General features: G+C 39.3%; 3 protein-coding genes across 5 annotated transcripts; 2 read left to right on the top strand and 1 right to left on the bottom strand.

The window, feature by feature from the left end:
- The first annotated feature begins 16,873 nt into the window (after positions 1-16,873).
- On the top strand, positions 16,874-37,144 carry LOC122640787 (traB domain-containing protein-like). Its single transcript, XM_043834035.1, has 9 exons — positions 16,874-17,520; positions 18,518-18,565; positions 18,723-18,782; positions 19,792-19,878; positions 20,011-20,115; positions 20,587-20,700; positions 20,867-20,967; positions 35,457-35,568; positions 36,753-37,144. Exons 1-9 carry the CDS (start codon positions 16,939-16,941, stop codon positions 36,879-36,881), a joined length of 1,338 nt encoding a protein of 445 aa, XP_043689970.1. The 5' UTR covers positions 16,874-16,938; the 3' UTR covers positions 36,882-37,144.
- Positions 37,145-39,059: 1,915 nt separating this feature from the next.
- On the top strand, positions 39,060-55,493 carry LOC122639290 (calcium homeostasis endoplasmic reticulum protein). 2 transcript variants are annotated; one of them, XM_043832111.1, is made up of 5 exons: positions 39,060-39,139; positions 41,330-41,899; positions 41,999-42,377; positions 53,940-54,220; positions 54,351-55,493. In XM_043832111.1, the coding sequence occupies exons 2-5, from the start codon at positions 41,350-41,352 to the stop codon at positions 55,157-55,159; spliced, it is 2,019 nt and encodes a 672-aa protein (XP_043688046.1). In that variant the 5' UTR covers positions 39,060-39,139; positions 41,330-41,349; the 3' UTR covers positions 55,160-55,493. The 2 variants fall into 2 exon arrangements, with proteins under 2 accessions (XP_043688046.1, XP_043688045.1); XM_043832110.1 differs by having other exon boundaries at positions 41,330-42,377.
- A 1,521-nt stretch (positions 55,494-57,014) lies between these two features.
- LOC122639292 (probable UDP-3-O-acylglucosamine N-acyltransferase 2, mitochondrial) lies at positions 57,015-64,700 on the bottom strand. 2 transcript variants are annotated; one of them, XM_043832113.1, is made up of 11 exons: positions 64,655-64,700; positions 64,308-64,568; positions 63,631-63,838; positions 62,692-62,768; positions 62,102-62,151; positions 58,976-59,040; positions 58,792-58,843; positions 58,645-58,715; positions 58,436-58,502; positions 57,330-57,401; positions 57,015-57,250 (listed from the first exon to the last, which is right to left on the bottom strand). In XM_043832113.1, the coding sequence occupies exons 2-11, from the start codon at positions 64,504-64,506 to the stop codon at positions 57,182-57,184; spliced, it is 930 nt and encodes a 309-aa protein (XP_043688048.1). In that variant the 5' UTR covers positions 64,507-64,568; positions 64,655-64,700; the 3' UTR covers positions 57,015-57,181. The 2 variants fall into 2 exon arrangements, with proteins under 2 accessions (XP_043688048.1, XP_043688049.1); XM_043832114.1 differs by lacking the exon at positions 64,655-64,700 and having other exon boundaries at positions 63,631-63,843; positions 64,308-64,444.
- Between the last annotated feature and the right edge of the window lie 6,430 nt (positions 64,701-71,130).

The raw sequence follows: 71,130 nt of genomic DNA, 5'->3' as shown, positions 1-71,130 counted from the left end.
AAAAATTAGGGTTTTTTACAATTACCACCCCAAAAACTTTACTATCTACCATTACCCCCCCCAAAATCTTTGAAACAACTGTTACCCCCCTGCTGCAGACTAATAACCAACTGAACCCCGCCGTTACAGACCTGTAACGGTGGGGGTTAGTCGTGATGGTTTGCCGTTTTCACGATTTTATTAGGACCAAAATACCCTTAGTAGTGAAATAAACCATTGTCACAGATTTGTTAGGACTAAAATGCCCTTACTAGTGGAATAAACCCTATTCTTCACTTTCTCTTCACCTCATCCTCTTCACTTCATCCTCTTCATTTCAACTGTTGCAGCAAACCGGAGGAAGAAGGAGAAGTTCAACTCAGCCCTTTTCTCAGGCCACGATTTCTTCCACCGTACAGAGAGGTGTCATCGTTAAAGGAAAAAATGTAGTTGATTGCTCTCTGAGAAGGGAAGAGAGAAGTGAAACTGGAGGAAGAAGAAGAACTTATCTCAGCCCTCTTCTCAGGACACGATTTTAGCCCTCTCTGGTTTAACTATCTCCATCATCTCAGGTGACATTGTAATTTTCGGCGAAGTTAAGGTTGTCTTCTTCTCCTTATTTTCTCTTTTCGATTAGGGCATAATTTCACAATGTGTTGTTGTACCCTTTTGATATTTGTTGTAGATGATCTCTTGCATTAGATATTGTTTATTTTCTTCTCCTCCACCAGTTACATTTTTAATCCCATTCGTGTTCTATACACTCCAATGGAAAATTTCATTTGTGGTCTTCTATTTCGTCTCGTTCACCATGAATATTGTCTGAATATTGTCTTTTTCTCTAGATCTAACCGTTGTTCCTTGAAATATTTTAGGGTTCATATCTATTGATCAAACATAACCCTTGATTTAGATTTGGTCCTGATCAGACCATTGAATTGGTATATCTTGATAGTTGCCAAATTTTGAAATTTTCAAGTTACTATTTCTGGGTAAGCATTATAATAGCCTATCCAACCATTGGATCATTATCAAAATTTGAAGGTTTTAACCCCCAACCTAGCCCTATACTCGACCAGAGTTTGGGCCTAATCCGGACTGTTGATTTCAAGTTATTACTTTTCTCCTATCCTGCTGATTCCTAACACCCTACGATTCTGCTTGTTGGGGATATTTGCTATTGTTTTATTAGTTTGTGCTCTGTGTTCTGCTGTTGTGACTGATTTGGCGTTGCTGTTATATATTCTTTAATTCAATGGGTGATTCAAAATCCCCTGTGGACTTGATGAATGTCCAAATTACTACTACTAAACACAATGGAACATTCAACTATCGTCTGTGGCCACAGGTTGTGAATGTATAAATCAATGCAAAAGGGAAATTGAAATACTTGATTTCAAAACCTCCCTTTGCCAACTCTAAAGATTATGAGTGGATGTGTGAAGATGATACTATACTTGTGTGGATGTGGAATAGTATGAATACGTCTCTTGCTTGGTTGTAGGACTTGGGGAACAAGTGGATAGTGATCTTTTTTGTCAACTCATTTAGATCCCCATGTACAAACACCCAGCTGCAAATGGGTTTCTAGTGAATGAAAAGCCAAGTAATTTCTAAAGAAATTATGGAAGTGGGTATTTGTTTGACAATTCATGAAAACATCAAATACTACTTTGTTTAAAAGGAAACAAAGGCTAATTAATCTATGGCTTGTTCTCTTGGAATGTTTGCGGGTAAGATGTCATCGGGAGTGTGAGGATTTCGAGTCAATGGACAACCTAGATAGGTTGTATTATATTTTGCATGCTAGTGATGCACCAAACAATGAGGGTGAAATAGAGCAGCGTAGGAAGTGAAGAGACGGTAGTCCGAATATTTAGATTGAATACCGTAGAGAAGACTATAGCAATAATGAAGATCAAATAGAGAGAGAGAGAGGTTTATTAGTACATGAATTATGCTAGTGATGCACCAAACAATGAGGGTGAGGGTGCCAATGAAAAAGTTATTTTTTTTTTTATTTTTTTTTATTTTATGGTGTGGAATAGAAAAGGAGAAAATAAACAAATAAGAGAGATAGAGAGAGGTACATGATTAACAGAGTCCTGAGATTTTTTACTGCTATGCTGAGAGACTCATTGTCATTATTTCCCCAATGGTAAAAAAAATGCTCCTAATCAATGAACGAGAATGGCCCAGAATATCACATTCAGTTTTAAATCTAGAGGTGCACAAAATTCTTTAAAAAAATTTCTGTAAGAATGACAAATCCTGCGCAGCCCACGATCACAACAGAGAGGGTACGTGAATCTTCCTCCAGGGACAAGTTTGGGCAGTTTTAGAGACGGGGATGATTCTGAGTACACCTATCTGACCATGCCATGGCAGCTAGAAAAATTCCAAACAAAAAAAACCATTATCATATTGAAACTGAGAAAATTAATGTAAACAGCTCCATGTAACTAACTAAAGTCACTTGGTTCCTGTTATACCCGTACCCCGGGATATAAGTAAATATCATTTCTTCTCGTGACGTGTAGATACCGCTGCCATGTATGCTGGTGACCTGTTCTCCATGATGGTCAAACCTAGCTACAAAATCGTTGACCACAAAGACGGTTTGCCTCGTGGAGGAAAGATTCCTCAACCGCCAGTGGGGAAAGTTCGTGGACGGCGACTTCGGCCGACTACCCTCCAAGTACCAGCCCGGGAAGCGAGGAGTTCAGAGAGAGCATCCGGACCGTCACCACCGGATATTTCGCTCGTGATGAGCTTAGCATTGCCGTGGCGAGCGTTGTCGGGTCATGGGTAATAAACCATGACAGGGGGAAAAGTAAGTTCTAGCCTCAAGACTTATTAATTATTCTTTCCTTGGTAACCTCGAAGTGCGGGTCCGGGCTTGAACCGCTCGAGCTATTTCATGAGAGAAGGGAATAATTTAAGTTCGGGTCCCGCGTACCTTTAGGAAGTACATTGGGGACTTAAACCCATCTCATATGAACCCATCTAAGAATGGGCTTTTCCCTAATTGAGGTTGTGGGCAGGCCCATATAACCTATTGACCCAATGATGGGTTATTCCATCCACTTACCCACATAGGACTAATGGGTTGACCCATTAGGCCTCATGACCCATTTGACTAAGGGTACCCATAGACCCATTTATTATAAATGAGTCCATGAGGGAGAGAGAGAACATCACTTCTTCTTCAACATCCTCTTCTACCCTAAATCGTGGAGGAGAGAAAGAGGAGAGAAAGAGAAAGAGGAAGGAGAGAGAGGCTTGGAGGAAGGTGGAGACCCCATCTCTTGGGCTAGAAATCGTGGAGCTCTCATCTTGGGGGAAGGTAAGCTATTGAACCTTCTTCTTTCTTCTATTTTGGATTTCAAAAAGGGGTTGGGTAATGGGAGAGATTGACCTAGATCTCTCTTGGAACCTAGGGAGTAGATGGAGCTTTAAAGCCAAGCTATGGTGGAGTTAGTTCACTCCATTATGAGCTCTAATGTGAGGGTTCTCATTGCCATTTGAGAGATTTAAGGTTGGACCCTAATGAGCTTAGGATGGAGTTTTCTTGAAGTCCTTGTGCTTTAAAAACCACTTGAAATGGGGTCCTTGGAGGGGAATCCTTCGGATTTTGGACCTGAAGGTGTGAAGGTTTACATGTGGGTTCAGACCTGCAAGAAACCACCCTGAAATTACCTTCCGAGATGGATTCGTGAAGGTCGGATTTACACTCTGATTCGCTTTTCAAACCACATCCGCATCCGACCTGACAAAATTGTCCCGAGCCCCGTGAAGCTCGGATTTACACTGGATTCAGTTTTTCAAAACCACATCTCGCATCCGACCTTGACTAAAATCGTCCCGAACCCCGCTTTCCTAGGATTTACATGTGGTTGCAGACTGGGGCATGAAACCACTCCCGCAACCACTTCGCCTCTGAAACCTTATACTTAAGTGTTTATGGGAGACCTTTTGGGGATCCGTTCTTTTCGCTCGTGTAACCTTATTCCACTCTTCGTATAGGTTAAAATATTCACTTTTGTGGCTTATTGCTTGATCGAGGCGACAACTGATAATCGTGGTGCTTGGCGTATACGTGTGAGTGGGTTTGGTTGTTTGGGCTTGTTATTACTATTGCACTATATATTATGTACTCATTATAATTAATAAGCATGTTTGCGCATATTGCATAATTTTATATCTATTTGTTATAATGTTGATTGGTAATGTTGTATCTTGATGGGTCTCGGTGCCGGTGGGTACGTGTAACCCCGAACTCTATAAACATTTATGAAGAAATTATGTTGAATGTCATGTTGAATCGTATGCGCCAGTCGCCGTGCCGGTAACCGGTACTAAACCAGATGAAAAGTTGATGCGCCCGATTACCTCTCTGGGACGATAGGACTTGCATGTAGTATATTGTGGCTAGGATTTCACACCCTTATGCTACGACCCTTACCAACAGTGGGTTTAGGTGTTGGGTAATCGCACACCGGATTCTCGTGGAGGTGGGAGAGGCCACATGGTAGTATTGGTTATCGTGGGTCCGCCACCGAGTGGTCTTGGAGGCTTCGACGGCGTAGGTCCCACGTGACAATTGAGGTTTCATTGTGGCGATAAGTTAAGTGACCCACAAGTGTCTCCCGAGTTGTCACAGAGAGCATATGCCATTGACTTAGTTGTTTGATAGGTGGAAAATGAACTTAACATGTGCATGCATCATCGACTATGTGAATTGCGTGTTTGTGCATTCCCATCCCCTCACCGCCAGGAGCTAACCCCCTCGTCGCACATTTTTTAGATTATGGTGCAGTGACGGATATCTCGCGGACTTGGAGTTCAGCCCTCGGGATACGATGAGATCGGTGAGGAGGAACCTGAGGCCGTGTTTGAGGAACATGGCGACGGTGTCCTTGCGATGATTGTGCCTACGGTCGTGAGGATATTCGGGACTCGATCCCTTTTTGATTACTTTTGAGGCTAAGGCCTATGGTGAAATACTTACTGTAATACCATTTTTGATAGTTATTAGATGATCATTGGAAATGTAACCAATTACTGTATTTATCATCTAGCTTTGAACATCTTGTAACTATTCGATTTATACGCTTCCGCAATACTACTGATCATTGGAATGTAATATTCCTCTTTTCTGCATTCTAATATTATATTATGTTAATATTGGATATGACTGTGCGTTGGGACACTGTGTCAGTGATCCGGGCGGTTTAGTAGGATGACACGCGTCGTCCTAGTCACCCTTTATATGATAGTATATTCCTTGTCTGGAATAGGGGCGTGACAGTTCCTGTTAAGATTCATGTGGGAATGAATGCTTCAAATATAACTACACAATCACCTAGGGATTGGGAAGAACATTCTATTTGATTTGATTTACTACTATATATGTTGGCAGAACAAAAACTAATTTAAGGTGAATAATTAAAATGTGTGAAGAAACAGTTACCTGCTGGAACACATTAATTATATACTGCTCATCATCTATTCAGTATGTCTAATGTTGTTGGATCATGTCATTGAATATCTCTATAATCTATATTTGAAAGCAAGTCTACATTAAAGTATGCACAAATTCCACTTCTTTAGGGCTCCCAGCAGGCAATAGGTAATTAAAAAGAAGTAGAGAAAGGATAGAGCAGCCAAACCAAACCAAATTTGTCTCACATAAAAAACAATATAAAGAACCTCAAACACAGAGATTCACAAACCATTCTGATATTCTATCGCTACTTGATTCCTAATATTTGCTCTCATTATCATGTCTGCATAACATTCCAGTCTCCTAAATGCTTTTTTATGACTTGAACTATCTTCCCCTAGGGCAATCCATTTCGCCCTATACAATTGCATATTGCAGGTGTCCAATGCATACTAATCACTCAACAATTGTTCCATGGTTTTCATACTCATATCTGGGTCTGATCTAATTTTGGACCCAATCTTTCCTGCTATCCAGCGTGCACTTACTTCCTTATTTCTAACCAATTTCACACATGTGTGAGTGGGAGTAAATGTCTTGATAGCAAATGTAATGCCATCTTTTAAACGTGAAGCATATATCTTCCATGGACACCCTTTTCCTACACAAATTGCACTCACTTTTTTGCCCTCAATTTTTATCTTCAACGTCTTAAAACATTCTTGCACTTCATAATCCTTCAGAACTTCTCTGAAGTGCTGTCCATTCCTGAACAATTGTCCAACTGTCAAATGGATCCTATTGGTTGGATCCCTCACTATATCGACTCGAGTGTCATAATCCTCTTCCTCACCATTTGATCCTCTTTATCGCTTCTTTTCCTCTTCTCAGACACTCGCCAAATTCTTCATAGTCTTCATCACAACTCTCAATCAAGTCACTTAAATCATCAGATTCTCTAGCTACATAATCAGAATCTGATGTGTCATTGTTCACTTCCTGTTCCTCACCCTCAAGTACCCTGCTAGTTGATGGATTGGTTGGATCAGGTGATGGAATGATTGCATCATTACTTCCCAAATCTACAGTGGTAGTAGTAGTTGTAGTAGATCTCACAATACTAGCACTCCTACACCTACTAGACATACCAACTTCAATAAAAGCAACCCCACTATCATGCATAACTGTAGAACTCCTATTGTCAAATGTGACTCGATTATGAGATGCACTACTTGATCCAAGAACAGCAGTCTGACTACTATTATGCATCACAATATCACCACCCTTCTGAACATTCATGTCACCATCCCTTTGAATATTTCTGCCACCATCCCTTTGAGAATTACTGAGGCCACCCTTTCTTATATTAGCTTTTGGCATAGCACTTGTAGACATATCAGTAAGGGGAACAGTTGGATATGGTGCTCCAATCTCTGGTCTATTTCTTGCAGTATCACCCACAAACTTGACATGGTGTCCATTGATGGTAACATTATCAGTGTTATTACCAACTTGGACATTGTAGACATACATGTGGATACAATCAACCTGAGTACCAAGCATGTCTACCATTTCCATCACATCTTTATCTGTCTTCACTACCATATCTTTCTTCTTGTCAACTGTCAAATATTTGACATTGAAGTCCACAGATCTCCCTTTGGGAATAGTACTCAAAAGTGAGTTATATATGTCAGATATCATATCTAGGTAACCATATCGTTCAACATCAATAATCTTTGTAAATGTGCCTTGAAGATAGTGGTACTGTACTTCAGTCGTTGTCATCTTGAAAATTAGAGACTGTTTGGCTACATGGTATATGGATTTTATAGAAAAGTGGGAGAAGCATCACATTAGTCAAGAACAGTCATTAAAATTAAAGTTTGACAAATTACATCCAAGTATCAATATTATTAGATAAACTTCTAAACTAAAGAAACAAATACAAGATTATCCATTAGATAAACTTCTCAATTAAAATGAGGATTTCAGTTTCAAGAAGGGAAGAAGTTAGGGTTTTTAAATGGAAAAAAATTCATGCAAAAGCCTGAACCTTTGCCTATTTTTAGAACCAAATTTGCAGCACCCCATTGAAGTTGGGTCACATACAAGAAAAATGCAATTTACACAGTCAAACTACAACAAAGTTGGGTCACATTAAAACAAAATGCAAGTGACAATGAGTGTTGACTTGGATGAAATATGGTCCATATTTCTGGTGGGATCTATGAGAACAGTCTGTTTGCTAGGGTCCATGCATTTTGTATTGGTCTTTCATTTGCAGAATAACCATGACTGCTGGTTTACTACGATTATGTTTAAAGGGAGGGCAGCTGTTATACCCGCACTCCGGAACATAATTAATTATTATTTCTTCCCCGTGACGTGTGGTTATCACTGCCACGTGCTGGTGAGCTGTTCTCACTGGTGGTCAAACCCAGTTACAAATTATTGACCATGATACGGGCTTACCATTGACACACCATGGCAATGGAGAAGTAAGTTTTAGCCCTTGGCTTATTTATTTATCTTTTTCCTCGATGCCCTCGAAGTGCGGGTCAAGATTTAGACCGCCCGGGCTATTTTAGTTGAGTTGGGAATATTCTATTTGTGGGTCCCCCTTATTTAAGGGAGCGTGTGATGGGCTTATAATCCCATGGTGGATGGACCCATCCCCAAGTGGGTTCTTTTCTATTTGAAACCTATGGACAGGCCCATTTAGTTAAGAGGCCCATTCAACTTGAGGGCCCATTTGACTCTATTTGACCCAAAGATGGGTTAACCCATTCCTGTACCCTAAATAAGACCATGGGTCAACCCATTAAGCCCTCTTGACCCATTTAACTTAAACTACCCATTTGGCCTAATAACCCATTTATCTTGGATCCACCCATTTAACTACTTGACCCATTTAACTTAAAGGACCCAAGCCCATTTTCTATAAATAAGACAAAGGGGGGGGAGGAGAAGCATTCATTTTCATTTCTTCTCCCATCTAACCTAAATCGTGGAGGAGAGAAAGAGGAGAGAAAGGAGAAAGAAGAAAGAAGAAAGAAGGAAAGAAGAAAGAAGGAAGGAGAAAAGGAGAAGGAGGAATGGAAAAGCTTGGTTGAAGGCTTGGAATCTCACCTTGTGGAGCCCTCTACGTGGAGCTTTTCTACATTGGGGAAGGTAAGCCATTGAAACCCACATCCCTTCATCTATTTTGAGTTTTGAGGTTTGGGAAATGGGAGAGATTCGACCAAGGAATCGATGGAACCTCCAAACCTAGACTATAGTGGAGTTATTTCACTCCATTACAAGCCCTAAGCCTAAGTAATCTCTTTCCATTTAAGAAATTTAAGGTTTCTACCCTATTATGTCTTAATTTAGGTTCTCGTTGTTTTCCCTCTTAAATCCATGGGATTACATGGACCTAATGAGGTCTTAGAACCCTAATGTACCTAGGAGGAAGCTTTCTTGAAGCCTCCCTACCTTTAAACCCCTTGGAAAATGAATCCCTAGCAAGAAACCCTTCAATTTTCGATTCTGCAGTATGTGGTTTTACATGTGGTTTCGACTGAGAAACCACACCGCAACCACCCTTGGCAGAGACCTTCCTAAGCCCCTGGTTAACTAGGACTTACATGTGGTTTTAGACCCGCAAGAAACCACCCGAAATTACCTTCCCGAGAAGGCCCCTGTGAAGGTCGGATTTACACTCGGTTTCATTTTCAAACCACATCCGCATCCGACCTTGACTAAAATTGTCCTGAGCCCCTGTGAAGGTCGGATTTACACTGGTTTCGCTTTTAAACCACATCCGCAACCGACCTTGATGAAATCGTCTCGAACCCCGGTTTCCTAGGATTTACACTCGGTTTCGCTTTTAAAACCACATCTCGCAACCGACCTTGATCGAAACCGTCCGAGCCCCTGGTTTCCTAGGATTTACATGTGGTTGCGGAATTTGGGCATGAAACCACTCCCGCAACCACTCTACTTCAAAACCTTATACTTAAATGATTTATGGGAGACCTTTTGGGGATCCGTCCCTTTACTTAATTAACCCTATTTTCACTCTTTATTTAGGTTTAAAGTTTTCATCTTGTGACGTGTTACTTGATTTCGCGACAACTCATAACATCGGGCATAACACATATTGTGAGTGGGTTTGGTTGTTTGGGCTTGATATTATTATTGCATTGTATATTATGTCATCATTATAAATTATTAAGCATGCTTGCGCATATTGCATACTTTTATATATGAATGTTATGATGTTAATTGGAGATGCTTTACTTTGATGGGTCTCGTGCGGTGCGAAACCCCGGATAATATATATATTTATGAAGAAATTATGTTGAATGTCATGTTGAATCAGTGTGCGCGTGCCGTCTTGTAACCGGGCACTAAACCGGATGAAAAGTTGATGCGCCCGGATTACCTCTCGGACGATAGGACTTGCATGTAGTCGTGGCTAGGATTTTACACCCTTATGCTACGACCCTTACCAACAGGGTTTAGGTGTTGGGTAATCGCACACCGGATTCGTGGAGGTGGGAGAGGCCGATCATGGTAGTATTGGTTATCGAGGGTCCTGCCACTGAGTGGTCTTGGAGGCTTCGATCGGCGTAGGTCCCAGGTGACAATTGAGGTTTCATTGTGGCAATAAGTTAAGTGACCCACAGTGTCTCCCGAGTTGTCACAGTAGCATATGCCATTGACTTAGTTGTGATGTTAGGTGGAAAATTTACTTAACATATGCATGCATCATTGGACTATGTGAATTGTGTGTTTGTGCATCCCCATCCCCTCACTGGCTCAGTGGAGAGCTAACCCCCTCGTGTACACAATTTTTAGATTATGATGCAGGTACGGAGGAGCCTAAGTCGTGTTAGAGGAACATGGCAACGGGTGTCCTTGTGACAATTGTGCCTACGGGCCGTGAGAATTCTAGGGACTTGTTCCCCTTTTGTTTATTTTAGGGCGTAGGCCCATGTATAAACATTTACTGTTATACCCTTGTTGATCATTATTAGATGGTAATGAAAAATGGATTAACTACAGTATTTATCATCTAGGCTTTGATCATCTTGTAACTATTAATTTTATACGCTTCCGCAAAACTAGTGATCATTTGGAATGTAATATTTTCCTTTCCGCACTCTGATATTATATTGTTTTAATATTAGTTATGACTGTGCGTTGGGACACTGTGTCAGTGATCCTGGCAGCTTAGTAGGATGACAAGCGTCGTCCTAGTCACCCCTTATAATGTATTTTATCCCTTGTTGGGATGGGGGCGTGACAGCAGCTGCCTCCTTAGTTAATGCACTGAAATAGAATGAATAGCATTTCTATCAACATAGAAGAGAATCAACAAATTTGACTACTTAACTAGCTAAATCCCATGTAACCAAGCAAGAGATTGATCAAGGAATGCATTCTTTATGTAGCATCTTGAAGAGAAAAACAAAAAATCTCTCTATTTTTAAGCAAAAATAGAACACCAGACACAGACGCCAAACATGTTTATGAACATGGTATGAACAGTTTTTGCCATGAAGAAACTTACATTTAATTTTGTAATTTAGAAAGATCAGTCTCGGATTCTCTATTCACCATGAGCACCTTCCCTAAAAATCAATTCACCTAGCATGTCTAAAATGGCAGCCCCCATTAGGACCATTCAGAAACGCACAGGGGGTTTACCAGGCCAACTGGCCACCCCTCTCACCCCACTTCACTATCTCTTTGTCTCTCTCATAAACTCTTTCCTCTTTCTTCTCTGCCATCATTACACTTTCTAGCTTATATCATGAATTCACTCTCATTTGTTTATCAACTATGTACTAAATAGTTCAATTTTACTGCAGAGAAGTCCCCGCCAATAAATCAAACAACACCATTACAGAACCTCAGTGAGCTTTTATACCATCTTGTGCTTGATTTCAAGGGTGTACAGTTTAAAGCTAGTAATATACATGCTCTTCTACAGAGCTTAAAGACAAAACTACAAAAGAAATGAGCAAGTAAAAGAAAGGAAAATACTAGAATTTCTCACAATAGAATGTTAAGACAAATAAGACAAATGTGGATATGAGGGAAATACGCCAGATCAGAAGACAGGTATCTATTCAAGCACAATTATCTGTGACAAGGTTTCTGTACTGATCCTTACAGGAAATAGAGAAGGGAATCCTAAGCAAATGGGAGGATATAAGGAAAATGGGTTGATGTGTGCCAATGTCATGAACGCCATTTACCATTGGATAAGGGGTCTATAATCTTCCCAAACGTCACCACCACCCCCACTTCAATGCAACATAAAAAAAGAGAAATTGGACAGATCTCACACAAAACAGAGACGGATCCAATAATACTATTATCATAATCACAAAAGGAACAATCTCACACTAAAATGGACAAATCTCACACAAAACAGAGACAGATGAGTTCAATAAATGACAGATCTATGGTAGCAACAAATTGACAGAAAATCTTTTCAAAACATTCACAACGAATACAAATTTGAGCCGAAAAACCTTAGTTCTTAGCGAGTTTGAACCAAAAAATATACCTTTGTGCCCTTGCTCGCTTCTCTCTTCCCTTCTCAGAGAGCAATCTGCGTTTTTTCCTTCTGTCTTGCTCCAAGAGCTTTAACGGTGGCACCTCTCTATCCTTTTATAGGGTGGAAGAAATCGTGGCCTGAGAAGAGGGCTGAGCTGAACTTCTCCTTGTTCCTCCGGTTTGCTACAACAGTTGAAACGAAGAGGATGAAGTGAAGAGGATGAGGTGAAGAGAAAGTGAAGAATAGGGTTTATTCCACTAGTAAGGGCATTTTAGTCCTAACAAATCTATGACAATGGTTTATTTCACTATTAAGGGTATTTTGGTCCTAATAAAATCGTAAAAACGGCAAACCATCACGACTAACCCCCACCGTTACAAGTCTGTAACGGCGGGGTTCAATTGGTTATTAGTCTGCAGCACGGGGTGGTAATAGTTGTTTCAAAGATTTTGGGGGGGGGGGGGTAATGGTAGATAGTAAAGTTTTTGGGGTGGTAATTGTAAAAAACCCAAAAAATTAATATTTGACCAAGCCCAAAAACCGACCCATTAGTGAACCCAAAAAAGATAGTATATGGGCTGGGTCTCCACACCTCACCTCGCCATGCCATGACCCAGTCCGGCTCAACTCCGTGCACGTATGTGTGAAAAAACACCCCAAACTCACTCCAGCACATGGGAGGAAGGATACTTCCCTTCAAGACCTCTTGTCCCTTATAGTTCTCATAATTGTGTATATACTTCTCTCACTTCTCATCCACTTTTAGTGTGATACTATACGCATCGTTATCGTCTACGGTTCCTTGACCGGTGCGGTTCTCTAGTGCCTCTCACAAGAGGGGGTGGGACCCACCCGGAGCACCTGAACGAACACTCTGCCTAGGTGGGGTCCACCCTCCTCTTGTGAGAGGAACTAGGGAACCGCATACGATAAAAATATACAATACATCCCACCAAAAAAAAAAATGCCCCAAAACAAAACACATGAAGACAAAAGAGCACGCTTGTGTGAGAAAAAACCAAAATTTTCAAAAGCAAGATAGAAAAAGGATAGTTTGAATCTCTTTTAATAAAGGGGTGTCAACCAGTCGGTTTTGGTTAGTTCTTTAGAGTTTAAATTTCTTCTTTTATTGGCAGTAGAGATTGCATGAGTTTGTTCATCATTTTCTAGCCTGTGATTGACACCCATCTATAGGTATTAGGATCATCTCCAGGGAGCCGAGTACCCAACTTGCTGCTAGGGGGCATCCATCGGCTGAGCTGTGCCGCACATATCTCAGTGCATGCCTAGGGATGTGTGCAGCACAGCCCAACGGCTGGCAACACCCTGGGCGTGCTGGGCTCCCTGAAGACGAGCTAAATTCCATCTATAGGGGCTGAGACTACCATTGAAATTGATGTTGCGGTGAATCCTTTTCATTGAGTGGGTAATTTGGTAAATTGAAAACCCTGCAATTTTAAGTAATCTTGCATTCCAAATAAAGAAAGGAAGAGAATTTATAGATCTAATTTTCCCAATAAAGACAGCAAGTAGGAAAAGGAGAGAAGAGTGAATCTCTTTCTCACACACACACGAATCTCTCTATCTGTCTCTCTCACACACAATCCCTCAAATTTCTACTAATCACTATTTCCTCCTCTTTCTCCTCTCAGAGTCACTGCTCCTCCTTCCACACCATAAAATTACAATTTAGATTTTAACCATCTGATGAAAAACTATTTCTCATGAATCTGTCCAAACTTCATATGGACAATCACACCCTATGCAAGTATGGTCTTTGTTGTGGAAATAATAAAAAATGTATCTTAAATTTCGGATTTTCTTCTCAAAATTGTTGAATGAAGGTCTTACAACAAAAGTCAAGCTTTGTCACTTCTTAAACATAGATGACATGTGTGTGTTTTGTTCGTTTGAAAAGACAATTTGACTGACATCTTTTTTCTCCTGTTCTTTCTCAAAAAGGATTTGGGCAGCAAGAATATTAGGGTTACGATTTGAATTTCTGCATGGTTCTTCTTTAGTTTAGGTTATTGATGTTTTGTGTGTATTCTTTACTTGGACCAAAAAGGATTTGTGTTTTTTCTTATTTGTATTACATGTTATTTCTTGTGAATTAAGAACCATTGTATTGCAAGAAAGTCGCCACCCAATCCAATAATGATCATGAAAAGCATTGATATATGGATTGTTGATTTGCACTGTCTACTGTCGGGTTGTGATTTTGTTGTTTCCAGTCCCTTATTATCCATAACTGATTACCAAAAACTTCTTTCTGACAATTATACTATCATTTGTGATGAATGTTTTGTTAAAGAGACTAATGAGGCTAGGTGGGCATCAATTACTGTTTGTCATAAGCTGTTTGTTGGTACTGTGATGGAATTTGGTTTTGCAGAAAGTGCTCAGGAATCTGAAGCAAGGTTTGCAACTAGCAAAGGATCTAGGCGCCACTACAATAGATATTTGGATTGATTGCCAAAATCCAGTTGGATGGATGGAGAACGCTAATGGAAATTGGCCATGAGATTTTTATACTCTCCTTTTAGACCTTAGGACTATATTTAAATGTTTCTCCAAAAGTGTGTATTCTTAAACAAGATAGGGATCGAATCTCTATAGCCCATAACTTAGCCCTAAAGGCTCGAATTGAAAAACTCAACCTCAGCATTTCAGATGATGTAGCTTCTTTTCTCTTTCGTTAGTTTTAATTAATTTATTTTAGAGTAAATTACTCCCCCTCCCTCGATTATGCTCTAATGACAAACCCTCCCCGGGTTTTGGGTAATGACTCTCCCTCCCCGCATTCCTTAGATTCTATCAACTGTACCCATTCCGTTAAAAAGGGCTGTTAAGTGTTATAGAAAGACTATATTACCCTCTGACCCCCTTCTTCTTCTTCCTCCTGCAACTCTGTCTGCAACTTTGCCCCCAATCGGTTGATTCAAAAATAGAAGATATAAAATCAATTTTCATTATAAATTGATCATCCCTACCCATTTAAAAGGAACACTACCGATCCATAACTCATCGTCTCTCCTCTTCCTACTTTCGGATGTCCATTGAGGATTTTATGTTATCGCTCTGTTTCTTGTCAAATCTTTACTAATCTCAACAAATCCTATCTAATTCGAACAAACCCGCATTAGATTCTTTATAGGGTCTTTTTTTTTCTTATTTATTCCTCAATTGCGATCACTCTGTAGTCTTTATAGATGGAATTCTCTTTCATAGGGCAGCATAGAAGAATTCCGAACCACGAGGTTAGGAATTAGAACCAGTTAGAGAAAGTTGATAGTCGGAACAAATCGGTTGGGGCAACAGTCGATACGGTCTAATTAACGGGGATAATATGAGAGTAAAATTTGATTACAATGCAAGGCTGATTTGAGACATATTGAGGTTTCTGTTGGAGTTAGGAAACTTGAAAACCCGTGATGGAAAACGAGAAATTGGTAGCGATGATTTAAGGGCTCAAAACAATGATCTAGTGATTAAACAATAATATGTGCAATTAAAGCAATGATGAAACCAGATTGAAAAAATCAGAATTGAAGAAGTAGCCTTGAAGTAGACTTGTGGAATATCAAACGAAACCCGAAGATTATACGAAACGGAATCCTTAATTAAAGAGGCAATTCAATAGTGGTTGCGAAGGAAGAGAGAGAGAGAGTTATGATATTGGAGTAACATAAAGTAGGGCTTAGCTTCCAGTTGTGATTGGAGTGACTTAAACTATCTTCCTCACTTCACCTCATCACCGTGACCCACTCCCTTTCCAAGACTCCCAAAAATGAAACCCATATTCCTCACTTCATTTCACCTCCACTCAGACGATCTTAATCCTTTCTTCTTTCTTATCTTTTCGGGTCTCTTCTGTTTGTCCAAATTCACCATAATTCTTCTTCGTTGGGAACACCCGGATCAAGAATGTGGTGGTTTATTTCTCCGGTGACCTTTCCGAGGAGATACGCGATTCGGGAAGCCATTGAAGGTCCGGATGTTGGCATTCTCATTAACAACGCCGACGTTTCCTAACCCTATGCAAGGTTCTTTCATGGTGGCGGCTGGCTACGGAAGTGAAAGTGGTGGTGGATACGCAAGTGGCGGCGGCGTTTCCTAGAGATGTTTTTAGGGTTTTGATATGGTTAGAGGGAATTATTGGAATATCACAAATATATGGGCATTTTGGGGTTTTATTGAATATATTTAAGATGATGTCATCACTTAACAGTCCTTTTTAACGGAATGGGTACAGTTGATAGAATCTTGGGAATGCAGGAGAGGGGAGAGTCATTACTCAAAACCCAGGGGAGGGGTTTGTCATTAGAGCATAATCGAGGGGAGGGGGGAGTAATTTACTCTTTATTTTATCATAAAAAAGATAGAATCTGTTAGATTTATCTTGTGATGTGATAGTGTCACCAATGTTGTGACACCAATACGATGAAGTCATACACGTCTAAGGAATGACAGAATGAATTTTAGGGGTGTCAAAATTTGAGATCGAATCGAAACCGGATCAATACCTAGACTGAAATCGAAACCAAACTAATCTACCCCGATAAAAAACCGATATCAACCTGAAACCCATTAAAAAAAAAAGATTTTTCCATAGTCTTGTATAAAAATGTATGTTAAATCAAACCCAAACTGGACCTAACCCAAAACCGACCCCGATAACAAAACGATACAACCCGAAACCAAACCAAACCAAAACCGAACTTTCCTTATTGATTTGATTTCGGATTAACCATTCCCACAACGAAATCGACTCAACCGAACCCGCTGAGGTGCCGCACCAGCTAAGTCTAGCTGTATAGGCGACAACGAGTCACACAAAGGTGACGATGCGAGTCGTGTGACAACGGTGGTGAGGAACTAGCGTCTGGTGATAGAAAGAAACAAATAATCAACGTGACCGTGACGACGAAGATAAGAAGCTTCTCACCGGCGATTTATGAGTTATCTGACTCGCCTAGCCAACCGCCCTAGGCTTACCGCTTTTCCCCGTCGTGTCTACGTCGGAATCCGACAACCGGATTCTTCGCCGGCACTTTTCGTATCCTTCATAAGCACGCGTACAGGGGACATCACGCAAGCTCTAAATCTCAGAACCTGCGATCTTCTTTATTACCCCTCTCCGGCTGCGGCGGCAGCTGGGAATTCTCAATTCAACGTTGCAATGGACACTGACTCATCTCCTCTTCGAGAAGATTTTGTTCATGTTCAAAATATCAACCCTCATGAGATCTCTGTTGATAAAAGAGAGGATCTGAATTCTAGCTCCGAAATCTCACAGAACTCTCAATCTTGTTCTGAAACTTCATCCAGAAATATTACTTCTTTTGATGATGTTGGAAACGAGGATGTTCTTGCATCCTCCGAATCCCAAACTCCCGAACCTAGTGTAATGGAGACAGAAGGGAACAAAGATCTTCCAGATGAACTCGCTAAAAATGTTGTGATTTTGGAATGCGAATCGTCGGCTGAGGGCGGTTCCTGCGATGTTTACTTAGTCGGAACTGCTCATGTTTCTCAGGTAAGTTGGACCTCTTTCGATTTTGCCGATCATCCGTTGCTATGTTTTGCGAAAAGATTTTAAATTGGTAGTTTTTTGTGGCTCACTGTTCACCGCTCTGAGGGAGAAATGCGCAAAATATTGATTTCAATATTCTCTCTGTAATCTTGTGGATCGCCAAATCAAGAATTCTCAAGTGTTTTTTTTTTGTTCCAGTCTGGAAACTTGTAATACACTGTTTCATCTTCAAGTAATTTCTCAAACTTTGATACGTTGCGGTTGTTGGGTTCTCCTATTGGTTTTTCACCTAATTTGAGCATTTCAATTTCCTCATATTTGCGTTTTTGAGATAATCCTGACATTGTTGATTCTGCGGATGATAGCACTTGAACCTTCTTGCTCTGGATAGAAGCGAAACCGACCTGACAGGCTGATAATACTTTAATTTGCATCTGTATTGTCATGGTCGTTGATGTTCTATATGGCTGAATATCTCCAACTCGTAATTTTTTTTTTATATTGTTCTGGTTAGTAATGTCCTATATGGCTGAAATGTAGAGTTTATTTAATTATTTAATTTTCGTACTGTGGAGAAAATAGTTACTCAATGCTGCTCATTGCATTTTGAATATCAACTAGCTTTTTTGTTATTAGATGAGTGTTCTATGAATCGATTCATACCGTTACTCCTGAAACTGATCTATAATTCTCCATGATTTCTAACCAGTGGATTCTATGAATGAACTCACCATGTCATCTACTAATTCTAGAAATGGACAGCAGATTTTTAGTGAAAAATCATGTTTATAGAATTCCCATTCTAAAGGGACATTGTAATTTATGTCTCTTTATTCTTGTATTTGGTGTAAAGCATTATACTGATTTGGAGATATTACCTGTGACCTACATGATGATCGTAGAATTCTTTGATGATTTACTTATTAAAATGAATGATGTCGAATGCGGAAAAATGTGAGAATGGCTGCTAGTGATCTTTATATTGTTCATGTGGTTGTAGGATTCCTGTAGAGAAGTTCAGGCCATCATCAGTTACTTGAAACCGCAGGTGCTTCCCTTTTGAAACTTATGAACACTTGATTGATGGATGGATCATTTAGCAGGTTAGATGCCTGCTTTAAAATGTTTTATCCATTGATGTTCATCTTTCCAAATTGTCAATGCAGCTAATATTCATTTTTTGTGATGCAAATTTATTTTTTCAGGTTGTTTTCTTGGAGTTGTGTTCCAGTCGAATAAGCATACTGGCCCCTCAGAATCTACAGGTTTGTTAAAGCCAAACACATCTTGGAACTAAAATATAAGGAATGGGAAAAAATAGATGGAGAGGGGGAGGGGCATGTGGAATTATCGTCACTCTCAATTAAGGTGTCTAGGGAATGGGTAATGAACATACATTTAATTAGGAAATGGTGACCGTGCATAGCTAGGATGTCCCACTCCAATACAGGGTGAGAACATCAGATTGTGCATGTCTGCCAGGTTCATTTAATATATGAGAATAAACAATTGAAAATTAGACTTGTAGGAGGTTACACGTACTGTTACCATTCGAATGTTTCCTCTGAATGTAGTGTAGATTGTTCTTGCATATAATTGTTTCAGTTATATCTAAGGATGATGATAATGAATCTATGGTGATAAATATATTCATAAGAATACTAATTCTAATAAGTATTATCACTACTATCAATGATATTTTTGGTACAAGTGCGTAGCCCAAAACTGTTAAGTAAGGGCTACAACAATGTATATCAACACACAACAATTTTAACTATTTTTTTGGGGTACAATGTCATCATCATTATCGTTGGGAGGGTCATAATTTGCGCAGCCAAACAGGGGTAAGGCTGCATACATTATGACCTCCCCAGACCCCGCAGTGGCGGGAGCCTCGTGCACTGGGTAGCCCTTTTAATGTCGTCATCATTATCGTTGGGATGGAGTAATTTGCTTATCCTCGAGATGTTTTTTCCACTCAAATTCATTGAGTGCTATATCCAACATTGTTAGCATGCATAGACACTTCTTTTGTCTTCTTTGAACCCTATTTGGCCGGTTTAAATTCTTCAACTATTAAACTTTGATCCGTTGTTTTAGCCTGGGTGAAGGAGCCACAATATATTTGGCTGTCTCCTTGGTTCATGCTTCAAATTTTTACTGAGTTTCTATGCTTATATCTGGGAAATCTCATAATTAAAATGTCCCAGATGTTTTCTTCTATTTTATATCAGGTCTTCATGTGCAAATCTACTTACTCCTTTACTTAAACAGGTACCAACCATGAAGGAAATGGTAGATATGTGGCAGAAAAAGAATATGAACATATTTGGAATTCTTTACAGCTGGTTTCTCGCCAAGGCATGCTCTTGATTGGTTATTTAAATTTGAATCATATATATTTTTTCTTCTGGTCAGTTCATCTAAAACGTTCTCTCCATAAATCTTTGTGATGCACATGCATCTCATTTCTTTCCATCATCTTCACGTCAGGTTGCTAACAAGCTAGAGGTTTTCCCTGGGTCGGAATTTCGTGTGGCATTTGAACAAGCAATGCAATATGGTGGCAAGGTGATACTGGGTGATCGTCCAGTCCATGTAAGCTACGCTTCTTTCGTTGGTTGTAGTTACTAGAAACAATAGAACATCCATTTATTTTTTAAAGAGGGCTTTGTCGACATCCTCTGCAGTGGCTGTTTCATTTTGCACTGCAATTAAAAACCTCTTTTGGTTGCTTAATGCACAAGAAGTGTGCTCTTGAATGTTCTTAAGTCTGAGTCTGATTGTATACTATCAATTTCTTTTTTCACTTAGTAATGATGCAACTTGGAAATCAACAGTGATTTTTTTTCTTTTCGTTTTTGGACAGATAAAAAAGAGAAAGAGAACTAAAATGTTATTTTGAACAGTCTGATCCTTTCCTATATTATCTCATTTTGCCCCTTGTATTTTGGAAAATTTGTTCGCTTATTGAAATGGTATTTTTTCAATCTTATGCACTTATTGCAGCAGAGCTTGTTATTTTCATCAAGTCTATCTTAAGCATAACTTCTCTGTTGATTGAAATAGGTTACACTTCGGAGGACATGGGGAAAAATGTCACTTTGGCATAAGGCAAAATTTCTAAACAGCATACTTTTCCAAGCAATCTTTCTGCCAAGCCCTGAGGATTTAAATAAAATGGTAACCTTTCTTGTCCATATATTTAATGATTAATATAGGCTTTATTCTAAGCTTTTGGTGTCTTTATCATGTAACTTGTTGGAGAAAGAAAATTTTCTGGCAAGTAAGTAGGGTGATTGTGAGTGAATATTTTGGCTGACCATCAGTTGACTGTATTTGTCTCCAGCTGAAGGAAATGGATGACGTTGACATGTTAACTCTTGTAATTCAGGAGATGAGCAAGTCATTCCCTACAATGATGGAGACACTTGTTCATGAACGAGATCTGTAAGTATACTTTGCTCCTTTATACGATTCTGTATTTAATGATATGTCAGCCTTGAATTTATTTGTTAAAAAATCAATATCTGCATCTTTCATGCCAATTTTTTTGTATTTCTTATTACTCTCTCCCCCCCTTCCCTTTCTCTCTCTAGTTTAATTGTTCATCCTTTTCTTTTGATTTGCTGTTTTTCTTGTGTCCGTTCTCTCCATCTGATGTCTAAGATGAATTTTGAAAGAGTAGTTAGGCTATTTTGAATTATGTTTTGTTCTTATGACTTTATTTAGACTTGTTTCGGGATCAAGCATGGATGTAAGGTATAGACACCGAGACATATGCCATGAGCCAATCTGAAATGTTGGCACATCAATACAGTTTCTTCCCAATAGTAATAGAGTGCATGTGTGATGGATGTTGTATATATAAAGTGAACCTGGGGTAAGGTGACTATGTCCATTAAAATGACAACTGATAGTCTACATCAAGGATTCCATAAACCATCTATGCCACGCACTCTAAATGTCCATCTAATCCAATTTTTGAATCCCAAATCCTAGCTCTATCTTCTTCAATCAACTAAAAAATGAAGCCTCAAGGCAAAAAACCTAAACTGACTGATTGTAGTTGATACTCCTTTGGTAGGTTTTGCGTTAGAGATAGTCATCGGTGTAGAAAGTAACTGTAAAAACATGTCGGAGCTGATATTCAAGAGAAACACAACCATGTAGCACGACAATTAGGTTTAACATCCCCTTCTAACAATTTGGTTCATTTCTTGATCAATGTGAAGCCATCAGTCCCATCACAGGTAACTTCTTACTTTAGTACTATTGCCTTTGGGTGCACCTCTGGACTTTATTCCTTAATCTTTCAATCCTACTGTAAAGTTGTCCTCAATCAAGCAAGCTGCATAAGTGAATATATACCCTACAAATAAATGGGCTAACCCAACCAATCTTGCTTGCACAATGGAAAGAGCCACTGGTTTATCTCTCCATCGAATCAAATTAGCCAAAGGTGTGCGTTCATGAGCCCATGCTAAAGTTTCAATCAATTCCTGCCAATATCCATGCCAGGAAATTAAAAACATAAATCCAGTAGCCCAAACAAGATGTCCAAATAGGAACATCCTCACCCAGACCGATAAACTATTCATACCAAAAGGGTTATATCCAGTGATAAGTTGTGAAGAGTTTAACCATAGATAATCTCTTAACCATCCCATCAAATAAGTGGAGAATTCGTTAAACTGTGAAACGTTACCCTGGCATAATGTGATGTGCTTTCAATGTTGAATGGTAAATCTTTGTCCTTATCAGGAATCTTATTCCTTAACAGTCTTACATTCTTACATAAGACAATCTCTAGGAAATATTATTACTCCATTCCTTTCAGATGTGGCTCTGTGTGGACCATCATAGTTGATGGTCCCCCAAAAGGCACAACCTGTATCATAGTGTAGATGGTACTTATTTAAAGGTGGTGGTCCTAGATTCAACTTTAAGGAAGGGAGTCCCTACCATTGGTGATCTGATCAATATTATGGATAAAGGCAGTGCTTTGGAATGTAAGGTTTTATCCTCTTTGTTTGCAGGATGTAGTGAGAAAAGATATGAATAGCCTAGGCTTGACAACTAACATGACCCTTAATAGAGTTGAACGGTGGAACAAAATTCATGCAGATGACTCCATTTAGGGACTGGGCCCATGGCATTATTTGTACCTCATTAAGAGGGTGAAGGCTCTTTCAGCACAAGGAAATTTCTCTTTGCGTTGGAGGATGAGGTCTGCCAACTCTATTGCATACAGTTTATGTATATGGGTCCTTATCCATTGATGTAGAGTCATTCTCTTCTTTTGGCATGTTTTCAGCTGCTGTTGTATTCCAGTGTACTGCCCTGTTGTATTATCTTCTTCTCTTTTCTCTTCTAATAAAATATCTGTTATTTATCTGGGAAAAAAGTGGCTTTTTTGAGTTGAGTTGAGCTGTATTTGGAAATCCATTTGGTGATACCTCCCGATCTATGTGAATGATGGATTGAGCATGGTTCAAGATTTTGGTTTCGAGCCTGGTTTCAACCAGGCTCGAAATCGAAATATTTTGGCCGAAACTGAAATTTCAGTCAGAACATGTACTTTTTCACCAGTAAGTTTCGATGAAGGGTTTCGAGGCCTAAATTTCCAAATTAGGTCCTAAAACTTGTAGGAAACCCTATTTTAGGTTCACATGGCCAAATTGGGTCTTGAAACTTAGAGGAAACTCTATTTTGGGCCCTCTAAACATAGTGGAACTTTTAGATTTTAAAAAATCACCCCCAAAATGGTAGTTTGACTTTGGACCCTAGGTTGGTAGTGTACGCTATACACTGCTGTATGCATCCTCTAGTATGGCTTATTCTACACAATGTTTAGTACGAGAACACATGTATTTCAATCAAAGCAACTTAAATAAGCATTAAAATGAATAGACATAAAATTATAAACCATTTCATATATCATACATGCTTTATTACATAGGGTCAAATATATCATAATCAACAATAGAAGCAAGTCGCCCTATGCTCATCCTAGTGTCCTAGACTCCTAGTACCACATCGAGTTCCAAGCAGGATCAAAACCACAAGAATGTTGCTGATGTTGCTGAATCAGGTTATCCTCTGGTTGTACCACAAAAGCTGGCCATGCCATAGTATGGAGGAAGAAAATAAATTCCGTCTCTGTGAAGCTATAGATCGTGCTACGGTGTGTAACATAGAAAGTGAAGGCCAACCACCAAGTATTTATCCTAAGCCGCAATGGGAGATTTTACCAGAGAGGCAAGGTGGAGCTGGCCAAGTTGCCTGTATAGTCTTACTGCAGAGGTATACCAGGGACGACCGCAACTACCCCTGTGGATTGTAGAGGTTTGCAGGTCGCAGGTCTTAGAGCGAAAGGGTAGAAAAGGAAGCATGGGAGGTTGGGGCTAGAAGGAGGTCGGGGTTGTTGCAACTACAAAATGGTCGTTGGGGGGATCGATGGGGAACACCCAAGTTCTTTTGCAACTACAAAGTGACCGTTGGAGATGCCATGGAATGAGGTCTCACCGAGATCTCTGAGATATCTCGGTTTTTGAAGGTCCGAGATGAGACAGAGGACGAGTTAAGGAAACAACATCGACTTGAGATCTCGAAATTATCTTGGTATCTTGGTATTTTACATTAATGGTGTAGGAGGACGTTGGGGTTGGGTAGGGGATCAAATAATGGTGCAATCTGATAATCCAGATGAAGGATCTCAGATGCAAGTAGGCCCAATAATCAAATCTGTAACAACTCTGAGATAAAGGAAGCAACTGTGTTGTCAAGGGAAGAAATCAAATTGATGGAAGGTGAGGGAAGAGGGATGAGATCGATCTTCTTGGGAGAAAGACGAAAGAAGAAAAGAACAGAAGAGAAGAGAAGAAATCAGATTTGGGATACCAATCCCGTATGCACTGCTCAATAGCGCCAAAACTCTTTAAAAAAACTCATATTCTTTACCCAAATCATCTCTAATTGATGGGGGATGTATTACATATATAGAGACCTTCTAAAATTCCTAATTTGACTCATAAAAGGACTCCTAATCACTCTAATACACTTAATAAAGTAAATAAACTCAAAACAAAATTCTACCTAGCTATTAAGTATCCTAATCAAACTCAAACACTCAATTTAACTACTAATCCCGTGTAGTAACATTATCCCCACTTTATAGGTTTATAAATTAGGCCCATTACATCAATAAACCCAAAATTAAGAAACCTAAGGTCCATAGAACCCAACCATGGGCTAAAATAACATTTTATGAGGCCCAATTGGCCAATCTTAACTGCATCAAATAACCTTACCGATCGAGGAGGTAGGGCTTGGGGTGGCAGTGTTGGGAAGAGGGTTTGGGGCTGGGATGCGAGAGTTTGCGAGATTGATGTTCAGGGGATGGACACAATGCTGGGGATTGGTAGCACGATGCTGGGTGTTTTTTTCCTGTTAAAGAGGGATCGCCACACTTGTGGTACGAGGCAGTTGGTGAGGTGGGGTGGGGTGGTGGGGGTGTGAGGTCGGAGGTCGGATGATGGGAAAACAATGCTTGGGAGAGGGTTTAGTGCATGGGCGAGAATGTTTAAAAAGGAGAGGGTTGGGGGTTGGGGGTTGGTGAGAGCGTACCTGGAGCTTTGGTGGAGGAGGAGAGGGGTTGTTTGCTTGTTGCAACCACAAAATGGTTGTTGGGGGATCGATGGGGAAAACCCAAGTTCTTTTGCAACTACAAAGTGACCGTTGGAGTCGCCATGGAACGAGGTCTCACCGAGATATCTCGGTTTTTGAAGATCCGAGACGAGACAAAGGACGAGTTAAGGAAACAACATCGACTCGAGATCTCGGAATTATCTTGGTATCTCGGTATTGCACATTAATTACATGCTTTCTAGTACTAAATTATGTGTAGAATATGGCCTATTAGTACGGCATAGCTTACCAACCTAGGGTCTGAAGTCAAGCTCCTATTTGGATTTTGATATTTCAAAATCTGATAGTGTCATTGTGTTTAAATGGCCCAAAATAGGCTGTATACCAAGTTTCATGACTTAACTAGGTCAAAAACCCACCGAAACCTGGTTTCGAGTTCAAAAGGGAAAAAAAAGGACCAACTCACCGAGATCTCGGTTTTCTGCCTGGACGAAACCAGGCCCAAAACCGAGACCTTGAACCATGGGAGTCGCGCTTTTTTTTTTCTAGTGACAGGGAGAAGTCGTTGGTTCCTTTCAATCTCTGCTCCTACGTGAATCTTGGTGAGAAGACTCGGAAGATCTTGAGAGATTTGCGAGAGATATCGCTGCGTGATAGTTAGATCACAGGGTGCGAGAGAGAGATATCGATGCGAGGGAGTCTTGGAGAGTGAGGGTGTGGAGGGAGGGAGATCGCTGCGGGAGAATGAGGGGTGGGGGAGGTCTCTGCGAGAGAGTCATTGTCTTCAGAGTGAGAGAGCGAGAGGGAGAGATGTCGGCCTGTTAGGCTAATGAGCAATGTTGACAACTAGAAAACAAATATCTTACTTTGTAATGAAAAAATGTGAGAATGAGTGAGTGGTGTATATAATATATATATATATATAAAAAATTTATTTATATACATATATATAGGGTTGGTCTGGGCTCAACCCAAGACCTCAGGCCCGACCCTGCTAGGCCTGAAAATCCCAACCCATGCCTTATCCAGGCTCAAGGCGGGCTCGGGTTGGTTGGGCCAAATTGACAACCCTAGACTGAAATAGAGTTTGAAGCAACTTCACAACCCTATCCTACGACTCTTATAAACATAAATAAAATAAACCCAAAGAAATAAATAACTACCACTGACCCTTAATGGTCTAAAAACTTGGGTTGGCTGATTTTATTTAGGCTTGGGCTTCCAAACCTGGTCGTATTGGTCTAACCACTCTAGAGCCATTGCATCACTTAGGACGGTGCTAGTACACTTGTAATGATGCTTTCAAAGGGTTGGACATAGAATCAGTTTGAGGAATCAATGAAGGAATAGATGGAAAATTATCAGTATCAGTATCTAAATCACGAATCACAATGGAAAAGTATGGAGTTTTTTCAAAAAATGTTACATCAACGCTAATAAAGTGCTGAAAAATAATAGGGTCAAAGCAGCAGTACCCTTTTTGGGTACGAGAGTAACCAAGAAAAACACACTTCAAAGCCCGATGGAGATAATTTATCAATAGCCCGGTGTAAATTGTGGACAAAGCAAATGCAACCAAATATACGAGGTGGCAAGAAAAACAAAGAAGAAATAGGGAAAACAACAGATATAGGAGATTGATTATCAAGAACGGAGGAAGGCATACGAATAAGTAAAATAGCAAGTGGCTAAAGTAGCGTCCCCAAAAACTTTTTGGCACATATATGAATTAATAGTGACCAAGCTATATCCAATAAATGTTGGTTTTTCTTTTCAGCTGCTCCATTCTGCTGAGGAGTATAAGAACAACTTGTTTGATGACTTACCATGTTTGGAACAAAAAATAGGAAATTTGACTCTGGATAAATTCAAGGGCATTATCGGATCAAAAAACTTTAATAGAAACATCAAATTGAGTTTTTATTTCATTATAAAATGCTTTAAAAACATATGGAAACTCTGAACGATTCTTCAACAGATACAACTTTGTTAAAGGAGGATGATTGTCTACAAAGGTGACAAAATAATAAATAAAAAAAACCTAATTTTCACACAAGAAGGGCCCCAAATATATGAGTGGACTAAGGAAAATAAAGACTGACATCTAGACTCACTATAAGAAGGGGAAAAAAAAGAATTATGATGCTTTCTAAGCTCATAGGCTTCACATTCAAGAAGCTTAGACAGTGACAAGTGATGTAACCGATTATGCCACTGAAGAGGAGATGCACTACTAGAAGATGTAACAACAGCCGTAGAAGATGGATCACAATTGAGGTAGTATAGGCCATCCTTCTCACACCTTCCACCAATCTTCTTCTTTGTCTGAAGATCCTGGAAAGCACAATAGGAAGGGTAGAAAGTAACCAAAAAATTTAGTCTTTTGGTAGGTTGACTAACAAGTAACAAATTTAAGGATAAACGAGGTACATGAAGGATAGAAGACAGACAATGAAGAAGAAGGTGAAAATGTACCATGACCTATCACTTGGGTGGAAAACCCATTAGCAAGAATAACATCTGAGGGATGGTGAGTTTTTGAAAGGGAGGAAAACAAGGTAGACTTTCCAGTCATATGATTAGAGGAACTGGAGTCAATAGTCCAGGATGAGGTAATAAAAAGTGCAGTGGTACCTGAATGGGCAAGCGTAGCAGTAGAGGAGGAAGTGGATGACTCAATTTGCTGGATACAGTTAAGTAACTGAGTAACCAAAGCATCATGAGACGAGACCGTGATGATTTCAATCCAGATGAGGTACTAGATTTAGAGTCGGTAGGTGCTACAATGTCACAATTCCCATTAGACACTGCTACATTGGCCATTTGTTGTGCTCAGTTTTCCATATGTTAGCCTAACATTTATCTTTGTATGATTAAGTTTACCATAATGTGAGGCTGTGAGCACTGTCGGACAGGCTGATCAATCTGCTAGCCACCACAACCACCTGTGCCACGTCCTCGTCCTAGAACCACGGACACCATTGCCTGTAAAGAATGCAGTACTTTCCTTGGAGGAAGAGAATGAGTTGACTCTAGAGTGAGAGGGAGAGACGATACGTTGAATATGGCAGAATGCCTTATTTATAGAAGGTACCCATTGACCAGCATGTAGTTTGCCTTTAACTGGCTGTAAATCTGTTAACCCAGATGTGAATTTTGCAACTTGAAACTCATCTCTCCGTGTCTTCAACTACTCTAAATCAATGGTGAGAGGTTGGTAAACATTGAGTTCCTCACTTCCTCCCACATCCTTAAGGGCATGGTAATATTCACCAACTAACTGATCTCCTTGTTTAAACGTGAATATTTTTTCATACAAATCATATACACGAGCCATATTCTTGTCATGGAAGAAGCTTTCCTTCAAATCATCCCACACTCCTTTATCTATAGTGTGGAACATAACATTGGCAATAATAGTTGGTTCCATATTATTCCATAGCCACCCACTAGAAGTGTGTCATTTTCACGCATCCAATTGTTTCTCTGTATTGGTGGTGGCAGGTGGAGAGGAAGTTAAATACCATTAGTATATACCTTACAAGCTGGAGCCTAACTTAAGTAATTTAGGAGCTCCATTGAGCTTAATAGTAGTAATACATTAACACTGTCCGTATGAGGTTTAGAATCGCCCATGGTAACAAAAAAATAAGAGAGGCCAACAGCAACAATATGAGAGGAACCAAAAGAAAGATCAGTATAGGATCTCAGAAAAGTCCACAAATGAATGTAGATAACCAGCAACCAATATGGAGCCACAATCAACACAAAACAACTATAATATATCACCTCAAGATCATAAACAAATGATCTGCAGAAGAAGAAATAATACAGCCACCAAGGGCCAATACCGCAAGAGGTAACCAATAACCAGCCCGGGAGAAAACTTGTAGCAGCAAATCAGGGCCTCAGATGAGGCCAAGGACAAGGTCGAGTACGGGAAGAGTAGAAGGAAATAAGCCCAAAATATGAGGGCTATCCAACGGTTGGAAGTGGAGAATAGATAGATGCACCAAACTATAAACTTCAAAATTGCAGAATTTATCACTCTTCAAGATTCGAGAATTTACTTATCTAATCAGCATCAAACTTGGGGCAATAAGAGACTTTTGGCCATATGAATAGACCCCAGAAAAATCTCAACCACTTGATGGTTAGATGGGGGCTAAAAGGCTAAAGAAACAGAGTACTACCAGTTGTAGGGATCAGCAGCAAATAAGAAAATTTCGTGTGCGTAGATGACATTCTTGTAGTAGTCTTCAACAGCATAGGAAACCCTAGTTGTTATGTATTATAAACTAGGGTTTCAAACAAAGCAAGAACAGCATAGGTTGCTGTAAACCATAAGGAAGAACCGAATAAGGCCTTAAGAAGACCTTCAAAAGAAAGGTAAGGATCAAAGCTATTGATTGCCTAATGTTCTGAAACCATGTAGCAATATCAGACCAGCAAACAATCAATAGAAGACAAATTGAAGAGAAGAAGGGAAAAGAAAGAAGAAGAGGAAGAAGTTGATGTAGAGGGGGTAAAGAAAAGGACTCATGGTAGGTTTGTATAACCTACCACCGTGAGCAGTAAACCTTATATATCAAAAGAAAATAGGTACAAGGATTAAAACACTCCCCTATTAGTATAAATCAAGACCACATTACCCTTACTTAAACTTAAAAACATTAAGCCCCTATCGATAGGATAGGAGTAACCACTAATCTCGTCAACTTTTTCAAGCTTCATTCAGTAATTCACTGGTTTCCTTTCATATTTTCAAATTTTAGCATCTGCTACCCCTAGGCATGAAAACTTGGAAATAGACTTACAATGGGGGCAGAAACAGATATCAAATGGGTGGCAAGAGGTGGTCTGTAAGGCGTAGTCCTTGAAAGATCTCATGTTTTTATCCCCATAAAGTTGATGAACAAGTCAGGAATACTTTATTGGTAAGTGGAGTTTTGGTGCTGATAAGGATAGCCATTTGAAGGAGTTATATCCTAGTTAGGTAGTGTGTAAACCATACTTGGGGGAATAATGAAGTTACTAAGTGACGCAGTAGCTCTCTTTTATATATATATATTGCATTGGGTAGGATACGTATGAGATAGTAGGCTAATTATTTTTTTAGTTCTTTTTCAGTTTTAGAGTTGGATTAGGAGATAGAGTTTGATTGCAATTTAGTTTCAGTCTTACATTTTAGGAGTCATTTGATTTTCGTTTATTTATACCTTGTAATCTATCGCTGGAAAAACAGATTTGAAAATAGAAAAGTGTTGGGTTGCTCAACGTGAGTGTGTGATGATTATGTGATTCCCTCTCCCCCCAGCTATTCTGAGATCCTTCTCACATTTCTTCTCTCTCCACCACTAAGTTATGGTCTGAGATGAAGAAAGTCATAAGCTTTGAAGTTGGAAAGAGGACAGGGCAAGGTTCTACAAGTTTATAGCATGGAAACAGGGCTTTGGTCATGATTCATGCTTCTCTTGAGCTATACAATTCAGTCAAGGATGGGGGCTTTAGCCATCAGGTGTTTCCAGCTATAGGTAATGAGATACTATCGTCCTTGTGATTGAGAAGGTGATTGAATGATTGGGTGGTTGCTTTAATGGTGGTTTTAGGAGGTTGGAAGGCATGCTTTGAGTCATCAACTGGATTGGTTAATTGGAAAATTTGTTCCATAAGAATACTTATTGTCCAATACAGATGCCCAGATATGAATATGCATAAGATGACACTAACATGGAAGACAGGGATCTGACTCTTCCTCACCAAAAAGACCAGGACATAGATACAAACAGCTGTATCCATCCCACGTGTTGACTCATGCCAATGTGATTTAACTATAAGTCCCTTTGTACTACTTACATCATGCCAATGTGATTTAACTATAAATGGTTGCAAAGTTTCTTCTAGTGTGGTTTACGATAGATGACCATTTAATTTTGCTGTTAAAAATAAATGGGTAATAGTTAGGAGTTGAAGAGAATAGTAGTAAACTGTGGGAAGTGAGAAGCTTGTTGTAGAAGTATCCATTTGGTCTCCATTGTTAAGCATGTAGAAGCCTCCAGGTCCCATAATATTCCCCTTGTTTCTTCCCTGAGCAGCACTGTTCTCTGAATACTTATCTAGGGCCTCTGGATTTCTACCACGGTGATTTTCTTCTTTTGGACCACTGAATATAATGAGACTCTGGTATTGGTCAGTAGAAAGAAGATTATCTTCAACTTCTGTATCCTTTGCAAATTGGGTTGATTTGTTATCTTCAACTTCATCAACAGGTCTCAATCAAGTCTGACAGCATTTCAACAAGTTTGGGTGATGGGTTTCTAAAGCCTAATAGGTTAGGTTTAGAAACTCATAGAAACCAGAATCACAGTGATTAGATTCTGACCAGAATTGATGAATGAACAGTAAACAGAAATCAGATGCACTTCAGAATTAATGGAATATCCTATCCTAACCTATTCTATTAAAAGGACATAATATCAGAATCTGCAACCAATCCACAGTAGAACTCAGAAATCTCAGAACAATAACCTGAGCTGCAAAACAGAAATCAATAATGGTACTGGGATGTCAGGTAAATAGATATGAGAACTCAGAAATCCCTTTAGTGTTAGGATTCTAATGATCTGATGTCAGAATCAAATTTTAAAACCATGAATATGCTCAGAACAAAATCTGGTTGTAAGATGTGAAGTTAGAATTGAAATATCAGAAGTATTAAGCAAGAATCTGAATTTTTCAGAATTATAGCATGCGTAGAAACTTGAAAGCAAACTAAAAAATTACTAAGCTGATCAGTGATGGATAGATTAGAAGAATGATAGAATGGAAAATTGATATGAACCAAGCATCTCACCTGGAACTAAATTGACATCCCATCAGCCAACCTCAGCATCATACTAAGGATTAGTTGCATACTTGCATCCCACAACTATATTCTGAATCCCACAGAACATGAAGAAGGCAGAAGCCAATTTTATTCAAAAGCAAACATTGTGGGAAGGCTATGCCTACTTGCTAATATAGAAACTAATAGGATAGTTCTATACTTGCCAAGGACAATGAAATAGCCAATAGGAAACCAATCCTTAACAGATAATGAAATAAAATAGAAATAAAACTGGAATAGAACTCCTAAACCGTAAAACAGTAGGAGAGTTCTATTTCGACTAAAACTCTATCCAAGGACCTTAAAAAGAAGCTGAGAATTAATAGGAACCTCTAGCCTTTACAAGGAAATAAACAATAAATAATGAAATAAAACAATCCTAACTAAGCCCCACGACCTGATTCTTTAAGGTCAACCATAACCTGAACTGCAAGCCAGTAAACTGGTCCAAAAGTGATCCGAATCAGACCCGCAAGTAATGGTTCTGGCCTGGTTTGCTTCTTCTTGCATTGGTACGTCAATGAGTATCTACCTTGATGCTGATCTGCATCATTTGGCATTCAATTAGGTCATCTCTTGGGATGTACTCAAATTTTGCAATCTCAATTCTTTTGGTTTTAAGATGGTGCTAATTTTGGAGGATGACTTTGGCTTCAGTCTTCCTTCTGCGTTACTTTTTTCCCTCTAGGGGGTCCACTTTGGCTGCAGTCTGGTTAAGCATGTGTTGAGAAAACTAAGTGAATGTGAAGTCCAAGTATGGTATGGTTGATGTGGGTGCTTCTTTGCTACTCCTTTGGTCATCCATTCTAAAGGAGGTCAAAGTTTAAAGGAATCTCTCATTGGATTTTGCAACAGCTCAGAAATTGGAATGCAACAATTTTTTTTGGAGTGAAAAAAAAATATCATTACCATAAGGGGAAAGGAAAAACAAGAAGCCCCTATAAAAGGGTGGAGGAAAAACAATACAGAATAATAATGCTAACAAAGCAAAACCCAATCCTTGGGGTAGAAGGAGGAGGGCTGCGGTATGGAGAGAGCAATCCCCAGTACACAACAATATGTTTGTTCCTTGGGGAATCAACACAATGAGAGGTGAGAATAACTTGCTTCTGATATCAAAAGAGATGGCGTCCCAAATCTGCTGGAACTTGGAAGGATCTGGAATTGGAGGACTATTTTCTAAGATTACGCTCCATCCATAAATGGTTAATAGCAGAACCAAAGGCAAGCTTACCTACATCACAGGTTGATTTACCAACTAAAGTCATATCCACCAAATCCATTCCCTCTGAAATGGAAAAATCCTTTGAGTGCTTGGCCAACATTTTGCTAGGAGCCCTTTCCAAATAGTAGAGGAAAAGAGATGATCCACATATTCCAAAGATTCCAACATAGGCAGTAGGAAGGGGAGAAAAGGATCTAATGGTGAATGAGAAAAGGCTGCGTTGGGAGGCAGTTGGAGAGAGCCCACCAAACAGTGAAGTTGTGAAAGGGAATGTGGTTCTTGAACCAAACTAACTTGCGCCAAGATGATAGGGGGCCACGAGACTGGATGAATTCCCAAGCCGCTTTGGAACTGAAAAGGCACGAAGAAGATGCAGACAAACAACATTATCCCCCCTACCATGAGGCCTTTTGGCAATGGAAGGCAAGACACTCCAGACAACGGATAGTAGGAGAGAGTAAGAAGGCTGCAGCCCAATCGCCATGATTAATGATGTCTGCAACCATGGCCTGCAAAGGAAGTCTCAAACTATAAATGGCTCTAGCACCAACATAGTGGAGAATGCCCATAGGGTGCCAATGATCAAGTCAAAGGTAGGTGGAGACATTGTCATCAATTTGGCTAGAAATGTCCCTGATAGCAATAGGCCGAAGCTTCAGAATCTTATGCCAGACTCGGGAAGTATCAGAGATGGAAAGAGCAGTCCAAATAGAATCATTGCTAAGAAGACCTGAGTAGACCCAATCAACCCAAATGCTTTTCTTCTTAGTCACAAGCTTCCAGATCAACTTGAGAATACCAGCTGAATTAGCTTCTCTGATTCTTTGCAAGCCAACACCTCCTTCGTCCTTGGGAAGACAATCAACAGCCTAGTTGGTAGGGTGAAGGAATCTAGACAAATCAGATCCTTTCCAAAGGAAGACAGAGATAAGGGACTCCAACTTCTTGATGATGGACTGAGGTAACCCAAAAATGTCATACCAGTAGATGTAAGATGACTGATCTGATCAATTCCAAGCAACTAGCAAAAGAGAGAAGCCTGCATTTCCAAATATGGTGCTTTTTATGAATGAGGTTTAACATAGGAGTGCAGTGATGAGCTGTCAACCTGGTCGGAATCAAAGGCAAGCCCAAGTACTTGACCTGAAGGTGGCCAATGAAGAACCCTATCTTCTCAATGAGACAAGCCTTGTCAACATTAGAAACCCCAGCCAAGAACAAGAGAGATTTGTCAAGGTTGATACAAAGGCCCAACAACCCCTTGAAGAACTGAAGACAAGACATAATGGTCTCAAGAGAGACAATATTTGCTTTGGATAAGATCAAGAGATCATCCGTGAAGGCAAGATGGGAGAGTTTAAGAGCCTTGCATTTTGGAATGGGAGAAATAAGTTGTTGATCTGTACAACACTGGATGCTTCTGGAAAGGGCTTCGAGAGCTAGGGTGAAGATGAATGGAGATAGAGGACAGCCATGGCGAATACCCACAGAGGAGGCAAAGAAACCAGCTGGACTACCATTGACCAAAACTGAGAAACACGGAGAGGAGATGCAGTGATGGATCCCATTGACTAACACTGGCAGAAGGCCATCTTAAGTAAAAATTTAGAAATGAAGTTCCACCTCAAGGAGTCGAAGGCTTTGTGGATGTTGATCTTCATAGCTGTTCCGGTTAAGTTTTATTTCATGAACTCTTTGTCTTGTGAGGTGATTGTGCCGCTATCTTTGAGTGTTGTATAGTTCTTGTGCTGTGTTTCTGGGCCTTTTCTTCTCCCCCACTAGATTACCTTATGTATGGGAAGAAAAGATTCCTTGTATACTTCTCTCTCTCTCTCTCTCTCTGAGGAAGGAAAAGGGTGGACCTATATCGGAATATCACTGCAGTCAGACATTGCACATCTTTTGTGTGCGCGCATTATAAATAGAAGTGTACTCAACATTAGAAATCATGTAGTGAAGAAAAATAATGCATGTAATTCTGTTTGCAAACCTGAAGGTTTAAAGATAAAAAATAGAACGATTGTAGGAGCCAATGAGGGTTTATGGACAGCAATTTATGGTCTTTTAATTACTTATTTCATTTCTATTCAAGGAAGTCAGCTTCCTCTGTTGATTATTTTCTAGTTTCCTGTCTTACCATGAGCTGGATTTTTAGTTTTAACATATTCGCTTGTTCAGGTACATGTCAGCCACATTACATAGAGTCGCTAGTGAACATACTTCAGTTGTTGCCGTTGTTGGCAAGGGTCACCTGCAAGGAATCAAGAAGCACTGGAAGCAGCCTGTTGATGTCAGTATTTCCTTTCTGTGGAATCCATGATACCTCGAAGTAGCCCATCAATAGAATGTAGTGGCAGCATGCCAAGGACATATGTTCATACATACTGCACATGAATGGTCCTGGAACATGCCATTAATTGTTCCATCAAGGAGATCTACCATGCTAAAATCTAGTTTAGTTTACTAACAGCTGCGCTATGGCAATTCCTGGACTGTTGCCTTGGTGCCATCCAACAGATACTTGGTTGGCTATGATCACCCGATGAGTTTGATGGCATATCTCCAGGTGGGACCAGCTGGTGGATCCCTCTGTCCAACATCGTCCCTAGTTAGCCTTGGTGGAGCCTCCTTAAATCTAGCTCTGGGATACCTTGTCGTTCTATGTGATGCCTTTCTCTATCTTAATAGGCAAAGCTGGTCAAGTCCACTAGTAACTAGCAGATTAGCAGGGTAGGTTTTATTCTTCCAAACTTGACCAAGTTCCTCTTGAAGCCATGTTTTAAAGCTGCACCGGTCAACAGACTTTCATCTTAGCGGTCTGTGGTCCAACCTTCGAGTCTAGACAACCTTATCCAAATAAGGTGCAATATACTGTACCTAGAACAGATATCATCGCTATTGCCATGAAGAAAGAGGAGCGAAGTCCTACTGTGGTATTTAGGGCTCTTGCATACGCTCTGAAATGCTTTTATGTTGAATTCCGTTTATTGATCGACTTGCAAAATACCTTTTTTTGAAATAATATATCCCTAGGCTCCATCTGGTTGCAAGTAAAAGGAAGTGTAATTGGTTTAAAAAGCCAAAGGAAACTTTTGTAATCATAATTGTGTAACCTACTTAAAACTCTTAAGATATTTAGTAATTATATTTTACAAAAGTACTGTTTATTTTCCTTTTCAAATTTGGGTGATTTGGTTACAAAGTAAATTAAAATTTAATTTCACTCCCTTCTCTTTATTTCCCTTACAACCAGTCGTAGCCTTTGAGTTCATCTACTCTGCCCTTGAAAATTATCCATTCAGCAGTTACTAGAGTAAGGATCCAAAGAAGATTCAATGAAAAAAAATATGTACCAAGGAATTTGGTAATCTTTTTATATGTTTCCTATGTTTATGATTATGAATCTCTACCCCTCTGATTTTTTCAAGATTGCTTTAATTTTGTGCTTATGAGTTGTATTTTCATGTCTCTCAGGTTAGGGATCTCCTTGAAATTCCTACAAGAAAATCAACTATTTCTGCCATGAAGATCCTTAAATCCCTTGGTGTTGCAGTTGCTGGGGCAGCCATAATTTCCGGTGTCTATTTGGCAGGAAAGAAGTAGTTGTCGGGAAGCTGATGCATTTCCAAGGAAAGGTTATTGAATGTGGAGGGTTCTACCTTGTTACTTCCAGAAAATCATCATGATATGAAGAGATTCATATTCATCCTGTCAACTGCTTTAACAGCGGTGGATGCGGCTCTCTCTTTGTCACCATTAATCTGCGCTTTGTTTATCATGATTTATTTTGAAACTGCCAAGCTGCCCTTAACCTAAACAAAAAGCCATAATGCCCTCAAAGAGATAATACAAGCTAGCTCTTCTTCTTATTCTTCACCTTTGCTTCCTTTACGATGAGAAATATGTATCTCCTATTCAATCTCTTGGTACTTTCATGACATGATTCAATCAGTGGTTAAACACTAACATTGCATAATGGCCAGCAGCACCCACCAATTTTATTTTTTTCAAGAGGCAGTGATCTATAGGTGATTTTGGGTTTATGAACAATTGAACATTGAATAATTGAAGCAAAGAAAGTTGGGACCATGCAGCAAACCCATAAATTTTGTAAGGAGAAAGGTTTTCTGTGGGGGACACTGGGGCCAAGCCCAAACACAGTTTTTTTTTTTTTTTGGGGGGGGGGGGAGAATGACCTCTACCCTCTATAAAGGCAGAAATCTGGCCCCCAAGATGCCAGTGCACACGCTTTCAATGGCTGCCGTGTGTACGTAGCTCTTGCACTAGATTGTGGGTTTGTCTTAGCCTTCTCCCCCACCTCCCCCACCCTTAGTTGTAGATTGGGAGCTTGTCTTAGCCTTTCCCCTTAACTTGTAGTTGGCCTGTGGGCCCTTGATTAGGATAGACCCAAAAAAAAAACCCATAATGACCACCTTCCATCCATCTCAAGACGTAATTGTGACTTGTGATCATCAAATGGAATTAAATCCAAAAAATTTGGTTCGGTTTTAATTTTGAAAAATGAAATTTTCTTTGGTTCGATTTCTCTTTTAGATTGAAAGTCATCTATATGTATCGAACCAAACTAAATAAAGTATAATTCGTAAAAATCGAATCGAACCAAATTGAACCTAAACCATATTAAACCTTAGAATCATGTATCTTTATTGAGTTGTTTGAAATTACCTACTATGGGTTTCTTTGTTGAATTGTGCAAAACAGAACTGAAAGACAACAAATTGGACATTGTGAAATTATATCTTCATGAATCATGATGTTGGAATTTCCATCCCAGCGTAATTTGTTTTAACAGGTTATTTCCACTTAAACCAAAATATCGAAATCAAATGAAACTGAGTACATAAACAAAATAAATAACCGAATATAACCGAACTGATTTCAGTTTTGGGCGTATAAAATGGTTTTCGATTCGGTTTGAACATATTGTATCTTAAACTAAACCGATTAACACCCTTACCCATATTTTGTTTGAGTAGAGTATCCGTAGGACCTCTTGAGTCATTATGTGAGAGGACATGGGAAAGAATTCCTACACCAGCAACATTGAGACCTTTTTCTATACTATATAAGGAAAAGACAAAGAACCCTACCGCTTAGGAAGGAGATCCTATGTTTAGACCAGCATTTTACCATTGGATAATTTATGTTGTTGTGTCCAATGGTTTGATAAAGAGTATTTAGTTTGGATTAGCCACATGTCAAATAAAATCAATCACCAACAATCGCTGAGCGCATTTGATTATGGTGTTGCTCGTTATAGCAACGACTGTTGACATGTCTCATGTTCGAGACCTCCCCCGTTAGATTGGGCTCCTCTCTAGCATTGGATTTGGGCATCCAACAGTTGGGCTGGTTGGATGTGCACCAACACACATCGCCGTGCGCATACAGTCAGCCCAGCCGTTGGATGCTCACTACGCACCCCTGGGCACTGGGCTCACTTGAGAGGATTCGGATTCTTTTTAATTGGCCTATGGGCAGCTCTCCTTCCCCTCTCTAGGGGCTTCTTGATCGTGCACCCTTACGCCAAGACACAAGATTGACAAAATGACCATCCTGCCCCATATTGGATACCTGAGTGGACGTTCCCATTGGCCTTCCGCGCTGACGCAGCGACCACGCAACCAATCTTAAATTAATTATCTTAAAACGATTACCTGGGACCATGTCGCACAGAGCAAACGCTTGGCAGGTACCCCCCCCCCCCCCCCCCCCACTCGCAAGTCGCAAGACTCGCAACCGGCTCTGGAGTCTGGACTTGAAGTAAAATTCTGAACCTGCTTGAAAGCATTTCGAAGCAGTTGGCTTTTTGGCTTTCAATCTTCTCCGAGCAGCTTCAGGTACGCAGTTAGGTTTTATAGTCGTAATAATTTTCAAAATCCAATACTCTAGTATTTGTTTCTTTGAAGCTGTTCGGAGTTATATTTCTCAGAAGACAATGAACAGGGTTTTGATGCAGTGATTCCATCTTTTCAGTATCTGCGGAAGCGAAAATCCCATTCTGGATTAGCTATTTCGTAGAAAGGTCAGTCTGAATATTTGCCTCACATTATGTTGAGTTCCAGATCCATTGGTAGTGAAAGTTGAGTTTCATTACTTTAGGTTAATCGACTGTAAATGCAATCTCTGTATACTAACATCGGAAGATAGTTTCTTTTTATTCTTTCTACATTTTATTTGTTAGACATGAGCTTGGTTGACACTTCGTCTTTTAATTTTTCATCGTGGAAACTGGAAGCTGTATAGCTTATTGTGGACGCTATGATTTTATACAAATTTTTATGACCTTTCTGTTCCTCATATTAAACATATATAATATATCAACATCTTCAAATACGTTTTTTGAAAGGAAAAAAAAAAAAAGGAAAAAGAAATCAAAAGTAGAATTTACAAATCCTGATTTACCTTCACTCACGCCCTTCTTTCCCAGGTTTCTGGTTTGAAATCCTAAAACTCCAAAAACCGCAAATCCTTCAGTCCCCTCTTCTTCTAATTTCATTCTTCCCTTCTGGCAACGGTTGCAGAGGTGATCTCCGTCTATTCTGCAATCTGCATTTCGTTTTTCATTCCAGTCTCTAATTTTAGCAGCATTTTTCGTTCCAATCTCCAACTCTCCAGGGGATTGTGCAGCGTCCGCCTGTAAGTATCTCTCTCTCTCCCCATTACTAGCCATGTAAGTTATAGGAGGAAAAGAAAGCTATTTTTTTTTTTAATTCCACTAGTCTTGGTCTCTTCAAAATGCAAAGTTGGGCAGAAATGATTGGCAATTCCTTTCTCTTTGTACTGAAATGTTTCACTAGAATATTTCAATTAGTGGTGACTGCTGGTTATGATTTCTTCCTCACTATTTGATTGACTGATGTTGTATGAGCAAAGGTTTTCATTTCTAGAATTGCTAGTATTACCTTACTGTTTGGTATTCAACCATTTCCATGTTAACATTGTTTTGAAGGATTGCCGTTTATTTTTCCGGTTTTGGTTTCCTTTCCCCTCCTTTACTTTTTATTTTTCTAATGAGAAGACACATAGACTCTTCATTGACCTTGAAACTTATTTACAATGAAGATAGTGGACCACTCCTCTTAAATGATTTGGCTTATACATCAAGTGGAATCCCAAATAACATCAATAACTGATTGGTGGATGTAATGCAACCTTTACATTCTGAAACTGGGATATGAGGTATCTGCAATCCATGGTAGTGGTTTGGTTCTCTAGGAGAGAGAGCACTTGTGTCATTAATGTTAAGAACAACCACCTTAGAATTCCCTTTGTTATATATTTGAAAGACGAGAGTTCCACTGCCATAATATGAACTTCCTTGAGTGCAATTGCTATGATTTCCTCCACTGTTGCAAGGAATTCAATCTTAGTGAACACCATTTCTTGGATCTGGTTTGAGGAATAATGTCCAATTGAGATTTAATTAATATGTAAGCTCAGATTTAATTAATATGTAAGCTCTGTTCAATATTTGGTTTGAGGAATAATGTCCGTTGGATGAATATGTTTTCGACCAAATAAACCCTAGGGACACAACACCGAGTTAGGCAGATACTGACGTGCAGAAACCCTCAAGAAGTAGCCTTTTATTATATGATATCACTTTCATTATCGCTTGTGCACCAAGCTGTTGTTTTAGTCCAACATTTGGTTCAGGAAGTAGTCTTTGTTGGATTAATAATCTGTTCTCGTCTTTAATGAGTAATTTTAGAATTTACTGATTTCCCTTATGGGATTTTATAGACTTATAGGGGATTAAGTATTCAACTATTATATTTTGTTTATGAGTCTATACCTCGTATCTTCAAAAGAAAAAATAAAGAAGAGTTTTAAGGGAAACCAACCCCTATTATTAGTATCAAAACTTGGTAAGTGGCTGTCCTAGGAATATATTTGGATGTTCCTTTGGGGTACTGGAAATGTTCATTAAAAATTTATGTGTGCTTTACTGCTTGTACTCTCCTTTTCCTATGCAAATTTCTGAAGTCTATTAAAGGGGGTTCTTAACCACTAGCGTTTTTTCTCAGCTATTCCATCTGTAGCGGTGATGGATCGGCAGGCTCATGACTATGCAGCTGCAGCAGCTATGGCCTTTGCTCAACAACAGCAACAGCAAGCAGCCAACATCCAACAGCAGCAACAGTTTGGGTTTCATCCACAGCACCAGCCATTTCCTCAGCAAATGCATGGTCTTCCTTTTATGCCCCCACATCCTTCTCTTCAACAGTTTCCTTTCCATCGATTGCAACAGCAGCAACAGCAATTCCATCCCCATCCACACCACCCTTCCCATCCACTCCATCTCCGACAGCAGCAGCAGCCACAACCGCCCTTTCCACCTCATTTGCCCCCTCACCATATTCCTTCACCGTACCTTGGCCCATTTGATTCTGCCCCTCCTCCAGTTGCTCCCCCACCTGAACCTGAGCTCCACAAACGCATTGATAAGCTTGTTGAATATGCTGCCAAGAATGGCCCTGAATTTGAATCCATGATACGTGATAAGCAGCAAGACAATCCTGCTTATAGTTTTCTTTTCGGAGCTGAGGGGCATGATTACTACCACTACAAGCTTTGGTTATCTACACATTCCTCAGGTGCCCCTTTCAATCCTCCCTTCCCTCCTTCCTCTATGATGCCTCCAAACCCCATGATGAATCCATCTCCACTAAACCCTTCTCCCTTGAATCCCCCAGCTGCTGGTGCTGTGGCTTCTGCTTCCTTGTTGGGGACTCAATTGCACCAGCCCCCTTTTCCTCCCTTTTATGACCACCACCACCAGCAGCATTCTCAACATTTTATGGCCCAGGCTCGACCAGATTATGACCCTTCAGCCAAGTCCTTCAAGGGCCTCTCTGGACCACTTCCTTCTGATGTAGGAGCTGAGCTCAATAATGTTCTCAACAATCTCACTGGTACTAAAGAATCAATCAAGGGTGCCAAGATGTGGTTTATGCAAAGGTCACCATTTGCACCGGCTCTGGCAGAAGCTCTCAAAGAAAGGGTGCTTGCTCTTGATGATTCCGAGAGACAGTTGCATATTATTTACCTTGCCAATGACATTCTTTTTGACAGGTGCTTCTTTAGTGCCTAATCGATCTTGGGCAAAATTTTGATTTCTCTTAGGCTGCGTTTGTTTCACCATAAAATATTTTACAGAAAAATAATTATTATTTATAAAGTTTATATATTTTTCTGTCATTTGACATTTTTTGGTTATAAATGACCAACTAGCACATTTTAACATGATTGGGAAAGAATGAAGCCACGTGATGGGGGTGGAGTCCTCCATGGGTGCCAAAGGTACCAATGATCAAGATATCATCACTACGTTGGGAGAGAAAAAAAACCTGAATTTTGAAATGGATGTTGTTTCCATTTTTTTTTTAAATTGCATTTCAGTTTAACATATCCATCCCTTTCTAATCCTTATACTAATTTGTATTGATTTTCAACAATCCTGTGAAATATGTTACGGTGAAACAAGCGCACTTGTATGAAGAATTTATTTGCTTATGTGTGAATTGGTTCTATTCTGTTTTTCTTGCAATTTCCCCTTTCTGTTCTTTGATAGCGTTTAAATTACTTGTACTTCTCTTGGTGCCTTTTATCTATTGCATTTCTTTTTTTTTCTTCACTTTTTGTAATTATTTAGGAAAATAGCAGTATTATTTACCTGTAATTTCTAATATTTTTTGGGTATGCGACATTATAGATGTTTTATCGTTCTTCCTTTGTAATGAAATCCGAAAATCCAGATTAAGGATCTCAGATGCAAGCAGGCCCAATAATAAAATCTGTAATCAAACCTGAGATGAAGGAAGCAAGTGCGTTGTCAAGGGAAGAAATAAGATTGATGGAAGGGGAGGGAAGAGAGATGATATCGATCTTCTTAGGAGAAAGAACAAAGAAGAAGAGAACAGAAGAGAAAAGAAAAAATCAGATTTGGGACACCAATCCTGGGACACCAATCCCGTATGCACTACTCTAACTGCACTAAAACTCTTTAAAAAAACTCATATTCTTTATTCAAATCATCTCTAATTGATGGGGGGATGTATTACATATATATAGGCCTTCTAAAATTCCTATTTTGACTCATAAAAGGACTCCTAATAACTCTAAGACACTCAATAAAGTAAGTAAACTCAAACAGAATTCTATCTAGATATTAAGTATCCTAATCTAACTCAAACACTTAATTTAACTACTAATCCTGTGTACTAACATTATCCCCAAGGTATATATTATATATTAGGCCCTTTACATCAATAGACCCAAAATAAGAAAAGCCTAAGGTCTATAGAACCCAACCATGGGCCAAAATAAAGTTTTATGAGGCCCAATTGACCCAATTAGACAATCTTAACTGCATCACTTTGCCAATTTGAGTCTTGGGCATGTTCTGTTGTAGGGGTGATGTAGATCCCAGCTCCATGCATGGATTGACATACAATCGAAGGAAGAAGATCGAGACCAGCCAAGACCAATCAATTCGAGCCTAACCAGCCCCTAACTTTGGGACAGAATTGGACCAGCCAATTTGTCTTCAAATCAAGCCATTTCATCAGTAGCTTCTAAGCAGCCTCTCAGCAGCAGCTTCTCATCAGCAAGTATCATTTTGGTTAAGCCCTCACTATATATAGAGGCCTTATTGTAAGTTTTTGTTGGAATATGTACTCCAGAATACTTTGGGGGTATTCTGGCCCTTTTGGGGTAATTTTTATGTTATTAAGTGTAAGTCGGCTATGTGGGTTTTAGTCCCACATCGCCTATTTTAGTCTCTTGTAACTTTTCCCTCTATTATAAAAAGAGGGGCTTACCTATCAATTAATATAAGCAATTATTCTCTCATTCTATCTTTTCTAGCCCACGATTCTGCCAACATGGTATCAAAGCTGGTCTGATCTAGGTTAGAAAAAGAGAAAGAAAACCTTAATCCATCTCTTCAATCGACTTCTCCCTTCTTCTCCCTTTCTCGGCTTCACTTTCTTCTGTTTTTCTTCTTCTCAACCTTGTAAAGGGGCAGCACTAATGAGGTAAATACAGCATACCAATGATTTAGTTGCTGCCCCCCTCCCTTTCTACCTTTTTTTATTAAAAAAATTCTGTTCGAAATCTACTGGAGCCTTACCTGCGATATTGGAGTTGTCCAGAATTTTTGGAGATCTGATTTCTACCTAATGAAGACTGATCCTCCATTGTTGGAGCTTTCTATGCAGCCTTTTCCAGCACTCTTCTACCCTATTCCATAGTCTTCCTTCCCTTTTTTTCTTTCTCTCCATCTTTTATTAACTTTTCCAGCCTCCATACCGAAATCGATCTCAACTTGTCAAGTTTTTCTCAAAACCCTAACTCCAATCGATTTTGGGGTTTCCCCTTTCAGATGCAGCTGATTTTTTAGGGGTGATTCCCTACTACTACAAGCCTTAATCGACCTAAGTTTGGATACTTTCTGATGGCTAGATTTGTACTTATAGCAAAACCTTCACAGCCTGCTATTTTTGGTTACCTGTTAAAACCCTGACTCAAATCGATATTAGGGTTACAGGTTTCAGGTTTTGCTGATTTTAGGAGGGATGATTACTCCAACTACAAGGACAACTCGACCTCAGTATTAGCGTCTTTTCAAGTGTTTGAAGACTCCTAACCCCAATCAATCCTCATTTTCAGGGTTTTACAAAACCCTAACACATCGATTTTAGGGTTAGGGTTACTTGCTGCTGTTGGAATTTTTTGGAGGTGTTTCTGCAATCAAGAGGGACATTCTACTTCAACTATTCATGGCTTGAAGAAGGTCTATTACACAAGGTAGCTGCTGCCCTACTTTTTCTGCAATTTTTGGTGTTTCTCCCACTTGAAGATCAAGTCTCAATCAACAAGGAGATTGGTTATTCGAACTGGAGATCCATTCCCGCAGTTGTGGTCAGCATCTATTACCAGAAGACATCATATTTGACAAGTCATCATCACTTTTGTTGAAGCCCCCTTCCCTACAATCGATCATCACTTACAGGGTTTTTTACAAAACCCTAACTATAATCGATCTAAGGGATAGGGCAGTCCACTCTTGCTGGTTTTTTTAGGAGAGTTTTATAACCATCAGAGGAGTACTCAACCCATATTTCAGTATCATTCATCAGTTCTTTTTGGAAAAAATTCAGGTTCATTCTTATGGCTCGGTTCTCCAATTATCAACCTATTTTTTTACTTGTTCCTATGTGGCCGGCTGCTTTAACTACCTATGGATCTGTCGGGTTCTTTATCTTATATTTGCTGGTTCTATTGAGCTTTACTTCATATATTCTGGTTTTATTCATTAGCTTCTGTAAGCATGACTGATTGACATGTTACTGCTGTTTTTATATGGATTACTGCTGCCCTAGTATTGAGACTGAATATCCTACTATTGGAAATCGAATTTCTTTCATTATTGAAGACTCGCATCTACTACCTTGGAGATCAGCTTATTTGGGATTACAATAGTGTGTTCCAAGGTTATTGGTTGCAACTACGAACCTATTCAGTTATGTGAAGCTTTTCTGGTTCATCTCCGGCTCACTTTGAGAGCTTGATCCTAGCATTGTTCACAAACTTAGATCTGATCCAAGTTTTTTGTTGAGGCTTCTTACATCTATTGCTGCCCAAATATCTTCGTCAGTTCTATTTAGCATGTGGGAGTTTATAGTTTGTAAATTACTGTGTTGCTTTGTCCATGGTTCATTATCCCACTGCTTCTTTTCACTTCACCACCTCCCAAACCATACCTTTGGCATATACCCCATAACCGCCTTGGAGGTTTATGGTATTTTCTAAATTGCCATTTCTTCTCTTTCCATTACCCTTAGCACCTTTTGGAAAATTCTGGAATATTAGGTTTTTGCCCTATCTCTTACATCATCTCTGTTATGTCCACGTGTACTACACGTGAGGGGGGGATTATGTATAGTATACTGCAGCCATTGCAGAAAGCAGAACTTGCAGAAACACTTGGTGCAAAACATAGAAGATCAGAGTTTTCACCATTGCCAATGGGTATCTACTTTGTTATTGGGATGAGTTTGCCGTAAGGGGGAGATTGGTATTAAAGTATTGAAGATGTTTGGTTATTGCTTGCCGATATGAGGTTCTACAGTTAGGTTGATTTTTTCCTCTGCTTGATCTTTTCTGCTGCTTGATTCATCTGCTCGCTACCCTAGTTACTAATCTTCAAGATTATCATTTAGAGATTCATCAATGGACAACGATAGAAGATTGGTGAAAACTGCCTTTGTTGGAAAACATTCCAGTCCCGGTTTGCTGATCAAGTCTGCCCAAGTTTTGAAGATCTATTTTTTCAAGTTCTTGAAGGTTTATTTGGGAGCTGCATTCGTCTTGAAGCTGGATTCTGCTACAACTTATTTTTCCCATTTTGTTCAAGTTGGGCATTAGTACCTTGTATGCGCCAACTTGAGGGGGAGTGTTAGCATTATTATGGAGTTTCTTTTTTCTTTAGTTCAAGCTGGATCTTCTTTCTTTACTTATTTGTATAATCCAGCTTGAGGGGGAGTGTTGGAATATGTACTCCAGAATACTTTGGGGGTATTCTGGTCCTTTGGGGGTAATTTTTATGTTATTAAGTGTAAGTCGGCTATGTGGGTTTTAGTCCTACATCGCCTATTTTAGTCTCTTGTAACTTTTTCCTCTATTATAAAAAGAGGGGCTTACCTATCAATTAATATAAGCAATTATTCTCTCATTCTCTCTTTTCTAGCCCACGATTCTGCCAACAGTTTTAGAATTGGATGAATGAAAAAAAAAAATGAAGCTTGCTTTTGCAAACCATCATTTGAGAGAGTTGAGGGTGAGAGGTCCACGGCTGAGACAGCCCTCTATCCCCATTACCCTTCTATCCCTCCATCTTCTCTTCTATCTTTTGTTTTATTTGCTGATTTATTCCCTTAATATGAAGTTTATTGATTGAGATCAAGATCTTGCCTGGGGTTAGATCATTCGTTATTTAACCTTACATTAAGGGGAGTGAGACTTGAAAATCTAAACTGATCATTGCATGCTTTTACGTTATATTGGTATTAGTTTCTGCCTTTATTTTATTGTTGGCTGACTCTAGAGGATGGAGAATTCTTTTTATGCTTTATCCTTTTGAGCAAGGTTTTAAAACTTGGTCTCAACCAGGTCGAGTTTTCCGAGATCTCGGCGAGACAGTGTATTTTTTTTTTTTTAATGTTTTGGAATTATGTTTCGGTGGGCATATGGCCATAGTTGGCTCCGAAACTTTAAGGTAAGCTTGTTTTAGGCTTAATAAACATATAGAAAAAAATTTGCACCCTGGTTGGCAATAAAAGCCGAACCCTTAATGTAATATTGCCTGTTCTACACATTGTTTGAATGATATGAGACATAATTGGCAAGTAAAACAAGTAAATTATGCACATAATATTGAATATTATTTAAGACATAGTTAAAGACTTGAGTTTCTACTACAAACCACAAGATACAATGAAGTGTTCACAATGCATATTACATAGACACCCAACCTGAGGACAATGAATAATACATAAGTCATAGACATCATACTGCCCTAGTCTTCCACATCTTAACTCCCAAGTCCCAACAATACAATACTGACAATATGACTCTGAGTACTGAGGAGGTCGAGATTCTTGAAATATTCGAGATTTCACTGAGATTTCTCCAAGATTTTCGAAATATTCGAAATCTCGGTCGAGTTTTTACATTTTGTTTGTTTCGTATAATAACTCGTCTCGAGAAGCTCGAGTTTCTCGAGTTTTCCGAGATCTCGGTGAGATTTTGAACTATGCTTTTGAGTCATCCATGAGTTAGAGCATCCTCCAAGCTGTCAAAACTATATGAAATTTTAACCCACTTCGCCAAAGTTCATGGCTACAATGCAATATTAAAGAGTGTGGGTTTGTATTAATTTTGTAAGGCTAAAAGCTTGAGCATCAAGCGTAATGTCTCTGAACCTGGACAAGATGTCAACCCAGTCAGTGACATACAAGAAGGTCGACCTACAGTGATAGGGATCATACAAGAATGTCAACCTAGGCCGAACTTTTTACACAAGCCTACTGAATGTATTTGTTTTTGTTTCTCCTCATAAGAGCTAATGGATCTGGTTTATATGTCTAGTCAAAGCATGACTAGGTTATCAGGTTCTAGGCTAAAACAATGTGATGCTATTTACTACATCTGTTACCAAGATCCTATCCTACTTTATGTACATTTGATTTCTTACCTAAATTAGATCTCCTTCATGTATATGTGATTTCTTTCATCTAACCTTCTTCATGTTACTTGCATTGTTGGAGTCATATGCACCCCCACTTTGGATAAACCGTATACTTTGTTCTGTGAACATTAACAGAGCAACTTTCCTTGAACCTTGAGATGGTAGGCACCTGAATACAGGAATCGGAGATTGACTCCGCTGTATGCCAAATTTTTGCTAGACAAGGAATCACAAGTGGCCTCCTTGAAGGTTTGCGAAAGTTGTTCATCCCCAAAACCTTGTGCTTGTCTTTGGCATCTCTTTTGACCTCGCAAAACAATTCATCTCTTGGTCTGAACAAATTGCTTTAATGCAGTTCGGCTTTATGGTTGGTCTGTGCCTGACAATACTGGCCGGAAACCCCAGTTCATCAGCTTTAAAGATTTTTTTCAATGTTAGGTCCTACTCACTCTCTACACGGTTTTTCATCTAACCTTCTTCTTCATGTTATGTGTTGTTTGATTCATATGCATTCCCTTTTTGGATAAACGATAATAGGTAGGCATGCGACTGAAAGGTATGTTTTACAATCTACAAGAGCAACCATGAGGTAGCTTGTAAAAGTCTAAGGTTACTAGGTTCAGAAATCCAATGAAACCAGAATCGCAGTGGCAGGTTTAGAAACCAGCTTTCAAGAGACATATTTGATAATCATAATTAAGAATCAAAACTCAAATGGGCTTGGCAAAAAATAACTCCTCAAAAGATGAGTTTGATTAAATGGTTTGATCTGGAGTTATAAAGTTATCCTATTAGGGATAAGATATTTTAAAACAGAATTTCAGAATTTACAATCGATAGCATATTGATGCAGCACCAAGTAGGAAGAAGAAGAAGAAGTCCTGAACTTAGGGCTTAATTAGGGAGCCATAGCTTAGGTTTACATTCTAGTAATTTCCATTCCATACTTAGTTTATTTTCCTGTTTTTAAAATTGAGCCGGTTCAAAATTGGTTGCATCCAATTGGTTCAATTGGGTCAATTTAAGTTATTTAGCTAAGTGTCTTTTAATTTAAGTTATTAGGGATAGATAGGTCAATTTATTGTTTTAATTTATTAGCTTTAGTTTTAATTCCTTCCCTTCCATGATTTATCAAGGAAGAGGTTAATTTCTAGTAGGATTTGGCCTAAGGCCATACTTTAAATAATGGAATATTGTGGAGGCTCCCCACAGTTTATTTGAATTAAAAAATCGTGTTTGCTTGGCTGCCATTGCTGCTGCTCCTTTGCTCCTTGTGAGTGTGTGCATCCTTGTGGATATCAAGGTGGAAAGGGATTGGTGGAATCCAATTGACTCCTTACGCCGTGACGGCTGGGAGGATCTTCTTCAGCTGGAAGGTGGTTCTATCCTTCTAGCACATAGCTGCTGCCTCCATTGAAGACCGGCTGCAACTGCAAGTGAATTTGAAGCCCCATCTCCATTTTCTTCCTCCCAATCGATCCCCCTTAATTTTTATTTGAATTCCCTAAACCCTAGTTCAGTTACAGCCCCAACCAACCACCAAAACTGATTCATATTTCAGTCAGTCCTTTGACATCATCCCCTCCACTCGATAGTCATCTCAGCCCTATCCAGCCATCTAAACCTAAATTCCCTCTTCTCCATTAAAGCCCTATAAACCGTAAAATTCCCAGTCTATTCTAGCCATCAGAATTAGCCCAAATTCTGGTCGAACCTCCCTCTCCCTGCCAGTAATACTTGATCCTAAGCCTAGCCCTTAAATCCCACTTAAAACCCTAAATTTGACCTAAATTCTAAAACCTGAAACCCTAACCCTGAAATTCTGAAATTTAATTTTGTTAATTAAACATCATTCTACCTACATTAATAGCTTCCCCTAGGCCTGCCCATCATTATCATATATCACATTCACTCATTCCCCTTACTTAATCCTAGTTTTGAGTCAAATCAGCCTATTGCCCCAATTGGCTGATCAATTTCAGAACCATTGTTCACCTGGCCTCTAGTAGGACTGCCTCCTATTTAGAGCTACATTACATATCTTTATGGCTCAAAACATCAACAGATTTCAGCAATAATAAAGAATACTAATCTGAAACAGAAAATCTAATCTGATCTTTAAATAGAGTAGAACTAGAAATCCAACTAGAATTAGGATTCTTGGAACAACAACACAAAGATCAAATTGTGAAACCCTTGGTGTGTATGGAATACAATCGAATTACCAAATATGAAATCAGATTTTGGACTCACAGATGGAAACAATGAAGAAATCCAGCAAGTAGAATATGAATAAGAAGAGAGTGGAGAACTAAAATACTGACCTGATTTGATGGTGAACATGATGAAGAAGAATGGAAGAAGTAGTTGTTGCATCTCACAACAGAGCATTCTGAATCCCACAGAACATTGAGGCATCACAACAACATAGCCTTATCCCAACTAAATGGGGTCGGCCAGAATATAGAAGCATCAATAGCCAATTTTATTCAATAACAAAATCGTACGGAGTTTTATGGTTCTTATATCAGTATTATAGAAGCTAAAAGTGTACTTGAAAAAAGAAAGAAATAGGAAACTCTATCCATAATAGGACTAGATGTCCCATATAACTAAAAATTTGTCTTGCCTAGTTAGAATGGGTAAAAAGGGTGTACCCAGTGCACGAGTCTCCTGCCATTGTGGGGTCTGGGGAGGGTCATAATGTATGCAGCCTTACCCCGACTTCATGGAGAGACTGTTTCTTAACTCGAATCCACAACCACTAGGTTGCAATGCAGCAACCTTACCGTTGCACTAAGGCCCGCCCTCACCTAGTTAGAAGGGGTGTCTGACATAATTAAATTTCTATCCATAGTAGGAATAAGAGTTCTATTCAGTTAAGACTCTAATCCTATCCTTAACAACCAAGGAGATAACAATTATTTAACGAAATAAAATATCTCAAAGTAAACTAATAAAGTAAATCCCTTATTCCTACCTCCTACCCATAATTTAGTCTCATTAAAATGACTTATTATGAAGAAAACCCATTTGACCAAAGGCCCATCCCATATATAACCAAACCCAAGGTTAAATTTTCACTAAAATAAGCCTAATTCGGTGTAATGTAGCTCTAGATAGGAGAAGAATCCTACTAGAGGCCAAGCAACAGGATCAAAAGGGGGTTGCTGGTTCGAATGGGCAGAATTAGGGTTAGGTTTATGAGAATGGAGCTAAATCTTATAGGGTTTTAATAGGCAGGTATAGGAGAAGCTAATAATATAGGTTTGAATGAAGTTTAAATAAAAATTTAGAAATTTAGAAATTTAGGGTTAGGGTTTCGGGTTGTAGAATTTAGGTTAAAATTAAGGTTTTTAATGGGAGTTTAGGGCTAGGGTTGGGATCGAGTTTCCCAAACAGGGAGGGGAATGTTTGATCCAAATATGGTGGGGTTCTAATGGCTAGATTAGGCTGTGGAAATTTTAGTGTTTGTAGGGCTTTAATGGAGGTTAGGGGATTTAGGTTTTAGGGGTGGAAAGGGCTGAGAGCAAGGATCGAGTGAAGGAGGTGATGGGGGGAGGCTGTAGACAATGCTTGAATGAAAATTAATGGAGGAACAAGGCTGGACAGAGGTGAACTTACTGGAAGTTGCAGGTCTTCAGTGGCAGCAACTGAGAACTTAGAAGGATAGAACCACCTTCAAACTTAGGGATCCTCCTAGCTGTCATGGTGCAAGGAGTCATTGGAAATCCACCTACCCTTTCCACCTTGATAGAACCACAAGGATGCAACCTCACAAGGAGCAGCAGCAACAACAATGGCGGCAGCACAATTCTGGTTTTTTAAATTATTCAACTGTGTGGGAGCCTCCCATGATTCTCTTTATTTATAATATAAGGCTATAGGCCAAATCTTAATCTAAACAAAACACTCCCTCACTAAATCGTGGAAGGGTGGGGACCTAATTAGAACAACTTAAAATTTTAAAAGGTTAAAAGACTTATTTACCCCTAATAACTTAAAATAAAAGACACTTAATTAAATCACTTAAATTGAACCAATTGGATACAACCAATTTGAACCGGTTCAATTAAAAAACATAAAAATAGACTAAGTATTGGGCTAATCCCATATGCAACCTATGTACCCCTAGTTTAGGCCCATTAAAGTGGCCTATTACATAGAAAACCCTTGGGATCAAAGGGCCAACATATATATCCCAACCCTAGACTTATTTCTAAAGAAATAATCCCATTTCGATGATGAATCTGCATCACGGTGTTTATCTGCTTCACATGGTGAAGAGAAGTCTGTCAACAAACTGTCCAGTGCTTGAACTCAAACTCAATGTAGAAAATATCCATAGTCCTCATAGGGCAGAAAATCATGCAGCCAATGTAAATTGGTGAAGCTTTCAGTGGATCTATGAAGTCTGAAGAATGGGAGTACCACTTGATGACGGTTGAAGAGACTTCTTATGCTTCCAAATATAGTTGAGTTCCTACCTTTTTAGGAGGCTGACAGATGTACCTTTTTCATGGGGCATTAGCTTCTCAATTGAGAACATCTATTGCTAGTTCAAAATTCCTAAAGTATGTTGGTCGACTGATGTTGGACATTATCTCATACCTTCTGGTGTCTTTCTTCATGGGTCTGAGAATTGAGAACATGATTATGGCTATCTTACTTGCTAAAGACTAATCTATTGGCTTCCAGTTCTCAATCTGATTTTCCTTAGTGATCCATGATCCAACAACTCAGTTTCCCTGCCAGAAGCTTGAACCTCCCACTTGCCTATGGTTTTCTAACTCACAATGCAAAAACATAAAAGAAAAAAATTGTCCATATTTCTGATTGTGCATTTCCATTGTTGTTTTAATTGATGAAACAAATTGATTAGCTGATCTCATAGCACTTTTCCATTTTAAGCAAGAAATTGTTTTCTTTGACTGCTTAATCAGTAACATTCTATGGGCTTTAATCACAGATTCTAATTTTGTGTACATAAGCCAGAACCCTGGAACACTTGCTATTATTTTTCACCAGTTGTACTTCCTATCCTCCTGCTATTATTTTCTCCATTTCTACTTCCCACCCTCTTGCTGTGTGAACCACAGCGCTCCACAAAAATTGAGCAAGACCTCTGTTGTTACTACTGGGATGTTAACAATATCCAGAGGTAGTGCATGGCATGTTTTTTAAGTTTTTAGTTTGGAGCTTAGGATGTTTGAATTTAAATTCTTCTGTCACTGTATTCTATTTAATGACACTGGAGGATGTTTATGGGCTTAGAGTGATGTGACAAGATTATGCTCACTGCATATACTTACATTATGTGATGCTAATAGAATAATAAGTGTATTCTGTACGTCCCTTGACCTTAACCCTAAAAAGTTTTTCAGCTTGCAGCGGCGGATCAATCCTACTGACCTTGATAATGAGGCCCTTGCCTTCAAACCTGTTCTGGGGACAATGCTTGCAAGGGTTTATCACAATCCTCACAATAAAGAGGCAAATCAGTCTCGGCTGCAGAAAATTTTGCTGTTCTGGGCTTCAAAGGAAGTTTATGACCGTGAGACTATTTATGTCCTCGAGAGTGAAATGATGAATGGGCCACCCAGTAGTTCATTTTCTGGACCTCCAAAGGAGTCCTCTGCTTCTGCAGACCCTTCTAGCAACATTGGTAGTTAGTCTTTCCTCTCTCTCTCCCTCCCAAGTGATACCATACATACAGCTATGCTATGCTGCTTTTCTTTTGTTTTGTTTTGCTTTTTTATCCTGCAAATATTTACTTGTTCTGTTTTTTCCTGCAGGGTTGTCACATCAGGCACCATCCCAGAATCTTTCCCAATGGCAACCCGACAAGCAAATTGGTTCTGATCAGGAGCAAGCAGATAAACAAGCTTCTACAGCCACACCATCATCCATGCCAATTTCCCAATTTGCACCACCTGCAAATCAGCAATATCTTTCGAGTACAGTTCCGGGTGGCATTTACCCACCAGTCACTACCACTCCTTTTGCAGGTGCTGTGCCGATATCTACCCCTATTCAACCAGCAAATCTTCCACTTGCCCCCAATTTGTTGCCAACTTCAACAGCTAATGTCGGAGAAAAGCTACCACCTTATCCCCTCTTCCCTCCTGGCCTTATTCCTGGAATGGTGAAGAAGATGCAGATTGGAAGTGGGGTGCCCTACTCTCCGATGAGTCCTTTGGACATCCCTACCGTGATCCCTCCATCCACTGTACCTCCTACAGAGATTTTAGAGAGAGTCTCACGGTTTTTCAAAGAGATTGGAGAGGTAAACCCATCTGAAGGGCCCATGAAACCATCTGAATCGAATGATGATGAGGATGAGTATGAGATGGAGCCTCCTGTTCGGAAGGGAGGGGCTTGCATACCTCCTCCCCCAAATCTGCAGGTGGACCCTGAGACAGGGACTTTTGCTGATGGGAGTGTAGAACGGAAACCAGGATCCAGTAGCTCTGGACGATTGGGGCTCGGAGCTGCAGCTAATCCAAATGAGGTGAGTCAGTACGATGATGTTTATACTTCATATAGGAAACAGAGAAGCACCAGTTATCATTCATCCATGAGTGCCAGATCTGCGACAAGGTGATCCCCGACACATTTTAGAAAGTAGGACCTTGAATCAGTATCATCTTGCTTTTGGGATGGTGAAATCCATCTTCTTGTTATGTGCACATAACAGTAGCTTTGACATTTTTTTTTTTTGAGATTCTTGCGGGTTGTGTTTTTTGCAAATAAACTGTGATTAGGAATAGCGATGATGACAATGATCTGGTCCACAGTGATGGTGAAAATTTGATGGTGGCAGGCTGGATATGATGACAGGCCATGTGAGGGTGATGTATTACGTGTGCTTGGTTTGCAGAAATGGTTTAAAATGATGCCTTGAAACTGCATGTGAAAGCATTTGAATGCACAATACTGTTTCTCCTTCCTCAGTCTCTTCCATCCCCATTTTGAGGTGAGACACCCAAACAAATTCAACTCTGCAGCTCTCAGTTATCTGAGTCTATTAAATTTTAATAATCAGGGAAACAGCAATTGGTTCATTCTTTAACGACCTTGAAGGGTGATCAAAACAGGATTGGTATAAAATTAAAGGGATGGGCTTCCCTCATGGACTCTATGAATACCACATGGTCATAGTTTTGCAATGTGGTATTGTCTTGAGGGCAAGCATGTGGTGGCTTGAGGGCAAGCATGTGGAATATCTATATCATTTAATTATGGGTTTATTTTTAGTTTTTATTTTACCTCTATATAAAACTTTGAAAATTGTTAGCGAAAATCTAGTATACTTGGAATATCATCTCATCTAATTTTTTGAGTTTTTTTTTTTTATTACTTTTAACAGTTTCTTACAGCTTTAAGGTGAGAGAAGCCACCCCACGCCAGGTTTCTGTCCCTCCCCCTCCCCTCTCTTCTTCTTTTTGCCACAGGGAGTGCTTAATAGGATTCTAACTCTGAACATATAAAGGTCATTAAGCAATGGTTTTTAGGTTTTAGATCAATCTAACATCTCCATATGTCAAGATAATGTTTTGAAAAAATAATTTGAAAAACTTTGAAGTTTGTTCAAAGAACAAGGTTTGTTCAAGAAAGAAAGGGGGAGAGTAAAATCACCAAATCAATTGCCCACATGGTAAAAGAAGCCATGTAGAAAGGAAACTCTTGACAAGTAATATCATCCTATATGTGGTAAGGTTAATGTGGACAATACAACCATTGAATAAATTTGAGCAAAATTGGAGTCCACACGTATCGAATTTAATAGTAAATTTTAAATATATGCCCCCATTTCCCTCAATGGATTTATTTTCAGTTGTTAAATCAATGGAAGGTATATGGAAATTTAACTGTTGAACGAGGAAGCCGTAGGGATTGGATATATGTTAATTCAAGCTCACCCAGATGGCTCATCATTTATTTGATCTTTTTCGCTTTAGTTCAAAAAACCTCAAATGATCATGAGTCAAGAATAACTTGGACAACTTGTCTACAAAATTTAAAAAAAAATTCTTATTAACAACCCTCTAGGTGTCAAATAATTTGTACTTATTTTCTTACGCTTTTAGTATTACACAATTTTTTCAATGAGGGTGAACATTTTCATTTCGCACATTTACCAAAACTTTGGCATCTCAATCTTACTCTGTAGCAGCAGAGATTGTACTGGGCTCGTTTGTTGTTTCTAGCAAATACGTATAAGGAGTCCATATGTTACAATGTTACATGTCCTACGCTATCTCACAGCTCTAAAAGAATATCATCACAAAATCTCATATATTTATATCACATATGAGTAAATCACTAGCTTATTCCACTGAAATACTAAAAAAAATAATGCAAGCTTGCACATGAAACTAATCTTTACACTGCAAAACAGTTATAAAGTAGAGTACTGCCCTTCACTATACAGCCACCAGGGTATCATGTAGCACAGCTTCCATTTGAGCTGTGCACAAGAACTCACTGCTGAGCTATAGATCCGTTAAGAAAAGAAACTATATCAAATTTAACATTTATGCGCTTAGTTAAGTTGCTGAGATCAAACAGCAACCTCAGAGTTGCAACTTTGAGCAAATAGATACGCAAAGCGTCAAAACACAACTTAAGAAATTTTCTTCTTCACAATTCGGCAGTGGGTAGCAACTTGTCTGCGCCATTCATGGATTGGAACCTGCTTAGGCACCAGAAATTTATGCATCACTTCACTTAAACCATCTGATGACATACGAAGGAAACATGTTAGTACTTACTGCAGGGAAACCACCGTAATCACCAGGCACACTGATGTCCTTCGTAACACAGCTGTTGGCTGCAAGGCGAACCTGCAATCCACACTTACATCAGATATCTTATTATCCATGGGCCTCCAAGTTGAAAAAGCTGATCCAGGAATACTGGAGATGCATCACAATGGAGACTAGCAATGGATTGGCAAATTCAAGATGCTGAAAATGTGTCATTATAATGACAGACAAATAAGTGATGGACAATGATCATCATCAATCCACTTGATCTGCACAATGGTGGAAATGAGCAACATTGGATGTGCCTCACCTTTGAGGCCTCCTTGATTAAAACCAAAATAACTGTTAAACACTTAGACCCTCAGCTCTCAAACCTCTATAATGTACACAAAAGAAATTTATAAGATAAGACAGGTTTCATTTCTGGCCTAGGAGCTCTCCTGTTAAACATTCCTATGAACAACTACTACTTACGACACAAAGAAGCATAAGAAGTAATGAAGTCCTCTTGGTGATCAATTAAATAAGGGAATGCCTGAATGACACCTCTATAAGTTTATTAAGAACTTGACATCATCTTTAATTGCCCTTTGTCTTATTCCCAAAAGTTGTTTAAGATAAGGCTACAAAAGTATTTTCAAAAATAATTTGAAAGTGACATAATTATGTCATCAAAAGATGTAACTTTCATGCACATTTTTTTAATACAAAAGTGAAATGACACTTACCCTCATTGAAAAAAAATTTTGTATGTCATACTAAAAGGACAAAAAAGTAAGGTTACAAATCATATAACACTTTGAGGGGTGTCAAGAAAATCTCATTATATAATGTGCACAATGACCATGTTTCATATTAAACCATCTAGATGACCAGATCATAGTTTTAGTTCCAAACAGAATAGGCTCCAATAACCACATTAAAAGGAAGTTCGTACACAATACAGATTCAAGAATAATAATAATACCTTCTAATATTATCTATCCAAAGAAAAATAATACTTTCTAATATTTATCCAGCTCTGCAACTGAAGCAAGCTACCTAAGTTGGAACAATTCTTATGAGGTCTTCAGCGAGATTACTTTATTTCAGCCTGGTAATCAAGTAAATACCTTTGATGCAATATTAACATGGTCCCGAACTGCTACCCTTCCCCCCAAAGTGACGTAATCTCCCAACCTACCAACCAACACAGATGATGTTGAAATTTTATAAGCCTATAAAACTCAGTAAAGCTCAACCGAAATTCAGAAGACAGATCACTATATTTTCGATTTTGATATTTCAAATTCAGACAAATTGGGATTGGTGAGTTACATACGTCACTGAACCAGCAAGACCAACTTGTCCACAAAGCATGCAACACTCTCCAATCACAACATTGTGACCTATCTGCAAATTGAAGGAAAGTGGTACTTGGTTATGAATCCATAAACAAACTAAATACTGGTGCAAGGACAAACCTCACCTGAACTAAATTATCTATTTTTGAATGATCCCCTATGACAGTATCTCTCCAACTGCATAACAAAAATGAGATGATCATTCATACAAAGGTTGTATTCTAGCTTAAAGATCTCTGGTGAGCACAAAGTCTTCAAATAAAATAAAATTGAAGGAAGAGAAACATTCAAAGGCAACCTGCATCTTACCTGCCCCTATCAATACACGTATTAGAACCTATTTCCACATGGTTCCCTATCCTTGCATGCAACATCTACCAAAAAGAAAAGAAACACAGTTGTTAGTTGTTACATAATTAATGCATATCTAATTAGATATCCACCTACAAGATCCCACATGCTGATAACCATCATGGTGGATTTATTCAGCATGTATTGCCTTTTCCTTGGACCAGTTCAACTCTTTCATTAATCTTCCACTTTGCCACCCAGGAAGTGGGTAACAGATTGGACTATTGACCAAGTTATCATATTTGACAACCCCCTCCCCACAAAACTAACCAAAAAAAAAAGTATTTACCATATTTGAATTCATACCCAGATCAAACTCAAATTGGATGTGATATAGCCCTCCTTAAGATGATCATACAATAAAGCCATTATTGATTTTGAACCTACAACCTTCTAGTAATTAACTTAACATTTACACCACTTAAGCTAATGGATAATCATGAAATATGAAGTTACTGCAAAAAAATGTCTCCAGGAAAAGATATAATGCAAAGAGATATAGTAAAAATAATAATAATAATAATCAGACGACATGTCTGTCAGATCGTAGGGTACACTTTTTCGGATTCATATCAAGTTCCAATCCATTGATAACTCTACACCAGGCTCCATGTCTGACTCAGCCACTCGTGAAACCTTGGAGGATGGAACCGATGGATTAGGGGGATACTTGGAGGATGGGCCTAAAGTGTTGAACACGCAACCGGTAACAAACCAATTATACTGCTAAATAGCAGCAAGAATGGTCCTAATGGTTGACCCAGTGATTATCTGTTTCTATAGGGAAGTCTAGTATGGAACTCCTAAATGTCTGGTTGATTGCGTAATTTGAAGTTTGATCATATTAAACTTAAATAATACAAAAACAATTTTCTTATCTTTTTTGCTTTTGTTAATTGGTATAAAGTATGTTAATATGTGTGTTTTCCACCTCTGGAAATTTTTCTTACCACACCATACATTGGCCTTCCAAAAATTATGCTTAAATCTGATTAAAGAGCTGCTCAAATATAAACCTGATGTTGAAGTCGTAAGTTTCAGGCTAATACAGCAACATCACAATGTCGCCCCTTGGATACTAAAATTTGGAATATTTTAGTCATATTATGCATCCTTTAGAGAATCAGACCCATGATAATGGAGCTATGATATTATGGGTTTTCAAAATATACAAAGGACTACTTAGTACTTAAAGCAAAATGGAAATAAACTGTCTGCTCGCCCGGTGAGAACACATGGATGCATGCAGTTTGGCATCTACATGGATAAGATATCCAAATCAACCAACCTATCAATCTTTTTCTTCTAATTTTTATTTCTGTTCTTTACAGTAAGAAGTCTCTGTAAATAGTTGGGACTCCCATCTTATCAGCGCTTTCACGAATCAATGCTTCATTCTTTCTTTGATCAGTTACCATTTTGATTTCTTTCAAATCAGATATCAATTACTTGTTCTTAAAGCTTTCTATCTCCAGTAGGATTCTTCACTGGCTAGTGATCCAGCCCTTGGATTGATCCTAAATTTCTTATATTAAATAGTAGTACCTTCGACCAGAAAACAGCCTCTCTGCGAAAACAGGGGTAAGGCTGCATACATTATGACCCTCCCCAGACCCCGTAGTAGCGGGAGCCTCGTGCACTGGGTATGCCCTTTTTCAGTACCTTCGACCAGACTTCTGGCCACATCTGAATTGTCAATTTGTTGATACTTAATTTCTCTTGAATCTGGCTTTAAGTTCCCATCTCTGCAATTCTGGTTTATTGGGTTTCTGAACCCTAGTACTTAGGTGTTTAAAACCCCATTAAGAACTTAATGTAAAAATGTGGTGGACGCAGGTTCATCACAAAAAGAAATAGACAATTCAGGTATTTGCCAAATGACAGTTATGCAGCAATCTGAAATGGTTCAACATGTTCACCATTTAGTCCCTCATGAGATTAAGATTAAGCTCAATAAACCCCAACAATGTACCAAAGAAACCCCTCTTCTCTGACCATATTTCAATTCAACTTTTTAATTCTCAATAGCTACTGTGATGAGAAGATTCTGATTCAAAGTTGATATTAAAATGATGTGGCATCCGGAGTCACCTACCTAATGAACAGCCCAGATTGTTCGTTCCATAACATGGCAAAATCACTCTCAGAGAATATTTCCCATTATGTATAATGTAAGCCATTTCTATGTCAGCCTTATGACATGATTGCATATATGAAGAGATGGCTGTGCAGATACCTGGTATCATAACATATTAAACCCATCCATCAATAAGGCTACGATTACAGAATTTCATGCTCACACATAATCTCGTGTGTAGTTAATCAGGCTGACCATGAGAATTTATATCTTAAAACCCAAGTTAAGGAACAAAATATTATTTTGTTTTTCATATGATTTATTCTCTTGATTTAGAACTTATGCACTACTGTATTATTTAAATTTTAAACAAACTTGTTTTGTAAGAAGCAACCCAGGAAATTCTATGGTTCTGTTTCACAAGCTGCATGAAATACAGAATTGACTAATCAAAGCGCTTACCACAGACCAAATCTTGCAAAAGCTAAAGGTTCAATGGCTGGTCAACTGCAAGCAAGATTAAGTATTCTGGTAAAGTGAAGGTATCTGTTGTTAAAAACCCAAAGCTGGCATGAGTATTCAGTTGCAGAAAATAACCAAGAAAGAGCAAACTATCCAGCATTATACAGAGAGGAATGAACTTCATAGTTACATAAGTAGGGGTCTAGTTTGGAAATAGAAATAGACTAAATGAGTTTGGAAATAGAAATAGATTAAGTGAGAGGTTATCCTTTGTACCAAAGTGAAGAGAGGTTTTGCTTGCTGGGATTGGTGATGGTTTCTGAAACAGACATTTTTTCATAATACCCAAACTATTCTTAAAAACATTGAGTTTGCTCTGCTCCTATAACAGTGGTGTTTCTTACAAGATGTTGACAAATATTGTCAACTATGAAAATTAATTATTTAAAGCAAAGGATTTCAAGAATGTGTGTGTGCACACACACTCTCATTCACACACTGTTACACGGATATACATAAAAGAACAAATCTAAAACATCACCTACTTGTGGCTTCTTCGACATGTTTCCTTGCTCATCTATGAAAAACCCAAATCCTGTTGGCAAATGAAATAATGTGCAGTGTCACCAGATGGAACATGAGTAGCAATAATAGAATGCTAAACAAAAGGGGGGGGGGAAACAACACCAACAGACAAGTAACAATAGAATCGGGAACAAATCATTTGTAAAAAACAAAATAACATCAAGTCATAGAAAGAATGTCTGTAGCTCTAAACCAGAGAGACGTCCACAACCCCAGGATATGGTACAGGAGGATGGAAAGTAAGTGGATTGACGGCAAAAGGTATTGTAAATTTCTGAAAGTCCTAACAATAGTTAAGAAAAGATATTACCAAGTGTGAAGTCCAGCCAATATGGACCACAGAATTTCCTCACTATTGTTATATAGATACCAGTAGAACAAGCAAAACTTCATAGAATCCAGAAGGTATTACAAAGATTCTGAACATTAAAATTCATTATCATTCCAAAGGTATAAAGAACAGGTAGAAGAATGGGTGTGTTTCTCATTAAGAATGCTACTCTCAGAAAACAACATTAAACTTGCCACGTTACAATATCCAGCGCCTTACCATCTTGACCAACACATACTCCATTGTGGATAATGCATGATTCACCGATAGAACAATTACTAAGAACAGAATTATACCTGCAGAATGGTCAATCATGCTATGAGAAAAACAAAGACCAAGATAAGGAAAATGGAATAATAAATCACTTCCACAAAACATGACAATTAAATTACTAGCCATCATAGCATTAATCCAATAATCAATAACTAGTACTATAAAGCTTCAGACAACAATTAATGTAACCCTACAACCGATAAAATTGTTTAGAAAGAGGTCACAAAGAAACCCTACAACCAATAAAATTGTTTAGAAAGAGGTCTCAAAGATCCAGAGGAATTTGTGATCATTCTGAGGGAAAAATCAAACTACCATATCTGAAGCATAAAGCTCAAAAAAAAAAAAAAAAAAACCACCCCCTCCCCCAACAAAAAAAAATTATCAATGGGATAGAATGATAACACACATATTAGGATCACAAACATTATATGTCTAACTAATAGTATTGGTCAGCATGGGATGAATTAAGTTAGGGGAAAATGACAAAAGAAAGGCATGGAGTGTGTCTTTAAGTAGTTCGGACTAAGAAAAAGGAACCACAAGCAAATATTTCATTGGCAGTTCTTTATGTATATTGATGAATCTGAGTTAGAACCTAGAAAATAATCACTTGAGAACCTATAGAGGCAATTAAAAGATTAACAGGGAGAGAAAATCAGAAACACCTACCTCTGAGTTTCCCTTCTATTCTTTAAAATCTTCTACTTTTCTTTTAAACATCCCACCAGATGCCCGGGGGAGGGAGAGAGAGAGAGAGAGAAATAGTGAACACAAAAGTTCTTAATTCTAGTGTTTTGATGCCGTACTGAAATTGTACAAATATATAACGCGTAAAATGTAATCACAAAGACAAATATATTTTGAATTCAAACAATAATATACCCGATTCTTGTCAATGGCCCAATTGTAACTGCAGGCCCTATGATAGCACCTGAACCGATATGAACATCAGCACCAAGTATAGATTTTGGATGAACTACTGCACCGATTTCTATAACTGTAGTTGAATCAATACAGGCTGACTTGTGGAAAAAGCCACCTCCGTTATGCCACTTCTTGAATTCCGTATAATCCATGCTAGCATCATCATCTAATCTTGAAATTTGCAGCATTTGCAGATTTTAATTAGTGAAATGAAGCAAAATGAGATCATCAAAATCCCCAGAAATCATTTGGGCACTAAAGTTGAAAACAAATGGATAAAATATCTAGCTCAATTACGCAAAGAACAGTACAAGCACCCTTTATTTACATTCAGCATAGTGGTGAATTAATGAGAACCTAAATGAATGAACCGTAAACACCATGCAGGAGAGAAAAGATGGAACACAGTACTTCACTTATATTAGATATTCTTCCTTTGCAACGGTAACCACTAATGCGTGAGTATTTGCCTAAATACTACTTTACCCTGTACTACTCGTTTAAGTATGCTTCACCCTATGCGTATGCCAAAACAAAAGCACTCTCTCTATCAGCACGGAGTCGTAAGAAGGACGCAAAGGTCGATTAGGGTGTTTTCAAGTAACCAATGAAGATGGAAAATGTTGCAGACTCACCAACATTGGCAGATGAAGCTCTTGGGCCGACTCGATCAAATGTAGATTCCGAAAATTGCCGACAGCTGAGACAAGAGCGAGGCCCCAAGGAAGAAGAATAAGAAGCACGGAGGCGATGGAACCATTCCACCTCAGATATGCGATGACCGACACCCCTTGTAGAGAAGATGGCGGTAAACTTTCGCAAAGGAACTGCCATAACCACCAAAAAACCACTTCGGGAGTTCGAGTATGATGAAAGAAAGCTTCCAACTTTGAACAATGCAATCTGAAAACCCTAGTTGCCCATTTTTAGAAGTTCCTCCTCGCTTTCTCTACGCTCTGGTTCTCATCGGAGTTGCAGAAAAATCCAGATGACAGGACCCGAGAGTCGTGAATCAGTGAATGCCCAATCGGGATCAGGAGTTCAAATGAATCAAAACTGCTAATCCGCCTAATCTGTAATCGAATCGGTCAGAACTCAAACATTGGCATGAATCGGTTGGATCGGACGATTTGACCAATCCAAATCCGGTTCTTGAAACTATGATCGGGATTCATTCGATTCCAGATCAGCTGCCCACATGGGGACGGGTAGGGACAAATCTGACCCCTCCATGGGGCATGGGTCCCACACCCCCATGGAGGGTTCAGATCAGTCCTCATGTGGATTGCAGATCTGAACTCGATTCAAGACTCGTTCAGTAGTTTCCCATTGTGCCTGATTCACAACGGAAGTGGCTAGATTTTTTTTCGTTTAATCAAAAGAAAAGGAAACTGACTTTATTTATGTAGGGAGAAGGAAGTTACATGCGTTCTCAGGGGTGCGGCAATCATTTCATATGCCACTGTGTTAGGGTATAGCAGTAGTGCATCGCACATGCTCAGGTAGCATTCTCTTTCTCATTTAGTATTAGATAAAAAGGATGGTTTTCCTTTAATCACAGCCAAGGGAGAATCCATTAGCCGAGGCATTTGGATGGATGGTGTTAAGATAGTTCTGGGAACATTTGGGGGTATTAACAACTTCGTACAACAAGGAGAGACCGAGAGTTTTAATGACGCTAAAGATGTAGTTGAACCCTACTCTATGGTGTAGAAAAACTATCCTTGGATAAAAGTATGACTCTAGACTCTAGAGTGTCTGTATGTCAAGTTTCAAAAGGTTGAATTAAACCTTGGAGTCTTTACCAAAAATAAATAAATAAATAAACCTTGGTTGGGTTGAACTAAAACAAATAAATAAAAAAAAGATCGATTAATAGATGTGGGATCGTGATCTTCTACGATGCGTTGCCCGTAACAGCCTGAGCGGCGCACAAATAAGGTATGGTGCAATGACCGCCTTACCCCGCTTGGGCAAGGTGTTCAGGCAAGGATAAGGTGATCATTACTCTGTGCCCTATTTGGACGCCACCGCTCAAGACGCTATGGGCTGCGCACCATAGAAGATTTGGATACGTAGATGTGGCATAAGTAGCAATCCAATACATGGCATTGTTTTCCTCAAAGAACCGATGTTGAAGGTGAACCAGAAGTAGATGGCAATCTTTCAGAATTGTAATGTACCTTTAAACGACATTAAAACCACTCATGTCCACCCAACCATTAATTCCAGTTACATGTGCTTGTAGATGTGGCTGAGGATACTTGTCTAGACAGCAGATAGGACCTAAGGTCTAAGGAGGCGTACCTGGGTTGAGGGAAATGTCCCCAATTAAGTTTTAGCCCAATTTGAGTTATGCAATAAAACATGGGCATGTGGGAATGGATCCTATTTTTGTTTTGAATGTGAAAATAAATGTATAAAAAATGCATGTTGGTGCATATAATAATAAATTCGACTATGAAATTATACATATGGATGTATTGTATTGAATCTATCCATGTTGAAATAACTATATATGTTAACTGTATATGGCTTTGTGCTTATCCCTATGTGGGGAATAGGGTTTCTCGGCTGGTGAACTATGACATTGACTCTTTTCTATTTTATTAAGTTTTTCTTTTCCATTATAAAAATAAAAAATAAAAAAAAAAAAAAAAACATTCCCTTTTATGGGAGTGAAACTTATTATTATTATTTTGCTTAAAATTGGTCGGTGTAATGTTTGTTAAGGAGAAGTGACTCATATACCTATTGTTATCTATACTTGTTTAGATTAGTGGTTAATTACGTGTCACTACCTCTACAGCTCTAGAAGCTTCTCTTAGATTCTAAAGTTTGTTACATCTCTTGTAATATATATATGATTGAAAATCAATAAAGAAAGTGTGGAAGATTAGTAACATCAACATGGTATCCAAAGCTTAGTCTGTTACGAGTTCTTGGTTTTCTTTTTCTTGGTGGAGTCGAGCTTTGTCTCTCATGGCGTCTGATCTAGTCAGTTCGCCTTCCATCACTGATCCTTCCTCTTCTTCTCTAGTCTCTCTGAATGTTCATCCTTCCCTTCCACTCAAGCTCTCTTCTACAAACCTTCTTCTTTGGCTTACTCAATTCCTTCCTCTGCTTCGCAGCCATAATCTTCTTGGCTACATAGATGGAAGCTTTCCTCAACCATCTACTGCTGATGATGCTTCTCTCTCTGCTCTGTGGAAACTCCAGGATCAAAAGTGGCTAATTTCTTCCTTGTCTTGAGAGACTCCGCCTCATATAATTTGTGCCAAAACTTCGCCCGAAGCTTGGGAAACCCTAAATCAAGTTTTTGTTCCTTCTTCAAGATCCAGGGTTATGGATCTCAAAGACCTCCTTCTGCGATTGCAGAGAGGTTCTTCAACAATTGCAGAGTTTCTGTTAGCAACTCAATCCATTACTGATGCTCTGGCGGCAATCAATAATCCGCTATCTGACGAGGATCTTGTACGGCTGTTCTTCGAGGCCTTGGCGAGGATTATCGAGATTTCGCTACCTCTATACGCCTTCGCGCAGAGCCGATATCTTTTCTAGATCTCTCTGGTTTGCTCTTAAGTCAGAAGCTCTACCTGTCTTCTTTGGCTACGACAACTGTGAGTGGAATTCTGATAGCAAATGTTACTGCTACCTCTCATGGATCTGATCATTTGCAAATCCTCTCGTGGTTAATTATTATCGCCGACCATCAAATTGGTCCCAAGGCTATGGTAACTCTGGCTACTGTAGTAACTCTGGTTCCAATCACTCTGCCTACCATGGTGGCTCTGGTTCTAATGGTTCTCGAGGTAACTCAGGCTATCGCAATTCTGGTGGTCATTCTGGTGGTTATCGTGGTGGCTCCGAAAGTTCTCAAGATTCCTCTCCATCGTCTCAGCATTCTTCCCCTTCTTTCATCAATTCACCTCGGGAGAACTGTCAGATATGCTGGATGGAGGGTCATTTTGCATCTCAGTGTCCTCAACGCTTCAATCATGCGTACTTGGGTAAGAGATGTTACTCCTCTGTTTATTCTTCTTCCATTCCTTCAATTCCTTCTTCAGCTACTCTCTGGATCTTGGACAGTGGTTCTAATAACCATGTCACTGCAAACCTTTCTAATCTTGTCGTTAGTGAGCCTTATGCAGGTTCTAATCATGTCATTATTGGAAATGGTAATGCTCTCCACATTTCTTGTATTGGATCTGCAACTATTGTTCACTCTTCTCATTCCTTTGCTTTGTCCCTCATTCTTTTTATGCCTAATATACATTGCAATCTCTTATTTGTTTCACAGTTCTCTGCTGATAACAATGTTTCTTTTGAATTTTATTCTTCCTCCTTTGTTGTCAAGGACTATCGGACGCATCAGATTCTCTGTCAAGGCCAGAGTGATAATGGCCAGTATCTTCTACCACTAGCTATCTCATGCTCTTCTGTTGTATTTTCGGCTTCAACTTCTATTGTTCCAACAATTACTGATTGGCATAAGAGGCTTGGTCATCCAGCCTTTTCTCAGGTTCATCGGATTCTTTCCATCATTCCAGCTGCTCCTTCTACAGGTACAATTCACACCTGTGATGCATGTAGATGTTCTCACAGTCATCGCTTACCTTTTGTATCATCTTCTTCTATTAGTCATAGACCACTTGAGCTAGTTCACAGTGACCTTTGGGGTCCTGCACCTATTGTTTCATTTGATGGTTTTAGATATTACATTGTATTCATAGACGATTTTTCCAAATACTGTTGGATCTATCCTCTGAAAAATAAATCCGATGTTCTTGCTGCTTTCATTCAATTTAAAGCTCTTATGGAAAACCATTTTGGTTATTCCATTACTTCTTTGCAATAGGATGGGGGGGGGGGGGAGAATTTGTTAAGCTTACTCCCTTCATTGCCACCCATGGCATCACCCATCATTTTTCCTGCCCCCATACTTAAGAGTAGAATGGGATAGCTGAGCTTAAGCATAGGCACATCGTAGAATCTAGTCTTGCTCTTCTCTATCAGGCTGGAATGCCAGACTGTTTTGGACTACAGTATTTCAGGCTGCTGTGTATTTGATGATTAGAATTCCTTTACCTATTCTTCATCAGGAGTCTCCCTTTCAGAGGTTATTTCATTCTATTCCTGATTATGATTATCTGCGTGTGTTCGGCTGTCTGTGCTATCCTTGGCTCAGACCTTATGCTAAAACTAAACTCAGTCCTTGTTCCCCTCCTTGCATTTTCATGGGGTATTCTCTATCCTACAAGGGGTATCTGTGCTACAATCCAACAACCCAAAAGGTTCACATTTCTCATCATGTCCTTTTTGTTGAGCAACAGTTTCCTTATATTACTTTACAATCTTCTCGTCCTCCTTTTATTCCATTTTCTACTTGGTTTTTAGCTCCATCTCCTGTGTTACTTCCTTGTTCTTCTCTTTCGGTTCCTGCCTCTGTTCTTGGGCTTGGTATTGCTGCTACTAGGAATGGTAATATTACTTTTGATGGGTTTGATATCATTGCTACTGGTGGGCCTGGCATAAGTGCTACTGTTGAGCCTCAGATTAGTGTTATTGGTGGGCCTGTAACTGATGGGCCTGTAAGTGGTGCCATTGGTGGGCTTGTTGTTTCTGTTGGTGCGCCACCGTCAGATGGTGTTGGGCATTGTGTTGTTATTCCTTGTCATTTTGTACCTCCAAATGCACATGCTAATAGACAAACTAATGAACACACTAATGGGCCTGGGCACCAGAATGCTTCTTGTATGGTTACCCGTTCTCGAATTGGCTCCTTGAAGCCACCCCCAACGAGATTAAACATCCATCTTGCTGATACCTTTGCTACAGTTGAATCTACGTTGTGCCCACGTGTTATACTCAGGCTGCTTGCCATTCTCACTGACGTCTAGCTATGCAGGATGAGTTCAATGCCTTACTACATAATGGAACATGGGTTCATGTACCCTCTGATTCTGCTCAAAATGTAATCGGTTGCAAATGGTTTTTTTGGGTCAATCAAAAACCTGATGGTTCAGTAGAGTGTTATAAAGCCCGTCTAGTGGCTAAGGGCTTTCACCAACGCCCGGATTTTGACTTCGTTGAGACCTACAGCCCCGTAGTGAAACCAGCCACTATTTGCATAGTTTTATCTCTTGTTGTAACACATGATTGGCCGGTTTGGCAGTTGGATGTCTCCAACGCCTTTTTGCATGGGGATCTCACCGAAATGGTGTATATGGTTCAACCCTTGGGGTTCATTGATTCAACCTTTCCTATGCATATTTGTCGATTACAGAAGTCTCTTTATGGGCTTAAACAAGTACCCCGTGCATGGTACACCAAGTTGAGCATGTTTATTATTTCTCATCGATTGGTGGCTTCGCGCACTAATACGTCTTTGTTCGTTTATCGGTCTCAGACTGTGGTGATATATTTTCTTATCTACGTGGATGATATTCTCATCACGAACAATAACATTGCAGCAATTTCAAATCTTTATTGGGCCTTATCTGGTGTGTTTGCTCTTCAGGATCTTGGGGATCTTTCCTATTTTCTAGGCATTGAGGCACAATGCACATCAATGGGCCTTCTTCTCACTCAACAAAAATATATCATAGATCTGTAGGCTAAGACTAAAATGGATAGTGCCAAATCTATTTCAACACCTGTTGTGCATGGTCCTATGCTCTCTTCTACTACGGGTGTTGCCTTATAGGACGAGACCTTGTATCGTCAAATAGTTGGGGGCCTGCAGTATTTGGCAGCCACACGTACGGACATTGGCTACACTGTTAGTAAAGTAGCCCAATTCATGCATGCATCGATGGATGCCCATTGGTCAGCTGTCAAACGAATTTTACGCTATTTGCGTGGTACAATGACCATAGGATTGTTCTTTGATCGCTGTTCTTCTATTGCCCTTACTGTTTATTCTGATGCGGATTGGGCTGGTTGTCCAAATGATCGCCGATCCACTACTCGGTACGAGATCTTTCTTGGTAGTCATCTTGTCTCTTGGTGCTCTAGAAAACAATGCACGGTTTCTCGAAGCTCAACCGAGACTGAGTATTGAGCTTTGGCTACCACTATGACGGAGCTTGTTTGGCTGCGCTCCTTACTGGGTGAGCTTGGTGTTTTTCTTCCTCAGGCTCCGGTCCTGTTTTGTGACAACATAGGGGCTACCTACATGACGGCGAATCCTATTTTTCATTCTTGGACAAAACATATAGAGATAGACTTTCATTTTGTCTGGGATCTTGTGGCATCCAAACAGCTGCATGTTCACTATGTCTCCACACTGGATCAGACCGTTGATGTCCTCACCAAGGGTTTGGGTCGTACTTGCTTCTTTATTCTTCGTGGCAAGCTTGTGGTCGCTAACCCCCTACGCTTGCGGGGGTGTGTTAAGGAGAAGTGACTTATATACCTATTGTTATCTATACTTGTTTAGATTAGTGGTTACGTGTC

This window comes from Telopea speciosissima, chromosome 9 (assembly GCF_018873765.1).
Source record: "Telopea speciosissima isolate NSW1024214 ecotype Mountain lineage chromosome 9, Tspe_v1, whole genome shotgun sequence".
NCBI classification, from domain to species: domain Eukaryota; kingdom Viridiplantae; phylum Streptophyta; class Magnoliopsida; order Proteales; family Proteaceae; genus Telopea; species Telopea speciosissima.
This window is presented reverse-complemented; position numbering and strand designations above follow the sequence as displayed.

Coding starts and splice junctions, on each gene's coding strand:
- LOC122640787 (XM_043834035.1), top strand. CDS start 16,939: ATGAGTTATCTGACTCGCCTAGCCAACCGCCCTAGGCTTACCGCTTTT. Junction 18,783..19,791: donor TGGCCCCTCAGAATCTACAG/GTTTGTTAAAGC, acceptor TTACTTAAACAG/GTACCAACCATGAAGGAAAT. Junction 19,879..20,010: donor ACAGCTGGTTTCTCGCCAAG/GCATGCTCTTGA, acceptor TCTTCACGTCAG/GTTGCTAACAAGCTAGAGGT.
- LOC122639290 (XM_043832110.1), top strand. CDS start 41,350: ATGGATCGGCAGGCTCATGACTATGCAGCTGCAGCAGCTATGGCCTTT. Junction 42,378..53,939: donor AATGACATTCTTTTTGACAG/GTGCTTCTTTAG, acceptor AAAGTTTTTCAG/CTTGCAGCGGCGGATCAATC. Junction 54,221..54,350: donor AGACCCTTCTAGCAACATTG/GTAGTTAGTCTT, acceptor TTTTTCCTGCAG/GGTTGTCACATCAGGCACCA.
- LOC122639292 (XM_043832113.1), bottom strand. CDS start 64,506: ATGGCAGTTCCTTTGCGAAAGTTTACCGCCATCTTCTCTACAAGGGGT. Junction 63,839..64,307: donor AGCTTCATCTGCCAATGTTG/GTGAGTCTGCAA, acceptor TTTCAAGATTAG/ATGATGATGCTAGCATGGAT. Junction 62,152..62,691: donor AGTATGTGTTGGTCAAGATG/GTAAGGCGCTGG, acceptor ATTTGCCAACAG/GATTTGGGTTTTTCATAGAT.